A 72,089-nucleotide genomic window follows, 5' to 3' on the forward strand; every position below is an offset into this window, starting at 1 on the left:
AAGTCAAATCAAACAGGCCAGGGCAGGTGTTAAACCCTCAGGAAATCCATGATTCCTGTGGGTTAATTTTATTTAAACATAACAGATACATGTTTGATTATTAATCATCAGCATGGAAGGCGATCCAATATATTTCAAAAGTTGTGATAAATCTAATCTGTCAAAACTCAATTTAAATAAAAGTTTCAAACATAAAAACGAAGTCAAATCAAACAAGCAATGTTGGTTTTAATCCCTCGGGAAATCCATGATTCCTATGGGTTAATTTTATTTAAACATCCTAATGCCTTAACTACAATAGGCTAATGTTTCAAAAATCAAACAATGTACTATCTCTGTTATATGTTCTGTTCAGAGTATTATTAAACAAATAATCTAACCCTAAATTTTTGAAATTAATGGTCTGGTTCTTGATGTCTTATTGGGGCTGGGAACTCAGTTTTGGGGGCCCCTACAAAGCCCGAGCTCCTGGGAAGGCTTCTGCATCCCAGCAAGACCCGGCCACTTAAAGCCCTTACACTACCACAGTCTGGGGGAGGCAAGGACACAGGAGTTCGACGACAAAACCCCCCTCTTGCCAAGGACGAGTATGCGCGTCCTTTTTGCATAGACTTGCATAATAGCCTGGCAGTTAAGGGGTTAATGCCTCCAGTCAGTCATGTGATCTCACCTTTTATTCAAGGCATGGGGTACATAGAAAAACACTGAATCCCAGTGATCCCAATTCACACGGAATCTGCGCAGTCCCTAGTGTGGCCATTCTAGCTACAGTGAATCCTCATAACACAGTTCAGCCACTCATGAACATGGCAGATGTAGCTAAACTGGCCCATTCACTCTGTTGAGGCACCGCCCCGTCCCTAATGTATCACCTGACTCTACTAAGGGCAGTGGACATCTAAGTCTTCAGGGAGCCCTTGAATTCTTTTGTGGCACAAATATGACAATGTCTCATGACCTCTTCTTCAGTAAAATAATAATAATAACGTTTTTAGATAGAGCTTTATGGAAGATTTCTCACACTTCTGGGAGCTGTATGTCATGTTTACCCAGTATAATAGTACCCAACGTATCTAATTATCTCAGACTAATGAAGAGTTGAGTCGCCGGTGATGGGATTGGGAGCCAGGACCGCAAATTGGATTGGACATAGATCGCTAAAGAAAGAACTTACTTTGCTGAGCTATTTCTCATGTATTGAAGTCTGCTAATACTAATCAGCTATCACAGCGCTCAGAAGAGGGATGATCTGTTCATGAAGCGCTATATTAATCTTGTGATATTATTTTCACTAAATGTACATGTGGGTTTGGCGTCATTGGCCATGGTGTTCTGGCAGGTTTAATACTTTTACCACTCTCTCTTCAGTGGCAACATATTTACCCACCCTTTCAAATAATTTCCGCTCAGCTGTTCTGCCTTAGAATTCGCCAGTTGCTAATGATGTGTGTGATCTTTCTGTCATCCCTTAATATTGACAGGCCAGTTTCACTTTTTAAAGCACTCACCCAGATCTGGAAAGAAAAAGCACAGACATAAAGATGCCAAATAAGACATACAGAAAAGATTGTAATGAAAATGAGAAATGACTTTGTGTGTTGGAGCAGTGTTGGTGATATGCTGAGCAATAAGCAGATTCGTTGCATGCACTTACATGTTTGGGCTGCAGGTGGAGATATTGCAATTCCCAAGAATTTGCTTTTAAACATCTGATATTTGTCCTATTACCTTCTCGGTTCAAGCGGACTGAATCATATTGCAAAGTTTAAAAAAAAATCGTGGAAAATAACTGGCAATGTTATATAATTACTTTTTTTCTATTGGGTTCTAGACATAATGCAGGAACAATTCATAAAAAAAAAAACCTATAAACGAAACATGACATAAATTACAGTGGCTTATCTCCAGCAAACATATTCGTGCAGCGTTGACTGCAAACAAACGGGGATACAAATGGCTGAAAACATTGAAAGAACCCAGGCTCCTGAGTGGAAAAAGAGAGATCTACATTTATTTTCTCCCGCTTACTGTGCCTTCACTTTCACGTTCGTTCTCTCTCTCTCTCCCTCTCTCTCTCTCTCCATCTCTCTCTCTCTCTCTGACACTCTTTATCTATCACTCTGTTTCTCCATTTTATGGTCTCAACCTCCGTCTTTTTATCCATTGCAGCCTGTTTCTGCCCCTGTTGCTCTCCATGTTTGCCGCCATTCTCTCCCCTCTCTCCCATCTTTCTTTCTTTCTTTCTTTCTTTCTTTCTTTCTTTCTTTCTTTCTTTCTTTCTTTCTTTCTTTCTTTCTTTCTTTCTTTCTTTCTTTCTTTCTCTTTCTTTCTTTCTTTCTTTCTTTCTTTCTTTCTTTCTTTCTTCCTCTTTTCTTTCTTTCTTTCTTTCTTTCTTTCTTTCTTTCTTTCTTTCTTTCTTTCTTTCTTTCTTTCTTTCTTTCTTTCTTTCTTTCTTTCTTCTCCTGCTCTCACTTTCTCTCTTTTCTCCATTGCTCTATGTCCTCCCTTCGCGGTCTCACTGTTGGTTTCCTCCTCCTTTCCCTGTCACTTCATCTCTGTTACCATCTGCCCTCTTTTTCCTGGACTTTCCCTCTGATTCCTTTATCAGTCTCTTTCCAGCTCTCCCTGCCCTGTCCCTCTCTCATTCTTGGCCCCTTCCTATGCCTCGCCTGCCATTAATTAGGTCATGTTCTCTTCCTCACTCTCTCCCATACCTCTTACACCTATGTTATTCTGGTCTCGCGTAATCATAGTCTCTATGTCTGCATCTCTCTTTAGCCCGCAGTAGTCATTCATGCAACGTGTGAGAGCATCCCATCTGGCCATTTACATCGTTGCTGTATTTCCTGCCGTGAAGACCTGCCTCCTGTACCTCTATCCCTTTGTCTCCAGCACTGTGTCCACGCATTTTGTCCCTACCAGTGAGCCTGGCTTGCTGTTGGGCCTTTGCTTTTGACAGGCGCTAGCCCTTACCTGTGTTCTGCCTGTAGCGGACGCCATTGGAGGTGTGGTTTAGGTTGCAGGGTCACGTGGATGCCATTGGAGGTGTTGAGTAGGTTACAGGGTCACGTGGATGCCATTGGAGGTGTTGATTGGGTTCCAGGGTCACGTGGGCAGGCGTGGAGCAAGGGCCTCTTCTCTGTTGCTCGGCAAGCAGTGGCACAGCCAGCCCATGGCCAGGAAAGGTTTAAGTCCTCCAAATTTGAGGGATGGGAAATGGGTAGCACAGCAAAAGCCTCTGAAATTTTTCACCTGGGAGAGCAGAGTCTTTACGTTCACACAATCATTAACTTGGCAGGAATAGCGCACGCACCGTAGCAGAGGAGAAAAGCCTACCCTGGCAATGTCAATATACCCCATACATGAAGCCAAAGACCTAGCTGCTTAGTTCCGCTTTCGGATCGCTCACACCTCCGGAAGACTGCCATATTTCTGTGAAACTAAATATCCTCGGAATTGGGAATTGAATATACATCTCATGGGTCAAAGGGTGGTGTAATAGTATTCAGGCTCCTGGGCTCAGAGGAAGGCTGGCAGGGGGTTGACGGCCTAATGGGTTAATGGCTCTACTCATGAAAAGCTTGTAAGACTGTTATCCACCCCCCAAATCTTGAGGCTGTATCAGCCTGTCTTCCGGTGTACCTTGCCGATCCCACTTGACCCTCTTACGTTGCTGTCGTCACTGAGGCTGTGGAGACCTGCAACCCACGCCCCACTCACTGCATCTACAGCTCCTCGTGAAGGTGTCTTGCCCTGAATTGTGTGCCTAGCTTACTGTTAGGATTTTGCTTTTGACTGACCCCTGTTACATCATGGGCAATGTTTTTGAGGCCATGTTATTCCATTTCTGCGCTCTGCTGGTTACCACTGCCACTTCCCTAGGCAGTGGAGGCATATATTGGCCTGCCATTGCTGTAACTTCATGGACCCACTATACTTCCTCTGCCTGTTTACCTCCCTGTTCTTGCCTCCTTGTGCTCCGAATCTCGTATCAGCGCCATCTTCCCTCCTTGTGGTATTCTAGTGAAAGTATACGCTCTCACACTAAGGGAGAAAGCAAATAAAATCTGCTCTCTGGATGTAATGCTATACTAAAAAATGCATTTTTCAAGTCGATTACCTAAAAATATTCTGCAAATGGTGGTATCATGGTAAGAATGGCAGGAATGGCTGAAACTATTGGAAACTGAGGTACTACAATCTTATGAATCGTTCTTAAATCATTAACAAGACAATGTGGTAGACCTGTGTCCCCTTTTTTAAAAAACAGGTCAATTTGGGCTATTGCACACACTCCCCGCTATTTCTTCTATGATCCCTTGTCCTACTACGTCTGAGACAATTATTTCAAGAGCTGAATAACCTTCAGGCGATACTTTGTACTGAGGATTATGCAAATAAATTGCTCCCTGTCATATTTGCATTTTTACTGGGCAATATCCACAAGACCAACGTCATTGTCTGATACTGCCCATAAGGTATCAGGGATGTTATCAAACTCGGGTAGCAAAGGTTGTGCTAAAAGCGGATTCAATTTCGACGGACATACTGTAATGTGCACTCCATCTGGTGTACAATAAATAGTAGCACACAACTTTTTCAACAAATTTAACCCAAACAAATTTTCTCCAAACTGTGCAGTAAATAATAACGGTATCTCACTGGCTGCTGGTCCTAAAAGGACAGGTACTGCGGCTGATTCTTTACTAACTACATGTGTTCCGGCAAACCCTACTGAAATATTAGCATGCCCACTCAAAGGAATATCTGGAACCTTAGCATGATCGGGGGTAAGCAAATGTGATGAGCAAAAGGGTTTCCTCAATTTTTCATGGGGGCTGTGGTATGTGAGGAAATATACAGCAGAGAAAAACGTAAATATACCACTAGCTACCCACCTCCAGCACACCAAAGGAAGGCTACTTGTCAGAAATTAACCTCACAGTAGGAATTTCATAAGATTATATCTCCCATCAGAGACAGAATGATGTATTTAGCATATTTTAATCATTATATCAAACACAACATAATAACATGACATAAAAAACCTATTTCCAGCGTTCGTCATTTGTAGAAACAAAAATGAGCGAGAAAAGCAAACACCAAGACATTTGCAGTATACAATTTGCGTGATGTTAGTAATGGTGTGTTTTGATCGCATTTCAATTATACAACAACATGGTATAATAGCGTCAACACTTAAATATGTTTCTGGGGAGAAGGACAACACTGTTGCAGTTTAAAGCTCATCAGTCAAGTCCCAAGCCCCGTCTTCAGGACGCGATAGGTTAAAGAAACAAGTTACTCTGGCAACATGGCACCTATGTGTCAGTGTAAAGACCTAAAAAGATAAATGAAACATGTTTTACTCAAATTGATATAAACTGTGATGATGGTGTGTATATGCATAACAAACAAGTAGCCAAGTTGCTAACCTTAAAATGTTTCTTGTGGTGTGATGTGCAAAACAATTGCGTGAATCTATTTAGTTGAGGCGGCAAACCAGTCCGTCTTAAGAATTCAGGCTGTAAATCAATACGTGAATTATTTAGGTTTTTGTTGAAACAAGTAACATATTGAGCCAACAATAGTCACATCTGGGTGTATGAATAAATCATATTTATCATTTAATGTATAAGGCAAGGATTTTAGTTTCAAGTCCTGCAAAAAATATCAATAGTGAACCGAATTTCTATGATATTCTGGACACTACATGCCCCATAATGCATCATGGAATCTACAAACAATGCAAAGAGCCTTTCAATTTTACATGGTTTCACATGCTTTTCATTTCTTTCAAGCATATACATGGCAATGAGTAACACTTACTTTGCCATGATGATCCCAAAGGCTGTCTTGTATTAATGTATATTGGATTAGTTATTTGGAACCGCTCGCGTGTGCCACGTGTCAGTGAATAGCTCTGTGTGGGGGGTAAAGACACCAGAGAGTGCAATTAAACTCTCGATTTGTTTTTAGACAGCGTTCGAATGTGGCATGCAATAAAAGGCAGGCTTACCTGTCGGATGCACGCTCGCCTTCACAGAATTGCTTTACACCGTGGTTTCAATAGTGAAATGCCGGTATTAGTGACTTGATTTTTGTTTCAAGTCCTGCAGAGGAATATCAGTAGTGAACCGAATTTCTATGGTATTCAGGGCACTACATGTCCCATAATGCATCATGGAATCTACAAACAATGCAAAAAAGCCTTTCAGATTCCCATGGTTTTACATGGTTTTCGTTTCTTTCAGGCATATAAATGGCAGAGAGTAACACTTACTTGGTCATCATGATCCCAAGATCTGTCTTGTATTTATATATCTTGGGTTAGTTATTTTGAACCGCTTGCGTATGCCGCGTGTCAGCAAATAGCTCTGTGCGGGGGGCAAAGACACCAGAGAGTACAATTAGACTCTCTGCTCGTTTTTAGGCAGCAGCCAAGTGTGGCATAAAGTATAAACCAGGCTTACCTATCGTGTGCACGCTCGCCTTCACAGGATCGCTTTACACCGTGGTTTCAGTGGTGTAATACCAGTATAAGTAAAATGTCATTCATTGACATCAACAGAGGACTACCAAGTCCAGTCCTTCAGTGTATCTAATAGAAGAAGGACTTTCCTCGATGTAGGATAAGGATCGGCCATTCTTAAGTGTATAGATGTATAGATGCTAGATACATCATTCTGTCTCTGATGGGAGATATAATCTTATGAAATTCCTACTGTGAGGTTAATTTCTGACAAGTAGCCTTCCTTTGGTGTGCTAGAGGTGGGTAGCTAGTGGTATATGTACGTTTTTTCTCTGCTGTACCTTAGCATGATCTACAGAGCTCTTTTCCGCCCCTGTGTCTACTAGAAATCGATGCTCCTGTCTCCCAACTCTCATGTGAACGCAGGGAACTGACTGATCCACAGGGATGGGGATTGGTTCCATTTTCATTTGAGGGCTGTCCTATTCTGAGAAATCCCAAGAGAAATCCTCAATATTGTATTGATTAGTGGCAAAAGGCTTGCTTGGATTATCGAAAACATTGGAGTTAATAGGGACTGTAGTAGTTGCTGCAGGGCCAATTGCCGGCCCAGGTGGTACCCATTCAACCCCTACTTCCTACCTGTCCTCCCTGACGTCCGCTTCCCCTATTCAACAAGGCTGGACTCTGTGCCCTCTAGTGGCCCTCCTGTCTGCAATATGCACACTGATTAGGCCCTGGCGGTGAAAATGGTACAAATGACCAATACCTCTTCCTCTTGAGCCAATAAGCGGCCCTAGTTCCCTGTTGTACTTGCTGTATTAACACTCTTGTTTTAAGATCCACTCTCTTATTTTCTGCTTTCTCTTTCTCAACATTTACTCTATTTTCATAATATTGAGCCATATGCAAAATGTCGGACAGGGTTTTAGTCTGCCAAGCACTCTCTGATTGCATTATAAGAACACTAATTTCAGGTGTCAATTGTTGGACAAATGTATCTACAAATAATAGTTTCCCTGCCGGCGCAGTCATTTCTTGTCCTGAAAAATCAATAAATACTTGCTCAAACTTATTAAAATATTCAGTTACCCCTTCAGTTTTTTTCTGGACACATGAGGCCAGCCTATCCCAATTAATCTTTTTCTCGGGTACCATCCATTTGAGATGTGCAACTATCGTAGTGGAAAGATTAAGTACTGCGGGAGCAGGCCTTTCGCCAGCTGTCCCGTTAGCGTCATGCTGAAAAAGTGCGTCCCATGTCCTCCCCAAAGTCACAGGGTCAGTGATATTTCTAATTGATGGTAAAATTACTGGGAATAGAATTTCCAAATGATAGAAGTATTCAAAAAGGCCTCTAATTCTTTTTACAGTCCCGTAGGATATTTCCTAATGTCAGGAATTGTTTGTTTTAATGCTTTCAATTCTTCCCTAGAAAAGGGTATGTGAACAAATTGGGCATCATATTTAGTGGGATGCATAATTGGTTTCCCTTGATTTTCAAGGACGGGGTCTCCTTGAGCATCAAGCGTAGCAGGTTGTGGGATAGAAACATGCAGCACTTCCCTCATAGGCAGCTGACAACTAAGTGGTTTTCGTAATTTTAAAAGTGTCGTTAGATGGATGTGTTGCTCTGAGATACTCAACATGGATGCACTATCTATTATTAGCGTCACGTGTTGTAACTCTGCAGAATTCTCTAACTCGCCTTCCTCTTTTTGTTGCATAATTGCATCCAACATTACTTTCATAGCATGCATCTGCATCTGGGGGGCATGGTATGCACCTCTCCCTCTGCCTTTTTTCCCTGGAATAGAGATCATTACTTGCCCAAAAATGTATCTCCAATTTCCCGGTAGCAGCATGATGCACTGTAGTCCTGCCTTCACCCTCAGTGACTGGCTGCCTTGGACGCTGCTCCGAGACATGTCTGAAAAACCTGGGACCTTCAGGGCCCAAACCATTAAACAAGGCTGCTTCCTTCTGACCATCAGTGAAAGGACGGACTCCTTCAGTGTGCAGGTACATTTTAATTTGCATCCACCCACTGCTCCTATGCTAATGGCAGTTCCGTCGGTGTGAACAGGAAATTGAGAGGAGATCAACCCCAAGTTTTATATTGTCCCGTGCCACCTCATCAAGAAACATAACACCACAATATATTGGCACCACTCAACCCAAAATGCCAAATATGTACATGTAGGTAAACCAGAACGCACGGTAATGTAGACCGTGGATGGAAAGATAAATTATATTGCGGCGGTAAACAATATGTGTCAGTGATTAAATGTCACTGGGCACACTTAAAATAAAATAATTAGCGTTCTACTGAGGAAGAGTTTCCCTCTTTTTTTCACAATTTTAAACTGGCTGTCACAGACCTATGGCTGAATAGATGCATATGACTCCCATCCTGTGCGAATGGGGGGACTATGGCAATCCGGGACACCCCAGGGAGCATGCTGGTCAAGAGGAGGAATCCTTGCGCTCTGCATCAGTCCTATCACCTAGGTGATTCCGCACCCTTCTGTAGCGCAATGGATTGCTGCAAGGGGTTTCCACACACCATGCACGGGTCTTGGAAGCAAGACCATGCTGAGCAAACGCAGGTTCGAATCCCGGACCCACGCTTGAAGAAAACAAAAAAAGAGAGTGTTATACATTTATAAATAACCTCCAGCGAAACTAGCGCCTAGATACCTATGGGTTGTTTGTGCTGTAAATAGACAAATAAATACATGCCAGTGAGAGCACCTAAACAGACCATCCCCAAACTACAGCTCCTCGTCTCCCGAGAATGGTGGCCCCACGGTCCAGGCACAAGAGTGCGAGCAGTCAAAGATGCTTGAGGCCAAGTACTCAAGCAAACACACCAGAAAAAGAGTGGGAACATTCCTTAGCCCACCTCAATACACACCTATGGGGCGGGGCAAAGAGGGGTAAAACACCAATCCAGCCTCTTACTATCTCCAACCCTCACACAACTCTGTTAACACATTGTCCCCTTGCAGAAACAGCAATCTATTTTGTTTTTCTTTTATATATGTTCAGTGAGTTTCATTGTAATGATTGCACTGAAAAATATATGTGCGAGGAATATTCTGCAATGAAATCACTGGATACCAACAAACACAGACACCTAATGGGGTGTGTAGTTGACATAAAGGCACCTCCTTTTTTATAATCACTCAACAGATCAACATCAAAAATTTAAAAAATGAAAGGTTGGGGAGTTAAATTCTAAGGTAACTTCTGCTTCGGTATACTGACTACATGTAACAGCACTATGTGGCAGTTCTCAAAATTGGGACAAGAACCGATTTCTGCCACTTGCCCACAGTAGCCAGATGCAGTGCATTGGAAGTACGAGTCCATGGCACTCAGGAACTGCATGAAGGGAATAAGATCCCACGCCTTCAGGCACAGAGCAGTCCGCTCCCACCCACCTGCCACCTGCTGCATGCCCTCTTTCCTGAAGCCACCAGCAACAAGACAGGGGCCAGCTGTGGAGTGTGCACTGTCACCATCTCATTGCCAGGTAATTTACCATGGACACAGTGAGAGGGGGTTATGTAGAGCCACTGCCACTCTGTCTCTTACCTCGCAGAGTTCCATGGACACCTGGCACCGCACAACAAGCTCAAAAAATACGGTAGTACAGTGCACACCTTATATACATCAATTTGAAGTGGCCCTTTTAGGTGCAATGATGGTCAAATGACTCAAATTTAAGTTGGTCCTAGCACATGGACCAAATAACGATAGGAAGTAGTCAAAGTTTCCAAGATTTGTATTTGTATGTATTGAATTTTATATATCGCTTTAAGACAAAGCACTTTACATGAAACAACAGGTAATACATAAGAAGCAAGTTAATACAAGTCATCAGTCAAATAACCGACAACAATATGCAGAACAATTTGCAGGATCATAAAGTAAACATGGGCAGGATTGAACGGTTGGAGGAAATAGTAGAGAACTGTCAGGTAGGAGATTGAAGTAGGTGAAATTTTAAAGAGGTGCGGAAGGATGAATATGAGGTGATGGAGCGGATAGGGAGTCGGATAGAGTTCCATTTGTGTGGGGCAAGGAGCTGGAAGGAGCAGAAGCGGGGTGATCAACAGGGTGCAGGTGGAACAGTGAGTAGGACGTGATCAGCTGAACAGAGCGAGCGAGAGGGAGAGTAGAACGAGAGGAGGGAGGAAAGGTAGGGTGGGGTGTCATGCCTCACTCGCCGCACTCATCACACTCATCTTCCTCCTATGGTAAACAGAACCAATACGCATTTAGAACGGCAGCAAAGCCGTTCCACACTAGATGGAGGTTCTTCAATACCTTCCGGGGAAAGTCACGTGACTATATGGAAGTATTTAGGTGCTTTTCTTTAACCGCACGCCGCTTCTGATTGTTGCTATTCATGTTTGTTTCCTAACGCCGCAGTGAACTTTCCTAAACTTGACCGCCGTTGTTAGACAACCGTGTCCTTACGACCTTAAAGGTTGCTCACCCTTTCCAGGACTCATATCCCGAGTCGGTTCCTTTCTAATAACGGTTCGTGAGGCGTGTTGTGTGAATGTGTTTCTTTCCTGGCGTGCTCTCTACAGGGACGAATGCGAGGCCTTCGGCGTTCTATGGAAGCAATTGAAGACGGAACAAGGCGGTAAGCTTCCCAACCCTGGAAAAAGCCAGGTGAAAGCCTTCATAGCGGTTTATTCGCTACCACGTTACTGGATACTTGTACCTAGAGTTCATCAAGTGATTTTCCCTAACAATCACTGAATCAAGCGTGACCTCCCAGTTACGGGAGTTGGGCAATTTGGAACTTTCAGGCGCTTGATTCCAGCCATTTATTGTGCATACATCATTTCTTTACAAGACTATTTGGTACTACATCCCAGAGAGGATAAACTTGTTTCGAAGGGCAAACGTCATTGCCAGTGCTTTGAAGGGCTAATTTGGTTCTACATCCCAGAGAGTAGAACTGTTGGTTTTGGACATTTTAAGAAGATGTAAAATGTATGTTGTGTTATCATTTGTGCACAGAACTAGTGGACGCTCTCCAGAGTGCACCTACCCGACCCCAGTTCGACCCTCGTTCCGTTCGGGATTAGCTCCCTACTAACATACCTTTCCTTGTTGTTGTTTTCTTCTTGTGGACTACTACTCTGGACTACTGCACTGGACTTTTGCTTTCTTCAAAGACTCCTAATCAGGTTAGTGGGACAAACTAGTGATAGAAATTTTGAAACAACTTCATTAGATATATACTTACCTTGTTGTTTCTCTTGCACAGATTGGAGAGTGTTTTTCTGTTCTTTGCTCTTTCAATTGATTCCCCGCTCTGTTCGTGGTTTTCTAGTAGGCAGAGGGTGCAATCAATAGAAAGGGTTTTTCCTTGAGGACTCAGCTGTGAAATCTGGGAGGAAAGACATCAGCAGGTTCCTATTGTATCCTTTTATGGTTACACTATACTTGTATCCTTTTTTGGTCTAATTGCATGTTTGTCAACTGTTAATATATTGGGGAAGCATGTCAGAATCAGAAGCCATAGCAATGGAGGTTGTGGATCCCTTGGAAGCCCTCCCACGTCTAATAGCAGATTTACGAAACAAAATGATTTCTGCCCAGGATACCTTACGTCATCGCATGGACGTTTTACAAGACACAATGCGCTCCTCACCTCAGGGAGGTGAAATCCCTGCCGCCATCGCCTCCTGTTCTGGTTAACTTCTACTTCCACGTGAATCAGTACAGGTGGTTATGCCTACCCAGTTCCCTCTGGCTCGTCCTGAGAGTTTCACTGGCGATCCCAAGGCCTATCGTACTTTTGTTAATCAGTGCCGCTTACCTTTTCTTTGTCGACTGAGTTCCTTTCCGGACTTGACTACCAAATCAGCTTTTGTTCTGTCTCATCTGGGTGGCACTGCGGCTGCCTGGGCCAACCCGTTATTAATAACAACAGTCCGTTACTCTATGACTGTGATGCTTCATTGGATGCTATGAGCAAGGTGTTCGACATGTGATATGCTACCCAAGCCACAGATCTGGAGTTGTTAAGTCTTCAGCAAGGAAGCCAACCATTGCTGGCTTATTTAGCTAAATTTAATCAGCTAACTGCAGAGACGAGTTGGCCTGAGGAAAAAAAGGCTGCAGTTTTTTATAAAGGCCTGTCCGAGGAACTCAAAGATGCCCTCTCTACTGTTCCAGTGGTACCTGCAGGATTTACAGAACTACTAGATCTCATCCTGCAATTAGATGCTCAGAGATCTGCCAGAAAAGGAGAAAAGAGACCATGCATGCCCTCAATGGTATGCTCAGAGCCTCCGGTGGTGTCTTCCAGTGACCCAAAACCCATGCAGATAGGGGCCATATGTGGTCGTCTATCAAACGCAGAGAGAGAAAATAGACGCAAAAACAATCTCAGTACGTATTGTGGGTCTGTGGAGCATTTACTAGTTTCCTGTCCCAAGAAACCAAACAAGCGTCCGGGAAACGCCAAAACTAGACATCAGTAGGAGTCCCTGTGCCGAGTTCCAAAATTGACTCCTGTTCAGTAAAACCTTCCACTCCAGTCACCATTTCAGTGGAATTATGTTTTCACGATCCCAGAATCCAGACCAAGGCGATGCTTGATTCAGGCGCTACTAACAATTACATTGATCTCTCTTTTTTTGCAAGCAGCTGCTATACCCACTGTGACAAAAAAGATTCCCGAAACAGTCAACACTGTTGATGGTTCCATCCCCACATTTGGTTTGGTTACTAAGGAAACCATTCCGATTACAGTGGTTCAATCTAATGGACACACTGAGGAAGTTGTTTTTGATGTAATCACAGCACCTCAGTACAAATTGATTTTGGGTATATCCTGGCTTGCTTTACACAATCCATTCATTGACTGGACAACCGGACAAATACAATACCCCTCGCCTTATTGCAATGAACATTGATTTAAGGAGCTAGAGGTGGTCAGGGACTCCTCTGTTACGTCTTTGCTTGAGACGGCATCAACCATAGGAGCTGTTCAATCTCCTAGCGTCCAGGTACAACAGGAATCCAAAAGTTTTGCTGATGTATTTGACAAAGGTATGGCAGAACATCTACTACCTGTTCGTCCATACGATTGTCCTATAGAACTATTATCTGGATCCAAAATACCAACGGGTCGAGTATATTCCCTAACCCAACAGGAAGATGCAGTTCTTAAGGACTACATTGACAAGGTGCTGAAAATGGGTTTTATTCGCCCTTCACAGTCCCCTGCAGTGTCCCCACTGTTCTTTGTTCCGAAGAAGGAGGGTGACCTGAGGCCTTGTATTGATTACAGGGCTCTCAACGCTATAACGGTGAAGAACCAGTATCCATTACCATTAATCACAGTGCTGTTGGACCAATTGGGCTCATCGGTCATATATACAAAACTTGATCTCAGGGTGGCATGCAATTTGGTCCGCATACGCGAAGGGGATGAATGGAAAACAGCCTACAAGACACGATACGGTCTTTATGAGTATCTTGTTATGCCGTTCGGCCTATGCAATGCCCCCGCAACTTTTCAGTTCTTTATGAATGACATATTTAGGGACATCCTGGACCAATTCATTCTCATTTATTTGGACGATATCCTGATATATTCATCTTCATATCAAGAGCATGTCATTCACGTTTCTAAAGTACTACAAAGGTTAAGAGACCACAAGTTATTCGTAAAAGCGGAAAAGTGTGTTTTCCACACTCAGGAGATAGAATTTTTGAGATATGACATTATGAGTACTAGGGTACGGATGAGTGGATCTAAAGTCAAGGCCATCATGAATTGGCCAATACCCAACAGTACAAAGGCTCTGCAATCCTTTTTAGGGTTCGCCAACTTTTACCGTTGTTTCATTAAGTCTTTTTCACAGACGGTAGCTTCTTTGACATCTCTGACTAGTTCCAAGGTTTCCTTTTGTTGGAACAAGGAAGCTCAGAGGTCTTTTGATACTCTAAAAGAAGCTTTTATCACTGCGCCTGTTCTGCAGCACCCAGATATTGACTTTCCGTTAATTGTGGAAGCTGATGCCTCTAATGTTGCAATCGGTGCCATTCTATCCCAGACATGTCCAGACAATAGTGAGGAGCATCCTGTTGCCTTTTTCTCTCATAAACTAACATCATACGAACGTAACTATACCGTCACATAAAGGGAACTGTTAGCGATTAAAGATGCACTGTTAGAATGGCACCATCATCTACTAGGGGCAAAACACCCTGTGACTGTGTATTCAGATCATCGCAATCTGCAAGCATTCAAAACAATGAAATGCCTCACCACGCGTCAAGCCAGATGGCCCGCATTCTTTACTCAGTTTGATTTCAGATCACCTACCGGCCATCACGTGATATTATCAAAGCCAATGCATTATCACGTATCGGTGGTGATAAATTTGAGGACACTACAGAACCTCACTCTCTTGTGGCAAAACATGTAATTTGCAGTTGCTCTGCTCAGTCTTCCCTTAAACAGGAGTTTCAGGAGTGGGTGTCTGGCAATCCACAAGAGGTAGCTACACTCAATTTGAATATCCAGAAAGGCCTGCCGTTTATACAAGGGGTTTTATACCTGCCTACAGAAAGTACTTGCTCCAGAGCTATGCGATGGGGACATGATTCAGTAATGGCGGCTCATCCAGGCCAAAAGAAGACATTGGAACTACTCAGACGGTGGTGTTAGTGGTCCTCCATGTCCAGAGATGTAATAGATTATGTTAATTCTTGTTCTATCTGCGCCCAATGCAAGACACAGCCTGGTAAACCAATGGGCTTGCTGCAGCCTTTACCTGTACCACATAAGCCCTGGTATATGATATCTATGGATTTTGTGGTCGAATTACCATTAGAACAGGGCTTTTACATGATATGGGTGGTTGTCGATTACTTTTCTAAGGTTGCACTATTCATACCTTGCAAGGGGCTACGCACAGCTTTTGTTCTGGCAGGACTTTTTCTACGACATGTATTTCATTTTTTTGGACTACCTACTGTCATCATCACAGACAGAGGTTCTCAGTTTGCCTCACATTTCTGGAAGGCTCTCACTTCAGCTCTCCTAATAGATGACAGAATGTCTAGTTCTTTCCATCCACAGACAGATGGGCAAACCAAAAGGACAAATGGTACTATGGAGCAATATGTGAGATGTCTATGCCTACAGTACCAGTCTACCTGATTGTCTATGTTGCCATCCGTGGAGTTTGCGAACAACAATTCTCTTCATTCTTCTATTGGTACCACTCCATTTTATGCTCTGTATGGTCAACATGCTAGGTCCATTCCTTTGGATCCGGATCTTTCATCGGACAATCCAACATCAAATGCCACTCTAAGAGACATGTCGATGTTACATAAGCAAATGCAAAAAAAACTTGTTCGGGCTCAGTTTACTTCCAAACGATATACAGATGCCAAGAGAGTAACTGCTCCGGAGTATCGGGTTGGAATGAAGGTTTGGCTTTCAACCAAGAACTTGAGGATACCGGGAAAAAAGAAGCTTCTCCCTCGGTTCATTGGTCCTTTTGTGATTACAAGACTTATCAATCCCACAGCTGTCCGCCTGGAATTGCCTGCTCGTTGGAGGGTGCATCCGGTGTTTCATGTTTCTTTGATTAAACCATGCAATCCGGATACACGTTTACCTGTCAGACCTTTGGCGGTGAAGGTCAGAGGTTCTGAGGAATATGAGGTGAAAGCTATATTAGACATGAAGTTGTGTGCGGGCAAGCCATATTATTTGGTTGACTGGAAGGGGTACGGTCCCAAGGATCGGTCTTGTGAGCCTCTTGCTAACATTCATGCCCCTGTCGTACTCCGCAAGTTTCATGCCAGGAGGGGTGTGGTGGTGCCTTTGGGGGATGGTACTCTCATGCCTCGCTCGCCGCACTCATCGCACTCCCCTTCCTCCTATGGTAAACAGAACCAATACGCATTTAGAATGGCAGAAAAGCCGTTCTACACTAGATGGAGGTTCTTCAATACCCTCCTGGGAAAGCGACGTTGAATTCAAACAGCACCTAATACTACGTGATGATGTTAATCATGTGACTATATGGAAGTATTTAGGTGCTTTTCTTTAACCGCACGCCGCTGCTGATTGTTACTATTCATGTTTGTTTCCTGAAGCCGCGGTGAAGTTTCCTAACCTTGACCGTAGTTGTTAGACAACTGTGTCCTTACGACCTTAACGGTTGCTCACCCTTTCCAGGACTCGTATCCCGAGTCGGTTCCTTTCTAATAACGGTTTGTGAGGTGGAGCCGTTTCATGTGTTTCTTTCCTGGCGTGCTCTCTACAGGGACAAACGCAAGACCTTTGGCGTTCTATGGAAGCAATCGAAGACGGAACAAGGCAGTAATCTTCCCAACCCTGCAAAAAGCCAGGTGAAAGCCTTCATAGCGGTTTATTCGCTACCACATTACTGGATACTTGTACCTAGAGTTCATCAAGTGATTTTCCCTAACAATCACTGAATCAAGCGTGAATTCTCAGTTACGGGAGTTGGGAAATTTGGAACTTTCAGGCGCTTGATTTCAGCCATTTGTTGTGCATACATCATTTCTTTACAAGACTATTTGGTACTACATCCCAGAGAGGATAAACTTGTTTTGAAGTGCAAACAGCATTGCCAGTGCTTTGAAGGGCTAATTTGGTAATTTGGTTCTACATCCCAGAGAGGAGAACTGTTGGTTTTGGACATTTTAAGAAGATGTAGAATGTGTGTTTTGTTATCATTTTTGCACAGAACTAGTGGACGCTCTCCAGAGTGCACCTACTCGACCCTGGTTCGACCCTCGTTCCCTTCGGGATTAGATCCCTACTAACATCCATTTCCTTGTTGTTGTTTTCTTCTTGTGGACTACTACACTGGATTACTGCACTGGACTTTTGCTTTCTTCAAAGACTCCTAATCAGGTTAGTGGGAAAAACTAGTGATAGAAATTTAGAAACAACTTCATTAGATATATACTTACCTTGTTGTTTCTCTTGCACAGATTGGAGAGTGTTTTTCTGTTCTTTGCCCTTTCAATTGATTCCTCGCTCTGTCCGTGGTTTTCTAGTAGGCAGAAGGTGCAGTCAATAGAAAGGGTTTTTCCTTGAGGACTCAGCTGTGACATCTGGAAGGAAAGGCATCAGCAGGTTCCTATTGTATCAGTTTATGGTTACACTATACTTGTATCCTTTTTTGGTCTAATTGCACGTTTGTCAACTGTTAATATATCGGGGAAGCATGTCATGGGGCAAGATCGTAAGGAGATTTGAAGACGATACAGAGGAAGTTGAATTTGAGTTGAGAGTGAAATGAGAGCCAGCCTAGAGAGGAGAGAGAATATGAAATAGAATCATGAGGAGAGAGAAGGCAGAGAGAATGGATCGCAGAATGGTAGAGGGATTTAAGGGGGGCTAGATGTGAGGCAGGGAGGCCAAAGAGGAGAGTCGAGCAGTAGAAGAGTCGAGAAAAGATTAGAGAAGATAGTAAAAGTTTAGTGGCATAAAAGGTAAGGAAGGATCGGATTTTGCGAATGTTAAAGAGGTGGAAGCGACAGGCACGGGAGGTAAAAGAAATATGGTGAGAAAAAGAGAGGTTAGAGTCAAAGTGGAGGCCGAGGTTGCGGGCGGAGGAGGAGATGGGGAGCTGTGAGGGGGGAAAGAGAATGGAAGGAGGGGGAAAGGGGGAGGTAGGGTGTTGGCAGGAAGGAATCAAACTTCAGTTTTGTCAAGGTTTAGGGTGAGAAAGTCGGAGGACATCCAGGATTTGATAGCAGTGAGACAAGACAAGAGTATAAGGTAGATGTCGGTGGTGAAGGAAGAGAAGGAGAGGAAGAGTTGGGTGTCATCGGTGTAGAAGTGGTGAGAGACACCAAAGGAAGAGATGATTGGAGCAAGGAGGGCGGTATATAGCGAGAAGAGAAAAGGGCCGAGCACAGAAATTTGAGGGATGCCAAAGTCGAGGGAGTGGGTAGGGGAGATGCGGCCACTCCATGAGGCCGTCCCCTGCACACTATCACGGGCATATAAATAGCCAAGTACTTACAAGTGAATCTTCAAGAGGTTATACATTTGATTAACTTTCAGTATAAAATCTATCTTAAGCAACGTTTCCTTGTTTAATCTTTCAAGGTCAATTCATATATTACAATGGATATTTGTATTTTAGTAAAATATAAACCTTTATTCACATTGTGGCCCAACACGTTTCGAAAAGTCTTCTCTGAATCAGGGGTCTTGATGCTATTTTATAATCTACAAGTGATTAGAGACAAAAATAATCTGCAATCAGTATTGTTGAAAGCATAGCCTTAAATAAAAACCCAAAGTAATCATAGATATAGCGAATAGGTAAAAAACCATGGTTCCAAAATGTTAATATTTCTTCCAACAAGAGTGTCAACAAGATAACACCTCCCACCTCCAAAAGCAACATTATGGTCCTTTCCATATTGCCAGAATTCTACATAGCAATATAAACAAATGTGTAACTTTAATGTGTCCACGATACTTTAATTACTTGAATAATTGGCATGAACACATACAATTCACACTAGAGATAGGGGACTCCAGCCTACATTTTATAGATGTCTTGATAACCTACGCAGGAGGAGAACTGTTGACTAACATATACAGAAAACCAACAGATGTGAATAACACATTGAATTTTAAGAGCTTCCATCCAAAACATTTAAAAGAGAGTTTTCGATATAGTCAGTTCTTGAGACTTAAAAGAATAGTTTCCAATGTAGACACCTTACCAAGAGAATATGACAATATGGCAGAGAGGTTCAAAGATCGAGGTTATAACATTGACATACTCGGGAAGGCGATTTTAGAACAGAAATGCACAGAAGAGAACACCTGTTGATACAGGGACACAAAGAGGATAAAACACACTTTACATTTCTCGGCACAAAGCCATCAGGTCGGTAGAATAATCAAAAATAATTGCAACCTAATAAAACTTGATCCCATTCTAAATCGCTTATTCCCGGAACCACCTATGATGGCATATAAAAGGTGAAGGAAGTTGAGAGACTCTCGTTAGAGCAGAATGACCAAACAATCTACACAAAGGGTACTTCGAAAACAAAGGGCTGGCACATATCCCTCCCTTAATTGTCAACACTGTTCAAGTGATATTAAGGGGGATCAGAACAGACACCCGCACACAGGTAATAAGATTAAACTCCATGATTTTGCAACATCGAGAAGGCGATTTTAAGAACAGAAATGCACAGAAGAGAACACCTGTTGATACTGGGACGCAAAGAGGATATAACACACTTTACATTTCTCGGCACAAAGCCATCAAGATTAAACTCCATGATTTTGCAACATGCAATAGCAAAAGTTTCATCTATGCATTACGATGCCCCTGCAGAAAGTACTTTGTGGGACAGACAATACGGAAAGTAAAAGACAGAAGGAACACAGGTCCAATATAAGAATAGCAAATGATAAATCACCTGTTTATAGACACTTTCGTGACAAACACCACGCCATAGCACACATGAGATGGGTAGTTCTGGAACTAGTGTACCCACTAACTCTTGGAGGGGACATGACAAAGAAAACTAGCACAACTAGCATTGGCTTTACCATCTAGATGCAGTGCCCCCTTTTGGCATGAACTAAGAATTTTATGTGGGTCTATAACCCTAGACATGAGAGCATTTCCATTAAACTGTGAACTAGGGTTTAATACCAGATAACTGTAACTACCACACTACTGGTTATACTTTGACATCATTGTATATACACTAAAGTCTGGTGCAGACTGACAGATTTGACACTCATATGAGGTATTTTGTATCTGCTTGTCAGCCCCAAAATGAAGATCTGATGTATTATGAGACTACTTAGAAACCAGGATTGTTACCCTTTTAAGGGGATAAGGAGACCACTAATTATATTGTGGAGATGATTATATTCTGCACAGATCAGCAGATTGTACACTCCTAGCCTTTTATCGTGATTATGTTGTGTTGTAAGGATTTACCTATGTCTTTGTATTACGGAATGTATACCCTAGTCATTAGGGAATAGACCACGACAATGAATTGATTGATCTTATTCTCAATTCACACCCAACTTATAGATCAACAGGCCCATTGTATAGAGAATTGTAAAACACTGCATAATTGAACTATGGTTACATCTTTCTTAGTTTGCTTCTCTTTTACCCTCTGCTTAGACTAACACTTTCTAGAAGTACTGTACAACATAATATCAGGCATTGGTTGCCGCACATTGAGGGACGCATCAGATACCCTTTCTATTGGGCTTGTTATCACAATTCATTTAGTCATTTTACTATTTCCATTGCGTACTTGCTTTGCATTAGGCTGCAATGACTACAATTACCAGAATATGCGGGTATCACGTTTTGCGCCCTGCATTGTGTTGACATTCATGACGTCATGTCCGTCATCACGCAAAAGAAATGCTCTGATACTTTAAGCGGCTATGATTTCACACACTGCAAACAAACGATTGAGGATTTACACGGCAGGCGATTGCAGCGTCTTTTTGCATCTATGGCTAAATTTAATATAATGGTTAAATTTTTAGCTTTATGTAAAACAACTTGGCCTGGTTGAAATTATAGATGAGTCCTTCCTTTTTTAAGGAATCTCAAAACAAATTTTTATCTAAAATAGCTGTTTTTCACTCTTTAGAAGTAGCATGAGGAATATCCCTCAGGGACATTTCCTACACATTCCTAATTGAACATCAGATATACCTCAGTTGAGGTGAGTGTATTTATCTTGTATATTAGAATATACATTTTGGAATTAGTATGGGAATATTTTAACCTGATCCATAGTGTTACACCTCAATGGCAAACGTCTTATTTTGCAGACAGACGTTAGGTCTACCCAGAGTCCCCCAGTGATCGTCTATCGATTCCGTTGGTAATTTTGGAGCTCACATTCTCACCTCCAGGAGGCGAGGTGAGCACAGATGAATTCATTTACATCATTAATCTATTATCATACTTACACATTTGGCAGGGTGTCCTCACACTTCATGATATTGTCATAATTATTTTAATTGTCAAAATGACACACTGAAAATACATCTTACCTTGTACTATGTAGATAATTGAGGCCACAGGATCATGGACACATTAAAGTTACACATTGTTTACATTGAGATGAAGAATGCCACCAATATAGGGAACACTTTAATGTTGCTTTCGGAGGTGGGAGGTGTTATCTTGTTGAGACTCTTGTTGGAAGAAATATTAACATTTTGTAACCATGACTTTTAACTATTAGCTATATCTATGATTACTTTGGGTTGTTATTTAAGGTAATACTTTCAACAATACTGATAGAAGATTATTGTTGTCTCTAACCACTTGTAGATTATAAAATTGCATCAAGACCCCTCATGAAGAGAAGATTTCTTGAAACACGTTGTGTCACAATATGAATAAAGATGTATGTTGTACTAAAATACTAATGTCCATTGTAATATATGAATTGACATTGAAAGATTACACAAGGAAAAGCAACGTTATATTGAATTTATACCCAAAGTTAATCAAATGTTTAACCTCTTGAAGATTTACTTCTAAGTATTTGGCTTTTCATAGGTCAGTGATAGTGTGCAGGGGATGTGAGTTCCCCTATCTTGGCAACTTTTACTATATCCCACAACAGGCTGACATGCCAACATTCTTTTGTGGTTTTTAATGTTCCTTTTATTTAGATCCAAGGTAGTACACAACATATCAAAGATACATATGTATATCAATATACAATAGCACATGTTTCAAATGATTATGCATGGCATGGATAATTGTAAACAATATTCTCAAAATCGTTTTAAAGCAAGAACAATATAGACTTGAGCACAAGAAAAATTAAATGTATTTTAAGTTTATTTAATAGGCACAATCAAGTCAAACTTAACATATGTATTGATATTAACATCTTATAAATATAAAGCTAATAAAATATATAAGATAAAGGGCCATAAGATAACAACAGACAAAAAACAATGGGGAAAAACATAGATTAAAGCATAAATCATTGGTGTATATAAAATTCATATAGACATGTAACTGAATTCAATTTCACAAGTGTTGACTGCAATCGACTTATTCAGTCTGTACTTTGAATTAATTAAGGGTTGATGTCATTCAAATAGTAGAGACACCATTTTTTCTCATGCTTAATAAAGAGAAATGCTGTATTAGCATTGCATTTCTCCATTCTATGAATATCACAGCTGTTGTTCCACCATCCTTTTATGGACGCATTTCTAAAGTCTTTTCAATTAGATGTTATCAAACGTATTGCAATAAGAATGAAAAAATCAAAGACAATAAAGGATGACTTAATTTTCCCTGCCTTAATGGCTAGACTTCTTATTAACACGCTGGACAAGGTTAAAGGGATTGATACTTTAAAAATATATTGAAGAAATGTCCAGCAATGGTACAAACACTTTTCCAATATTGAGCCCTCATAAACTATATTTGTTTAAAAGAGACAGTTTCCACCAAAACAACCAACAAAAGTCATCATTAGAGAGCTTGCAACTGATTAATTTCAAAGGAGTTAGAAAGTCTCTATGAGTAAAATAATAAAGAGTTTGCGCTATTGTTTGCTGAAACTGAAACCTTCTTAATCTTGGACCAAATCATGGACCACGTCTCCTCATCAAACTGTATCCCTCAATCTTCCTCCCAAAGTAATTCTGAGAACCACGTAAAAACCCTGAAAAAATAAAGGGATTCCATGTATCGAAATCTTACTGGGTCCATAATTAGTTTATTGGTATCATTCCCAATCATGGAATGCATGCAAGCGTTCATCAAATTGAGATTTTAGATGTCAAACCAGGGATAGAGAATTTAGTTGCAAACTCCTCTGAAGTAAGAATGTTAGTTCCTGTTATAATTTGATTACTGAATCGTATTCCTTTTTTTAACAATGTTTTCCATAGAAATGGCCTATTGTCATTAATAAACATTTATTTTGAATTTATTCAGCATGAAGCCAGCCATAAAAGTACAACCAAAGAGACAGCAAAATTCAAGTTAATAATGATACAAGATAAATACTAAATTCATTATAAGAGTACATGTATTAGAATGTATAAAAATACATTATAATCCAGATGTAAACAATGCGCCTTTACTTTATAAAATGTCCCAACCTTTGTGCTCAAAAGAGAAGACAAGGGAGAGTATCGCAGCCCCCTACAATAGTTGTAATTTAAAAATTCTGGGGTCGGATCGGCATACAAATTATTTAACTGTTATCCTTGGTTTGGCCTTAAAGGCAGCATAACCCCATTATTTACGAACAGGCTAAAGGGGGAAGGGTGCTCCCAACCACCAAAGACGAATCCTCTAAGAAACATCTTGCAAGATAGGCTGTATTACTTCTGTAACTTTTTTGGACCTTACTAGCCATGCTCGCTGGATGTATTTGGACACTCTGAAAACTATGTCCATGTCATCCGATCTTTTACACAGGTCTAAAACTTTGAGTGTGGGATGCATACCTGCTGTTCTTAAGAAGGGTTCAAGATAGAGTGTTCTAAGCCCTCGAGTCGCTTTAGATAAAAACATAAAATGGGCAACTGTATCCTCACAAGTACTACAATGTGGACAAATCCCTGAGTTCCCTCTTCCCCACAACGTTGTAAATGTGTCTAACTTCTATGTGCCCAGGCAAAAGTTAATAAGCAGTGCACATGCGAATGGTGGATTGATAAAATCGAGATATTTCTCAAAGACAAATTCTCTTTTGATCCTTAATTCGCTGGAGGCTGATTTCAATTTGCTATAAACATGCCAACATATTCTCTCTATACTGGTAAACATGAAACTACTTTTTAATTCTAGTAAGGACAGTTTTATTGATCGGAGCTGGACATGACCACAACTCCTGCTCATTCAAATAATTCAGGCCTTTTTAAACATGAGCAATCCATAGCAGATTCATGCTGCCTTCCAGACTCAGTAGATGTATTAATATTAGTTATATTTTTATTACACCATATGAAAGGAGGCAATGCTTTTGATGGAAAAGGAAATCCCTCAAGCAGGATATAGTGAGATATATATATAAGCTGTGTGACAGCGCCGATATTATAAAATCACTTTGTGCACGATATACCAAAAGCCTTATTAGAAATTCATAACTGTCCACCAAAGATAGGCTCCGCTCACTGTCCAGTTCTCGCTTATGCTGACGATTTAGTCATCATGGACCATACTATCAGTGGTCTTCGAAAATCAGCAGAGGCATTATGGAGTTATGCCTCCAGAAACGGCCTTGCGATTAATCTGGACAAAACCCAGATGATGGTCCTTAGCAACAAGAAGATTGCACGAGTGAGTCTTCAAATTCAAGGGTCTACAATACAATATACACCCTATTATAGATACCTGGGAATTGAGATAGAGCCCAAGGGCCAATACACTATGTGTAAGCAAGCCCGTATTACGCGAGCAACTCAAATCAGTGCCCTGATATATCGTTTTTCCATCACCCATTGCAGATACACAGTCTGGGCTTCTAGTCAATTATATCAACAGGTCTTAACCCCCATGACTACCTATGGACTAGAAGCCTTGCAGTTGATGGATTTGGGCTGGCTCCAGATATTAGAGTGGAAATTCTGGAAGAAAATACTCAGACTTCCTAACTGCATTCCAATGTCTATCATCAGACTGGAACTGGGTCTCATCTCCCTGAAAGCGCAAGTATTCAGAAAAAGGGCTGAACTCTACCTAAAGATGTCTTCGCAAACAGAAAATCTTCTTCTGAACGCAATGCATAACGAAATCAATAAATCTTCTACATACTCTTACATGAAAAAACAGATGGTTGACTATCTGAATAAGATTGGCTGGACAATCAGGCCCAACGGAATTCAATCCACTACAATGCATGCTTTGTCTAAAAAATCTGAATTAGACGATTGGATTGAAAATGACGCACACTTGGAAGAGTTGCAACGTTATAAATGTGTTCATCATATGAGATATACTTTTAAAAGACCAGTACCCTACTTATCTCTGTGTCCTTCACCATGGCTGAGACGCTTTATTTTATTGCTGAGGATCGATCAACTACCGGTACTGGCGATTAGCGGGGTTATGAGCAATCTTCCCAAGACAGACCGTTTCTGTCGACTATGTATGAATAGAACTGCCACTGAATCGGGTAAGCACGTATTAACTAGATGTCCTGCTATGCTAAAAACCTATGCAATATGGTATGGGGACTTTGTCCACCGAATGGACTACATTAGCAGTGACAATTTCTGGCTAAGGGCGCTGAATGCGACAGGAATGAAGCTTTACATGGCATTATATAACGTGTGGCTGACAATTGAGAAACTATTGGTTATATCTATATAAAGACTTTGTTCCTATGAATTATCGATGGGACTAAATTTACTCAATTGGATGACAGCACTACCAAACGCCTGTACTAGTTTGATGATATGCAAGTATTATACAGTCTCAATGTGAATCCTACATAAATGTACTGTATATAGACGTTCAAAGTATAAATGTTAGGGACTGTTGAATTGTAATATAGAGGAAATTTTAAACTCAAATTTACTTTTGATACTTAACACTATCCTGGCATAAAATCATTTATTTTGCTTACTTACTAATTTAACACAGATAGGTTTTTTTTGTTTTTTATTTTATTTTATTTTATTTTACATTTTACATTTCCTTGATCAATGTATAATATTAAATGTTGTCTCTTTACTATGAATATGTTTAAAGAAATTATAATAGTATTTTATTCTGTAACTGTTTTATTGATTAATATGTGAAAAGCTTATGTTAAGCTATAACACATTAATAAATAAATTAAATTAAATATTGTTTTTAATAAACCTGCTTTAGATCCATAACATATTTATTGTATCTTTTATATCAAAGGGTACGACTAGATCCTTTTGTAACATCAGCCATCTGGATTCATTTTCTAAGGATAATGGCCCTGTGGTAACCCCTGAAATGAAAGCCTATCCCTCCACCATCGTATGTATTTTTTAACGTACTCAATGCAAATTATTTTCTTTTTCTTATGACCCCAGTAACCTAATAAAATGTTATTGATAGATTTAAAAAAAGAAGCTGGTAAAGAATTATTTATTAATGGCTTAAAATCTTCCCCACCATGACAAAAACAGCTGGGACCATGAAGCAAATGATACATGTAGTTTCGACAACAGGGATTGTAAATTTATCTTTATTATTTCAGCTTATGAGGGAGCAATTGCAATTCCCAAATATTTAATGAAACTGGACACTACTTCAGACCGGAATTAACAAAATCTTGCTTAATACATAGCCCATTAAGTGCTAGCATCTCTGATATATCCTTATTTAATGTACACCCTGCGAAAGTCAAATATCTTTTAATAGTTTCTAATGGGTTAGGAAGTGTTATACTCAGATTCTTTAAAAAGATCAATATGTTGTCTGAATGTGTAGCAATTTTTATATCAGATTTGCCACATTTAATACCTGGAATATCATTGCTTATACGTATTTGCCCCTACAAGTGTTCTAAGCCTAAAACAAATAGAATTGGCGATAGGGGACAACCCTGTCTGGTTCCACTCGGTAGTGAGAAAAGGGCAGAGAAGTGACCATTAATGAAAATAGAGGTCTTTGGGTCAGAATATAGAGGTTTTACTAGTAGAATATAGCCGTTTCCAATACCATGCCATTTCAGCGCCTCAAAAAGATAATCCCATTCTACTCTGTTGAATGCTTTTTCGGCATCAAGCGCTAATGCCATTTAACTATCTAATTATTGATTCTTTTTTTTAAATAATATGAAGCATATTCATAAACAATCTTGCATTGGTGGAAATATTCCTTCCCTTAACAAAACCTACCTGATCTGGCTTGATTAATTTGTGAGTAAAGAATTTTATTCGATTGGCTAGAATGTTTGCAAAGATTTTGCAATCCAAATGAATTAATGAAATTGGTCTATAGTTTTGGGTAAATTCTTATCTTTGTCATGTATGGACAACAGGATCAGAATAGCTTGGGTAAATTTACCGGATGCTCTACAAATTTCGTAGAAGTATCTATGTAAGGAATTCAATTTTGGTGTCAGGGTGGAAGAAAATTGTGCAAAGAAGTCAATAGAAAAGCCATCTGGAGGGGTCGCTTTACCTTTCTTAAGATCTTTTATGGCTTTCGATATTTTGTTTACATGTATAGGATCAATGATTGGCTCTGTGTGTTTCGAGGAATATAGTTTCTTGTAAAACCTGGCAAATACCACGACTCCCAAATAATTTTTGATACTTGAGATTTTAGATCTTTCCTTTCTTATTTTGAAATATGAAGCAAGAGCCTTAACTGCTTTGTTGGACGTTTGATAGATTTTAGATTTATATTTTATTACAACTCCACAAGCTTATTCTGAAAGTTTGTTATTAATATTAAAGCATAGAGAATGAATCTTCCTAAGGAGGTTATAATTCACCCTGAAATTCTATCTTTTCTCTAGTTCACGCAAAATAATATAGAGATTATCTCATTCTGTTTTAACCTCCTTTTTCTTTTTAGCTACAAATTATATAATATCTCCACGTAAAGCAGCCTCATACGCATCACAGTTGTTAACCTGAGACGTATAATTACCTTTATTTTTTTGAAAGAAGAACTGATAAAACCTGGGAAAGGATTTTTCAAATTTACAATATTCTAATAATGAATTGTGGAAGTTCCATCTATTAGCACCTTTCCCAATATTGCTCAGTTTCAAATTTGGGATCACAGTGTCATGATGCGATATAACCAGGCATTGTATATTGGAATTCTTTAGAGCTCCGGCCAAGAACTTGGAAATGCATACATAATCAATATGAGATAATAGATTCTGTGGGAGGGAATGAAATGTCTGTAGGGTGTGCTAGTCTGCAGTAATCAACCAAACCTATTTCTGGCAAACATCTCATGAATTCGGCATGTGTTTTACTTTTCCTAAACTGACATGTAGGTCTTCTATCCAAGAATGGATCTATAATGTTATTAAAGTCTCCACATACTACTAAATTGGGAAGATCAGAATGTAATAGGTTTTGTTTCAAGTTGACCCAAAAGATAGGGCGTGGATTAGTGGGCCTATAAACATTAATGATAGAGAAGATCTTAGAGCTTACTAGTAGTTTAACTAAGACCCATCTTCCTTTAGTATCCGTTTCTTTATGCACAAGTGTATAGTTCATAGCCTTCTTCATCAATATTGCAACACCATTGTGTTTACTATCTGCTTGACTAGCAACCACATCCCCACCCCAGACCCTTTTCAATGTCATAGATCTTGGGCAGGCAAGTATGTTTCCTGTAAACAAGCGATAGATGGTTTAAATTAAAATAGGCCAGGAACTTTTGTCTCTTTATTAGATTATTTAGTCCCTTAACATTCAATGAAATACATCTGAAAGTCATAATCTATAGGAAGAATGTATTTCATTATTATTTATTTATTAAAAATTCTTGTACACAGCGCTGCATACTCATGGGCCTTAAAGCGTGCACATATAACAGACGGACATAGCATAACAAGATGGCAGTAAATCTGAAGACAAGTAGAGAGGAGATAAAGAGGTAGAGCAGTTAGTAGGGGGTAAATTAAAAAGAAGAGTTTTCAGCTTTTTCTTAAACTCTGGCGTTGTCGGGGTGGCTCTGAGACATCATGGCAATACATTCCAAGCATTGGGACTCTGAAAATTAAAGCTGCGTGCACCCGCCTTAGTAAGTTTAATTCTGGCCTGTGCAAGCTTAAGAGGGTTCTGTGACCTGAGCGTACGAGCCATAGAAAATAGTTGAAGACAGGCAACAAGATATTTGGGGTCAGATAGAGGAGACATTTGTGGGTTAGGATAAGAATGTTATGTGTTATTCTGTGCTTCACTGGCCACCAATGCAGATCCTGCCTGAACACAGTCAAATGGGCTCATCTTGACAGACCAAGGACAGCACAAATTGCTCCATTCTGCGTAACCTGGGGAGGATATATTAGACAGCGAGCAACCACTGGGGAGGCTGTTGCAGTAGCCCAATTGAGAATTAATGAGGACAGTGGCAAGTGTTGCTGCATTTTCATGGGACAGAAACGGTTGAATGTTGGATAGAAGTTTATTAATCAAGCCACATGAAGATCTGATCTGGGCGACATGCTGATTCATGGAGAGCTCGGCATCCAAGATGACACCCAGAGTCTTGACCTTCTTAGCCACGAAAATCGTGGTGCCATGAATGAGAAAGCTCTTATATTCAGGTGAGAGAGATTTCAATTTAGAGCTTGAGGCTGCAATCATCACCTCGGCCTTCTTGGCATTCAATGCGAGTGAATTAATGGCCATCCAAGCATGGATTGAGGCGTAGATAGAATTGAGATTGGCCAGGTCATCAAAGTAGGAGCCAGAACATTTTTTACGACAACCTGGGTGTCATCAGCATAATTTGCATACTAGACACCCAGACTGTCAAGGATTATTAGAAAAGGGATGATATAAACATTGAACATAGACGGGGAGAGGCATAACCCCTGCTGAACACCACACATAATCGGGGTAGGCTTGGAGAAGGCCTCACCAACGCTCACTCTGGCATTCCGAGGGTTTAAAAAAGAAGAGATCCATTGAGTTGCCTCGGAGGAGCATCCAACTATGGAGCGAAGTCTATCCTCTAACAGTACATGATCAACAAGATCAAAAGCAGAGGATAGGCCCAGCAGCATCAAGACTGCTGGTTGCCCAAGATCAATACTCTGTAGAAGGTTTGCCTTTAGGTCTAGCATGGCGGTTTCGGTGTCCATGCCCATTCTGAATTCCGATTGGTCTGCCAGGAGAATGTCACTCCCTTCGACAAAGTTCTGGAATTGAGTATAGGCCACTTTACCCAAAGTTTTTAAAAGAAAGGGAACATTTGTGATAGGGTGATAGTTATTCACCGAAAGGGGATCGAGATTCTCCTTTTTTCAAAGTGGGGTGGCCCAAGCCTCTTTCAGAAATAGTGGGACACATCCCTGGTGGTTTCAGAGCAGGGGATGAAGGAAAATGGAGTAGTGGTAGGTGTGGGGAGTTCAAACTAAAAAGAAGAATCAGAACATAGTCTGATCCTAGGTGTGCTCACTCCCAGCTCTCCTAGTTGGAGTTGCTCAAATTGTGAATATCTTCAGTAATGGTCACATCAAAATAGATATTGAATTCTCAGTTTATGTAAAATTATGAAGATTCTTGTCTTCCACTTTATTTATAAGGCATAGACGTTCCTCAATTTCATAGTGCTAACAGATTTCTTTGCCAATGCATTTCGGACATATGTCCGTCTTCAGGGCTCCTAAGCTCTACATGTTTATCCCATTATATCAGTCAAACAATAGTAAATGTTCAGCATCATAAATCAAACAATTCATACATTTCATGTCAAAAGGGGAGTCACAACGTGATGTGATTCCCCTATTTTTCATATTAGGCCACAATAAATGTTTTTTACCAAAATCAATATGCAAAGATCCATTCAATAAATGTAGTAACATACCGTTTCATGTCGGTATCCAGTTTGTCTAAATTCAAGAAAATAGACAAACATAAACAGATGAAAATAAATAATAAGTAGTCCATTTGCTCAGTAACGTAACAATATGTAATCAGGTTTCAACTTAGTTCATAGTGTGTGTTCCGTGTACCTGTATTCCAAAGGGGCACTGTCTGTATCCTACATGATATCACTGAGCTAAGCCTCCATTCACTCTAGTCACCGTGGTATATTAGAGAAATCTGTTAGTTAAATCAAAATAACCCAAATGTGTTTACTGCCGCTTGTCGCCTCACTGTATGCTATTACATTTACTAACTAACTTGCCTACCTTAGCTCTCCCCCTGGCTTACCTTTTTCGCTCCATATTCCGTGATGAATCTCCCAACGAAGAACCGTCGTCTATCGCAGACGCTGGTTTTCTAACTTGTTGCCTTCCGTTAGTTGTAAACGGAAAGTTACTTTCACTTTCTTCCCACTTAGCGCGTGACACGTACACTATGAACCATATCTTTGTGGGTGTTTCTGTGACCGTGTGTTGTTCCCCCATTAATCACGTGTGTGTTGGTTGTTATGAATATAATTCACCATTTTGCTCATGTATTTAAATGTAAAGGTGGAATGCATACTCCCCTAAATATTAGGCAATCGCTATAACATACTCCACACTTAAACTAAATCCATATCATCAATCTTAATCAATATACATTAGCATGTGAGTATACAAACACTCCTGATATCCTATGAAAGTCTGCTTCACTGTGAGGGGTGTGTTATGGCAGGAGCTCTAGCTACTGCCTTAGGTCCCGCTGGGACCGAAGTTCCTCATGGGAAAACACCCCCGCAGTATGTTCAAACAGTATATTTAAATCAATCTCTTTAGAAACATAGAAATGTGGCATTCTTCCTCTACATGTGTACATCCTTCACAGAAAGCACACATAGTTCGTCTCTTCATTGATTCCGCCTGGTTTTAACAAGTTCAATCTGTCTATCCAGTAGGTCTCTTGTTGGTTAAACCTTCTGGTCAGGTCCTCATATTTGTCTCTCGGTGTTACCACTTCTAGGACCTGGATCCTGATCTGGTTTATGTTGTGCTTCTTCATTTCCCAATGTCTTGGTACTGCAGAGTTCTTGTTATTTGTGCGAATATACGGTCTATGTTCGTTCCAACGGATCCTCCCTGTCCTTGTTGATTTCCCAACGTAGTAAATTACACAGGGGCATTTGATAGCATATATTATATTGGTTGTATCTCATGTTGCATAGCTCCTTAATTTAATCTTTTCTCCTTTCCGGGGGTGATTGATTGTATCACCCTTGATGATGAAGCTGCAGTTACTACAATGTAGACATGGGTAAGTTCCCGTTCTCTGTGTTACAGGTGGTTGGGCTGGTGGTCTTGTCTTCACTAGTCTGTCTCTTAGATTTCTGCTCCTTTTGTACGCAAAAATAGAATTATCTTTGAATAAATGTTCCACTCTTGTGTCATTCCTTAATATCTGCCAGTTTTGCAGTAGGGTCGCTTTTATGTGACTGCTTTGTGGCGAATAACATGACACAAAAACCATAGGGGTATTTGATTTCTGAGGTTTTTCTTTCCTTTGTGTTCCAATTGTCTGTGGTGATAAGCGCTCTTTTGCTGTTGTGATTTCTTCTTGTTTGTATCCTCTGGCTTCAAAGTTTCTCCCCATGATCTCAATCTCCTTGTTGCACATCACCGGATCATTTACAATTCTTTTCACTCGCATCATTTGGCTGTATGGTAGATTCCTAAGTAGGCTTGGGAAACTGAGTCGGTGTAAGAGGTTATTGCAATCTGTTTCCTTCCGATAGATGTTTGTCTCATATCTCCCTTCTTTAACATGTATAGCCACATCTAGAAAATGAATATCTGTTGTGGAACTCTCATGGGTGAACTGTATGCATGGATCTATTGTATTTAGATATGTAAAGAACTGTTGTAATGTTTCCGATGTTCTTATCCATATGCCAAATATGTCATCTATATACCTTGTTCACAATGATATGTTGTCCTTCCAATGTGCTTGTGATAGAACATGTTCTTTCTCGAATTTATACATGACATAGTTTGCATAATCCGGGGCCATCGTGGCTCCCATCGATGTCCCAGATGTCTGGAGAAAAAATGTATTCCTCTATTGGAAGTATGAGTTCTCTGGGATGAATTCAAGTAGCACTAGGATAAATTCTTTAACTGCTTTCATTTCACCTTCATTCATAAGAAATCAATCAATGGCTTCTTGACCCATATCGTGAGGTATAGACGTATAAAGACTCTTGACGTAAATCGTAAACATGATTGAACCCTCCATGTAGCCAATGTCTTCCAGGCGATTCAGAAAGTGTGTGGTATCTTTAGTGTATGTACATGTTTTTTGTACTAAGGGTTGGAGAAAGAAGTCTATATATTGTCCAAGTGGTTGTAATACACTGTCTATGCCAGACACTATTGGTCTGCCAGGGGGTAACGTTGGGTGCTTGTGTACTTTTGGAAGTGTGTAAAAATGTGGTTCCCGAGTGTGTTTGTTTAGCAAAAATGCTTTGGTCTTATCGTTGATCCACTCAAGCTCTTCTGCTTTGTTAAGTAATTTCTCCAGATGCCGCATGATTTCCATTGTTGGGTCCCCATCTAATATGGGTTAGGTGTTGGTGTCACTAAGTTGTTTCTCACACTCATTATAATAATCCATGCTATTCATGCTGACTAGGGTGCCCCCTTTGTCCGCTGGTTTTATGGTAATCTCATCATCTCCAAATAGATCCCTTAATATGCCAAACTCATTGCGTTTCAAATTGCTATATATAGGACGTTTGTAGGATATTTCTTAAGGTCATTTAAAGTTTGTCTTTGAAAAATATCGACCGAAGGAATTTTCACCGGTGGCATGAAGTTGCTTTTCTTCCTAAATTCCTGTAGAATTTCTTCCTTGGGGTCCTTACTAGTCAAGGGTTCTAGTTCTTCAAAGAAAACTTTAACTTTGAGTTTTCTCACCAGTTTGAAGAGATCTATTTTGCTCTCAAAGAAAGTTGTGCTGTGCGTTGGTACAAAACTCAAGCCTTTCTGTAATACTTCCATCTTCGCTTGATTGAGTATCCTAGATGATAAGTTGATCACTAGGTTTTCTTTTGTTGTTGGCGTGCTGCTCTGGTCTCCACTCTTGTATCTCTTTTTCCCTCGCCTTGTCTTCTTTCTTCTCTCGGTCGTCCTAAAAAAGGTTGTGCTGATGTTGTTGCATTTGCTGGTGTGGGAAAATTATCTGTTTGTGTTGTCGTTGTGGTTCCTTCCTCTGGAGGTCTGTGTCTACTATCTCTGTCTTCTGAATCTGTGCTTGAAGAGTTGTCTGTGCTGCCTCTATTGGGCTTCATCTGTGGTGGTAGTGTGTATTTGTCCATCCACGTACAGACCTTAACATTCAAATAATCATATGTGTCTCGCCGGAATTTCCTCACCTTCTTCCCCTCTATTTTGGTTTTATATGTCTCCAACTTCAAATTGATATTGTTGATTATCTACTTCAGCTCTTCTTTGCCTAATCTTGTGCTCAATTCTTTCTCGATCTCCTCTATTGCCGCATTCAGAGTTGTTACGTTTTTGGTTAATTCTTGTATCATCAATAAAATTAAGTCCAGGGAGCATTTATTCAAAATTGCCTCCCATTTGCAGATGAATTCTTTGTTTTCTTTACAAAGTGTCGGTTTTAAGTTAATCCTTAACCCACACAGTATTCTTTGATTTTTATAATAACGTCCCAATGTCACAGCATGTAATTTGCGATTTATCTCCTTACGGATTAGGTATTCTAATTGTTTGATTCTTCTCACTGGATCGATGGCATTGTCCTTTTTGCTTGACCATGAAGAGTCACTTATCCTTGTTAGGATGGCATCCGCTGTGAAACCTAAAGTTTCGGCTCTCACCACATCTGTTAATGATTCTATATCTTCAAAGGACATTTTTGTTGCGTGCCTCCACCCTGTGTGTGTGCCACAAGAAAATATGAATTGTATCGTTCAGATTAGGCGTAGCTCTACCATGGGCGGCCTTCTGGTTAACTGAATGTTAATTTGATGTGTGTTAACCTTGTTAATAAAGGAGTCATGTATAGTTTGACACCATTCTTTGTTTTTCACTGGGACCTGCACAGAACATGGCTTACCCTTGAATTTGCTTAAATTGCAAAGAATTCCTTAGCACTAGATTTTGCATTCAAAATCCTGTGATTATATAGGGAGGATTTAGCCGTAATAATAGCATCCTTATATTGCTTGACTAGAACTTTGCAATTGGTCAGAGTAGTTGCTGAGGGATTTTTTCATGAGCAACGATCGGCAGTCCTTTTCTTGACCATGAGTTATATTACGTAACCAGCCTTTGTGGATGGATTCATTTTTAATGCACCGATCTTTTAGGAGGAGCTAACTGATTAGTATCTTCCTCAAGAATATTTGTAATATGACAGTCTCGCTCGTCAGCGTTTCCGAAGTCCTCAAAAGCACTGAGCTTCTCACGAAGCAAGGGAGAGAACTTTTTGGGAGTTAAGGACTTCTGGTCATGCATGAGCACGCTGGATCTAGTATTGGAGTCGAGTCTAGCAGGGGGGTCTGGAAGAATAATGTTGTATGACAGTAGAGAGTAGTCAGACCAGAACCCTATAGTATCAATAGCACACATCAGAGAGACGATGGCAGTGTTGGGAAGAGCATCGAACCAGTGATTAAAGTCACCCATCACCAAGACTGGTGTCTGGGACTTGGTGACATTGTTTAGTCGGTTTAAAACTGCTCTTCAAAGGAATGAAGAGCCCTCGGGGGTCTGTGGATAACAATGATGGTAAGTAAGGTATTGTTAGAAATGTTCAGTTTGACCAGTAGAGATTCACAATCCATGAAGGATTCATGCGAGATAGAGTGAAACTGGAGAGTGTTTTTTAAAAATAGTGCTACTCCACCACCCCTGCCGCCAATGCGGTCTGCGCGGAGAAGAGAGTAGCTGTTAGGATTGGCAAGGAGTGCTTCTGACGGTGTGGCTTCGTCAAGCCAAGACTCAGTTATAGCGAGTAAATCAGGACTGGTAGACATCAGTAAATCCGCAATCTCCATGCCGTAGAGACGCATGGTGCGGGTATTTAGAAGTGCGGCTTGAAGAACAGAAGTACCATTGGCGAGGTCGGTAAGTGAGGTAGTAGACAGAAATGTTTGAGAGGGTACATCCACCTTAGTTTCGAGGAGTTTGCCAGGTTCATTACGGGAAGTGCACAAAAGTTTCATAGCAGTGATCATTGGGGGGAGCTGGTTAGTTGCACAAATCTGAGCTTTGTCAAAGGTCTCAGAGTTGACATCGAGGTGAGCGTTTACGGTGCACCCATCAGGTCCGGTGGAAATAAGGAGCTGGGGGGCATGTAAATCAGTGGCCTGGTGATTGTCATGCATTTGCGCAGCCAGCCTGACTTGTCTATTCTTCTGAATGTTCCTAATTAAGTCTGCATGAGACATTGGGCCTCATTACACGGATGGCGGTGGACCAAGGTGCTACTAGCACCTTGGTCCATGCCGGTAAAATACCGGCACCGCCTTGGTGGAAAGGGGAATTACCGCCCTATTCCAAGGTTGGTGGGGCGGTAATTCCCCCTTCCCCCATTGCTCTTCCCCATTCCCATTTTTGCCCCATAGGGCATAATGGGAATGGGGAAGTTGCTAATTACGGCACCGCAAATTGCGGTACCGTAATTAGCTCCCTGGTCCCTTTGCGGGTTGGTTTTTGACGCCTGCAAAAAGCAGGCGTTAAATTCCCCAACCCGCAAAGGGACCTCGTAGTAAGGCGGTAAGGTTTTACCGGTACTGGTAAAATACCGGTACCGGTAAATCCTTATCGCCGTCCGTGTAATGAGGCCATTGTGTAGGTAGAAAAAAAAATGCAGGTTTTTAGAATCTACCGTTGGTAAAAAGACACCCAGGAGGCCAAGGAAAGTCCAACGCAACCGACACACACAGGCACCAACTGGAACTGACCCGACAGTTGTGCCGGCGAAGCCGTGCCTGGAGGCGGGATAGATACTTTGTGAAACTACAGTATTGCTGGGAGATGTGGTCCCAGATGAGCGTGCAGCACACGAACGCTGATTCAAATCGCTCAGAACCTGCAATATGGTACAACTCGATTCTACAGTTACAGTGAATAGGAATAGAGCTAAATAAAAGCAATAAGTGGCTAAGTTAAAAAATATACAAAACCAGGTTGGAATTCACGATCTGAAAAGCAAAATAAAAACAGTAAGGCAGCTACAATTTACATAAAATGCACGCAAGAGAACAAAGTATTCTCCCATAATGCCTAATATCCTGCATCCAAACAGAGTAACTGGTAATTTATTTTAAATACACCAAAAATGTACTAATCTCTACTAAATCGAGTATTTTTAGACAAAACAAAAAAGATGCAAAAGGAAAGATCGAGGGAAAGGGGAAGAAACATTGCAAAACTTGGCACAAGGGTGTTGATAATCTGATACCCTTGCACTTCTATAGCTGAGGAAAAAACATCCATAACATATAGGAAGTAGAAACAGAACAATTTCAGGGAAAGTCAAGAATGCAACCCAGTGTTTGAATCGGGGACTTCATTTAGCCTTCACCCTTGCGACCTCTAGAAAAAAAAAGAAAAAAAAGGGGTTTTTTTGGTAATGCAAGCTCATGGGCTGTAGCCAGCACCATGGGGCTCTTTAGTTCTCCAGTGGCTGGCTTTCTTGTTAAAACCCCTTAAAAAAAAGAAGAAAAAGAAGAACAGGAGTGACACAAGTGTAAGACTTTCAGCACTGACCCTAAATAAGAAAGATTAGGAATACCAAATAATGTGTCTTTCTGGAATTCTATACAATAATTGCTAGACTCTTTTAAGGTTTATTTCAGGAACACTCCAGGGGTGAGTCACTGATTTAGTCTGTTCTAGAACGCCTCAACTCAGCATTTCGTCCTTCTGAGGTCGATAAATGAGTACCAACACAGGTTGGGTGATATTGGGTGTATATTTTTTCATATAATAACACATCATTATCATTTGGTCATGGACGTCTGCTTGCATTCACAGTAATTTGGTAATATGGGCCTATACACACTGATCTTAACGATACATATGGTGATCCATTCTTGTATGAAATGTACATCACATTATAGTGATATTGTAACTATGTTTTTTGTAGTGTACAATGCTATGTGATAGTACTTCCTGTTTTGTCAATGGGTGAAAGGTCGCATTCCATCGCATCCCGCGATTTCAATTCGGGGTGGGGGTCAAATGACATCACTTCCTGTGATGTCACCAGGGGTCAAGAGTCGTGTGATGTCACTTCCGCTACCCCTGGCATTTTGGTGAAATGACGTCCCTGGTTGGAATGTGAAGCAACGTTTGAATGTGGAGTCTGGAAGCATCGCAACAATGGCAAAATAGCAGTCCCCACTCATCCCAGGCCTGCCCCTTATTCTTTTTTATTTTTTATTTTTTTATTTTTTATAATACCGCCTAAATCAAAGGCTTTTTATAAAACTGTCTAGGTCACGTTAGTGATTGATGAAATAGTAATACCCCAGGTTTTCACACCCTCCCCCTTCCATCCAGCATATCGTTCAGGATGCAACATTCCAAATAGTAGTGCCCTCGGTATAAACTCAGGATGAATGCACTGCACAATTCACAGTAGCTGTTGCAATATGCTACTCAAAATCCCCATCCATGCTACAAGCAACGTCTTGATTTTCCTCCACAATCCTGTCACATGTCAGGGGCATGTTGTTGCCTTCCATTAACTACTGCCAAAGCTCCTCATCATTAACCTGCAGACATCTTCCCGTTGCCAACAATGCCTACTGTCTGTCCAGCCGAAATGGCGTTCAGTACCAAAGTAGGTGTTTAGCAGATTCAATGGTGTTATTCCAATCCCATTGTTCACCATGGGAATTTTGTAGTAGTTCGCCTGTTGTTTAATCAATGTATACCTGAGCTAGTAATCGATTAGTGACAATCCAAAAGGTGTGTATGGTGTAGTCTAACCCATATCAACATATCCTCTTGTGACATGTATTGGGAACTTTTAGTAAGTCCTTTTATGTGGTACTGATATACCATTTTAGTCATTTGAAAATTGATGATGATGTTGATGAGATTGTGAACTATATTATGGAAAAGTATTCTGAATTATGAATTAAGTATGAATTCAAATATTAATAAATTGTTATCCTAATTGTAATAAGCAAGATGGATTGATGTTGATAACTTGTGCATTTAATATGAAGTTTATTTATGTAAATTGTAAAAGTTGTAAAAGTTTGTAATGAACTATAAACAACTATACTAATAAATAAATAAATACATCAAAACCAAACTGGTAGAGTCTATGTTATGTTCACTGCAGATGAATTCTACTGAAGTAGTTACGGGTAGATGTAACAACGATCCAAGGCAGCCATTCTCCAGCCTCTTTATGATTTTCTCTGTTTTCCAACCCAAAGCTACACTTGGGACTACATCAATTTTGGCCGAATGTCCATGTTTTTGACAGTCGTGCTGCACGCATGTAACCGTAATGAGATTGCGCGAAGCTGTTTACTGCCCCCAGCTGTTGACGCAATTCTCTTTCCAGATGCCTTGTGCGTGCCGATCAATTTAGCTGCGTTTTGCAAATGACACCCAGATATTGATATTCGCTGACTTCTTCAGTGTGCGTTCCAAGTCCACCTATACTTGTTCTGTCTCCTACTCTTGGGCTCTGGAAACATCATTTAGTTTGATTTAAATTCATACCCAACTCATGTGCAGTGGCGAATATTAACAGTGAGTTCAGTAACTCTTGTAGCCCAGCTGGAGTGAGAATTAACACCGCCTAGTCGTCCGCATACCCGATCCAGTGAAGAGAATAGTTCCCAACTTGGGGAGATACGTGAGATTCCTTGTCAGCATAAGCGGGAGGTCAGCCACATATAAGTTGAATAGCAAGTGTGCTAGAACACATCCCTGTATTCTTGTTTTAGTCCAGTAGTGTTTTAATAGAGGATGCCCTTGCTATTAGTTCATACTTTGGCTGTTGTCTCCCAATATAAACAACTGATGATGTTGAGTAACGCCCTCAGTAAGCCCCAGATTTCTGACTTCTTCCACAATGTAGCTCCACACACTGGTAGCTGATTACAATGTTGCTGGAAAACCCACTGGTACATTGCTACCGACACCCTAATTTCCAGAGAACCATACTCGGAATGAGGGGCACTGTGTCGAACACAGCGCTGAAATGCACGAAGGCCCAAGACACAGATTGATTGTGTGATTCCAAAGAAGCTTCTATCAGTGTGGGCAGCAACATGAGATTGTCGACTGAGGAGCATGATTTTCGAAATCCTAATTGATTAAATGGTAGGATCTGTTTCTCTTCCACCCATTCCTCAAGTTCAGTCAGCAACACCGGTGCAAACCTTTTTGCAGGGTCATCCACCATGACAAGCACTCAGTAGCTAGCAGGCTCTGAGTGCGGTCCACGCTTCTGCACTGGGACGATGATCCTCTGCTTCCACATTGCAGGTAACTGGCCTGTGCGGCTTATAGCCTCAAAGAGTTGATTTAATGCTTCTGCACATTTACCTTGGCTAAGTTTCAGCAGAGCTGTGCATATCCCCTTAGGACCCGGCGCACTTCATCCCTTTCTGTTGCTAATCAGTTTGGTCACCTGACTAACACTGCCATTATAAGGTCATTTGACAGAGGCCCGCGGCTCCTCTGTCTCCGGGCTGGTATCGCTGTCCAAGGTATTCGTGATGTGTGTGGTCCAAAACTCTACCGATGCACCTTCCATCTTACAGGGTGCGTGCTTCGTGGTACTGACAATCTTCCAAAAAGATCTTGAATCATTAGACTTGACCGTCTTTAGTTTTCAATTTTCTTTTCTTTTCTATGTTGTCTGAGCCAGGTGTGATAGGTTCTTTTTAGTACCTTACAAATATGAGCAATTATTGCCAGATCCTTCTTGGCTTTTATGGCCTTAGGAAGATTTGCTTCTCAGTGGACGTTTCTTATCTTTGATCATTGCACTATACTGCTTTTTATCAGGGCAATTTCTCAGATTCACAGCATATCAATCATGTTAACATATTTTCAACAGTAGGTATGTGCATTTTCTATGATCCTCAAGGATATGATCCCAGATTCCAGTGTAGGTTTTATCAGCCCCAGATGCCTGCCTCGGAATGGATCTATGTAAGATTTTCAAAAAAGAATTCTGTGGCCAAAAATACTGATACATTTCTTTCCACACATTTCGACGCACTTATACTCGGAGGGAGACCCCCTGCAGCCCCATCATTCCCCCTTACAATATTTATTACCCCAACCCACCCGCCACATATAAAGGAGTTGAGATGTGCATTTTGAATTGCTGTATTTTCGGCCACGATATTTTGGGGAGATACCAACACTTCTTCGCTTACTGGGCTAAAGCGTCTGGCCACTTTCTCTAGAATTGGTGGTTGCCATTGTATTCTATCGCCCCCTTCATTGCTGGGGATGCTCCCCGTATAGTCAGTGCAGTCTTTGTTTCTATTTGTGGCGGTGTATGTCAGTATTTATGGGGCGAGTGATTACTTTAGTCCCTTGAACCTATTTCTACACTCAGGACCAATTTAAAGTAGCAGGCTTGAATGAAGCAATAATCAATGGTAGTGCCACTCTGCAACGTGACTCTGGTGTAGTCCCCAGGGATATCCCCCAGGCATCTGCCATTAATCATTACAAAGCCATGTTCCACTAAAAAGCCAGCCTATTTGATGTCCTTGGCATTGCATATGTTTTGTTTGATATATGTAGGTGGAATTCCAAGAGCTAGTTCCATCTCTGACTCAGCTTCTGCTGGTATTTTAGCATTGAAATCCCTCATGATTAGTGCAGGGATATGTTTGATGTTATATCTCCCAATTATATCCCCGATCTGTGTCAAGATTTCACCGGTGATTGCCGTTCCTGGTGGATCGTAGATATTAATGGCTATTGCCTCCTCAAAGTCACTGAGCCATGAGCCTTTTACGATGGCTGCCAGCACGTTTGTCTTATCCATGATGGTCTGACTGTATAAGGTGTTCGTGACTCTTTGGGCGGCCTAACATCCCTTGATGTATAAAACTCTGACAATTGTTTCTGTCATCTCTAATTAGGAAGTCAACCGCCCATGTCTCTTGTAACATCACAATATCGTAATTATGAAGCTGATCCCAAAGGCCCTCAGAGTCAGTATAATGTGAGTGCCCTCTGGTGTTTCAAGAGATCACTCTCGTCTCACTATTAGGGTATTGTGAGATTTTTGGACTGGATCACCCTGCCAACCATGCCCACTTATCACTGGTGGCCACAAGTTGTACAGCCCTACTGGGCTTTTTATAGCGGATAGTTCTCTTCCCATTGTTAGTGACCTTCACCATCAAGCAACCCTCCTTCCAACCCGTTGTTTTATAATGGGTATCAGCGTGTGGCCCTGGTAGATGAAGTCGCCTCTCATCTGTTGTAACTTGACTGCAGTCAAAGCCCATTTTATGAAACCCCCCTCTATAGATTAGTACCATGTTTTTTACAGATTCAGAAAAGAAGTACACACTGGACTCAGCCATGTGCTCTTCTTCAAGCGTTGCTACAATTCTGATGTCTCCTGTGTTAATCAGTCTAAGTCGGTATAACAGATATAAGATATGATATTGATATTGATATTGATATTTTATTTCTATCACGCTCGTACACAAGTGTTTCAGAGCGCGACAAGGCAAGGGAGGGGAACAGGGGAGAGCAAAACAGCGATCTTACTAGGCCCAGTGACATTGAGAACGCGCAAGTGCATGGGGGAGGGAAAGGGGAAAAGTGCATGGAAGCACTTGTGAGACTAGAACCCTACGATTAAGGGTGCACTGACAGGCTTTGCACACAAGGCTATTTATATGCAGCCCCAATTCAGCACCCATGCTTTGCTGTGCCCTGTTATGCAGCCTGGATAGATGTCCACCCTTGGCTCTATGTGGGTTTATTGCACTCCTCCCCCCCTCCACTCACAAGGATTTGTGTCCGAATACCAATGGGCACTTCCTTCCGAGCATTCTGCTGTATGGGTTTATTCAGAACCACAGGAGTGATCCTATTAGCACCAGTGGCTTCATCAAACAATATGTGAAGTCCATCCAACATACTTAGATTTTCCTCAGTGTGATTTCCAGGTGCCATAGCTAGGGGCGGGTCTTCTATCTGAGATTGTTGATTGGGCTGTGTCTCCTCTAGAGTCAGAAAGTACTCTCTTATATCGTTAGTTGCTCTATTGTGTACACCTTCACTTAAGCTAACCCTGGCCTAGTCTGACTTATGCATCTTCCTGTCTGTCGGAGGGCTTGCTGTATAATTACTTTTGGTAGTTTTCTCTTTGTTTGTTGTTATTTTAACCTTATTCTTTGTCAGGTGTGATGATTCACTAGATGTCGTCATATCTTCCCATGGCGGAGCCCTTTTTCATGGGACCAGGGAGGTGAGACTGCCACCCGATAGTCCCCCTGGGGGTGGTATAATGTGGGAGGATCTCATGGAGAGGGATTCCCCGTCTAGGGATAAAGACGTCCATCTAGGGTACCTACCTTATAAGAACATCACACTCCCACACTCCAGCCTCTCCTTCCTCTGCTAACCGCTTTGTAGACAGTAGACCTATGTACTGTTAAAAGGCAGAGTACCTCAAGGATCTTGGAAATATGAAATGAACAAGAACAACAGGAACATAGGCCATCCAAGTACTGGGACCAGCTTTCCCCGCAGAGCAATGAAGATGAAACCTATGAAAGAGGCAAAGGACTTGTACAATGGGCCCAGACACTGCTGGCAACATTGTATATAAATCGTCAGTGAACTAAACCTGTGGTTTCAGGCACCTGTGGAAGTCTGTAGGTGTGCTGCACGCTGAACACGGGAGATGAAAACCTGCGTCAATGATCCGGAGGGAGAGAGTTCCAAGGACACTGGTAGTCTGCTGTGTCTGATGATCAGAAGGTCTGCAGGAGCAGCCAGTGCCCACCAATTTCAAGAGGAGGTCGGAACATTGACGCAACCTTGAACGCCATTGTATAGCCAGAGGGAAAGCAAAGATACTGGAGAAGCCAAAGCAAAGGTCCGCCATCCCAGGAAGCTCCAGCGATGTGCTGAAACCCCCAACAAGGTAAAGGGTGGCACGGGAGACCCGGAGGGGATGCGGGGCAACTTACCAAGAGGGGGCATGCAGTTGTGCTTAGGCCCCTTTGCAACCATACTGCTCAGGTGGCAGGGCAGGGGCAGAAAACCTACACACCTTCTCCACCTCATTGCAGTGGTGGAACAAAGCCTTTTGACCATCAGGAAGGGTTGAGGTCCCTGAGAACTATAAAGAGAACTTGGGAGGTGGAGTCCCTCACAACAGTGGTGGGGGTAAACCCACTGACAGAGAAACCAGGGCCTGGGACTCAAAGACAGAAAGTATTCAAGTCATCTTCCTCGTGGCAGTCTTTGGCACGGATGCAAGCAAAGTGGACTAGTTCAAAGAAGAAGAGAAATGAGGGTCTGGGACCAAAACAAGAAAGTAATATGAGTCATCTGCCTCGTGGCAGTACTTGGCAGGGAAGTGAACCAAGTGGGCCAGTTCAAAAAGGAAGAGAAATGAGGGTCTGGGACCCAAAGCAAGAAAATAATGTGAATCATCTTCCTCATGGGAGTCCTTGGAATGGAAGTGAAACAAGTGGATCAGTTCAAAGAAGAGAAACCAGGGTTTCTTCTGCCTCGTGCTTCTCCGGAGCCTCTCCGGTTTTCCCTCTGCACTGGTCTGCCCGCTTTCCTTGTTCTTGTTTTCCTTCCCTGCCTTTTGCTATTGCTGTTCCTTGCTCTGCAATTCCTTACCGTCCATTTGCTGCCCTGTGGCTTTCTGTTCCTGCGGCTGCCAACATTTGGACTTCACTCTTCAACTTCTGTTCATACAGATTCTGCTGGATTACCATCTTCAGTGGAGCATCGACTACAGCCTGCTATCTCGACCCAGGGGTTTTTTATGGCTAGAATCGACTTTTCCCCCTGATTGGCTGTATCAGTGCGGTCACATTGCCCTTTCTGTATCTGCTCAAGTGGGCACTGTGGCAGCCTTCGGAGACAGACCTTGTCTCTTTGAGGGTCGTCGAGCCGAACGAAAGAAGTCTTCTCCTGTACCTTGCCAATGAAGCGCCTCTGACACATATTCTGCAGATTCAGGTGAGCGCGGAAGTACTACTTGAGTACTTGGCAGGGAAGTGAAACAAGTGGGCCAGTTCAAAGAAGAAGAGCAGCCAGGGTTGCGGAACTTCCTAATACTCAGACTTGGGTTTTGTATGTGTGAAGCCTAATGAAAAGAAGACAAGGGGAAGGGAGTAATTATCACTGTTGTAAGGAACTGATAAAACAGATACCAGGGAAGGGATTCATTCTCCTGGTAACCCGTACTGGCAGGCAGGTCCAAAATGGCCAGAGGAAGCCAGTCAATACCTCGGTTAATTAGAGACGGGACATCAGGAGAGACATTCTCCTGGCCCACCAAGAAAATATGGTTTGTAACTTTACTATCAGGGGAAGGGTGTCATTCACCCTGACAACCTGTTCAAGTGGGCACTGTGGCATCCTTCCGAGAAAGACCTTATCTATTTGAGGGTCGTCAAACTGAACAAAAGAAGTCTTCTCCTGCACCTTGCCAAAGAAGCGACTCTGACACATAGTTTGCAGATTCAGGTGAGCTGCCGGAAGCACTACTTGAGAACTTGGCACAGAAATTAACCAAGTGGGCCAGTTCAAAGAAGAAGAGAAGTCATGGTCTGGGACCAAAAGCAAGAAAGTAATACAAGTCATCTTCCTCATGGCAGTACTTGGCAGGGAAGTGTACCAAGTAGGTCAATTCAAAGAAGAAGAGAAATGAGGGTCTGGACCCAAAACAAGAAAGTAATACAAGTCATCTTCCTCGTGGCAGTACTTGGCAGGGAAGTGAACCAAGTGGGCCAGTTCAAAAAGGAAGAGAAATGAGGTTCTGGGACCCAAAGAAGAGAAAATAATATGAGTCATTTTCCTCATGGGAGTCCTTGGCATGGTAGTGAAACAAGTGGACCAGTTCAAAGAAGAGAAACCAGGATTTCTTCTGCCTCCTGCTTCTCCGGAGCCTCTCTGGTTAACCTCGGCACTGGTCCGCCTGCTTTCCTTGTTTTTGTTTTCCTTCCCTGCCTTTTGCTATTGCTGTTCCGTGCTCTGCAATTCCTTACCATCCATTTGCTGCACTGTAGCTTTCTGTTCCTACAGCTGCCAACATTTGGACTTTACCCTCCACCTTCTGTTCATATGGATTCTGCTGGATTACCATCTTCAGTGGAGCATCGACTACAGCCTGCTATCTTGACCCAGGGTTTGTTTATGCCTAGAATCGACTTTTCCCCCTTATTACCTGTATCAGTGGGGTCACATTGCCCTTTCTGTATCTGTTCAAGTGGGCACTGTGGCAGCCTTCCCAGACAGACCTTGGGCCTCATTCCGAGGTGGGTGGTAAGGGGTTAATGGTGCCGGTAAGGGTGTTGGTGCCGTTAACCCCTTAACGCCGCATTACAAGGTCCTTTAGCGGGTCCTGCTAAGGGCGGCTGGTTTTACCAGGCGCCCTTAGTGGGAGCCGCTAAAGGACCAGCATGCTAACAACGGGCCCATTATTAACGGGCCCGTTGTTAGCATGGTACCCATTCCCATTGAGTCCTATGGGGGCTCGAATGGGAATGGGGATGGGTTCCCTGAATGGGGAAATACCGGGTCCTCCAAGGTTGGAATGGCCCGGTAATTCCCCATTCAGGGAACCCGGACCCGGTATCGGTCTGAGTCATTACCCCGGTTAATCAGAGACGGGACATCAGGAGAGACATTCTCCTGGCCCACCAAGAAAATAGGGTTTGGAACTTTACTATCAGGGGAAGCGTGTCATTCACCCTGAAAACCTGTTCAAGTGGGCACTGTGGCATTCTTCCAAGACAGACCTTATCTCTTTGAGGGTCGCCGAACCGAACAAAAGATGTCTTTTCCTGTACCTTGCCAAAGAAGCGCCTCTGACACATATTTTGCAGATTCAGGTGAGCAGGGGGAAGCACTACTTGAGAAATTGGCACGGAAGTGAACCAAGTGGGACAGTTCAAAGAAAGTAATACAAGTCATCTTCCTCATGGCAGTACTCGGCATGGAAGTGAACCAATTGGGCTGGATCAAAGAAGAAGAGAAGCCAGGGTCGCGGACCTTCCTAATACTCAGACTTGGGCGTTGTACGTGTGAAGCCTAATGAAAACAGAAAAACCTATCCAAGAAAAGCCCAGAAATCCCATAGAGAAGAACACCAACCCATTTCCCCATGGGTCAGATCTCTCAAATAAGTTAGAGGAGGAATTATTACAGGAGGAAAGATCAGAGCACCTGTGAGGTTGACCTGGAACGCCTAGCGATTACTCGGACATGTTTGAAGCAGACCAAGAGGTCAAAGGGAATACTGAGGACTGGGAAGAAATAACTTCTGAGACTTACCTAGAATTGAAGTCAGAAAGAGACGAGGGAATCCCTCAAGTTCCAGGCTCACAATTTGTTCATGGTAGCAGGCCACATCTGAAGTTATGACTTTTATCCCTAGATGACTGACAATAGTGTTTAAAATCTCAATGTGTGTTGTTACCTCATTATGCATATTTTTTCAGTGATTCACCAAAGACGTCAGCAAGAAATCCAGTGCCAGCAATTTCATGGTCGAGGATAAAGAAGTACATGAGTTGTGCATTATTGCATGGTTGAAATCAGGCCATGAATATTGATCCGTATGCTACTATTTCTCGGCCGCTTTCCATTTTCGTTATGTTTATACGGCTTTGCACTTAGTTCCTCAATAGCAAGGCTTGTTTCCAAACCAACGTTATTCTCGTCGACAAACACACCTGTCGAATTCTTCACAGGTAACACAGGAAAACAGTTCGGGCTATTCTCCATAATGACGCATTTGACCAGACCGGTGGCAGCGACTTATATATCTGTCACTCAAATCCAGTTCCCCTTTGATGACACTCTTCCCCTCCTTCCCACTTAGTTGATGTGCAGCAGCAAAGCTGGTAGATGTATGGGTCATGGATGGGGCACAGGTGAACTCCTCCAGTGCAATAACTATGGATTCAGTCATGTGAGTAGCCGGGACATTATTAATGTGCATCGCCAGCTCAGGTATGCCCATACCATCACATTTAGTGGGAAAATATTATTGTTATTTTACAGTTGTTGTTCAATTTGGCCAAAAGGAGATTCTCACCTCCAGTCTTTGGTGCAAGCAGCTTCTTCCCCGTGGTCACTCCCACCACGCTGGATTGTGAACAATTCTCCTCCAGGAAGAGAAGTGTCACAACCCGTGTGATCGGGTCGCGGTTATCGTTCGAGATGTAGAACAAGTATTCAATCCATCCTTCACTCCTTCCGCCATTCTGCCAGTCGACAGCGTGACCTCTCTGTGCTTTGCATGCTAGGCATGTGCCGCTTCATCACAAGGAGGGATTGTTGTAGCCCCAGGCACCAGCTGTAATGGGAGGCTCCTCTCGGTCACACCTCCTTGCATTACTGGGATTCTGGACGCCATAGTTCTCTGGATCGCTCAGTAAGTCTCACTCACTGATTTCACAATGTTCGCTTAGAGTATTTAGCATTACCAGAGAGGCTCCTGGTCCTGGTTAAAAATATGATTTTAGGTATAATCACATAGGTGAAGGGTGTTGATCTTGATTAGGATTTTTAGTGTCCATTTCTTCCATCTTGCATAGTCTTATGAAGTTTTTAAGATCCACCGGATCATCGAAGGAGGACATCTTTCCTTTAATGGTTACCTTGAAAGTACATGGGTGTGCCAGACCATGGGCATCATCACGGCCTTGACGGTATTCCAGCGGCAATACTGCCGGAATACTGCCAATGCAAATAGTGTTACTGCTACTCGGTCCGGCGCTATTAGCGCCGGATTACGAGTAGCGGTATGGCGGTAAATCCTCAGTCCCCATTAGAACATTGGACCCAAAGGGGTTTTTCAGCGCTATTAGTGCTGGCACAATTAGAGTTGTGCTAACAGGTCTGAAAACGGGTGGGACGTTGAGATTTTTACCTCCAGCAAAAAGCTGAAGGTAAAACTCCAACTTTTCGCCCGACTCATTTTTGGGCCAAACCTTAAATGCATCTCTAATAGCGTTACCGGTGCATTTAAGGGCTACCGCCCAACTCGTGATGAGGCCTCATATCTGGCATTCAATCCATTGAGCTGTTGCTTCGGACACATCCTGCGATATAAAAATTCTGTGGCCGGCCAAACCAAATGCTGCTCTATTTCCTTTGCCTTATTCATAATCGGCTGGAGCTGTGTGTATTCAAGGAACAGAACAATTATTGTCATCAGGGTGGATTTCTTGTGAGTGTAAAAGTGCAGCAGTAGGAGTCTGAAACAATGGTGGCATGGTGATTGACAAAGACATTTATTCTGGCAAAAATAAAGAGGAACATGTTGAGAGGCAGAGGAACACCTCATCCATAGTTACAGCCCCTGCCCCGTCCCAATAGAGCCCAGGTGAGAAATGTTACTCACTAAGGCAACCGCACCACCATTATCCCATACAGGCACAGAAAAATATGGACAAGATTTAAGCTAAAATTGGCAACAATAAACAAACTTACAATGAAACAAAACATATGAATGCATTAGACATGAAGCAAATGTGCACGCAACACGAAGAAGGGAAACACTAGGTCAAATATGCATTTATACATTAAGAATATTAACATGGCATCCATAAGACATGAAGAATACTAACACAAGCAATATATAAGCTAAAGTCAACATGAACAACATGCGTATATAGCTCACTAACTTAAAAACGCAACAGTAATGGGCAGCTTTTTTTCCAAAATGGAAACCGTAATACGCTTTCAAGTAAATGAAAGGCCTCAAAGCTTCACAAGAACTCAAATTTCAGAATTTACTGAAATGCAGATCAGTGCAGAGCCCAGGCAGTAGCTATGAAGACCAAACCAAGGTAACTGAGAAATTAAGCAGGGTCTGAACGTCTCAGAGAGAACACGAGATAACAAATCCCAATGTGCAAGCCATATATTGTTAGAATAATTAGAAGAACAACCACCCTTACTAAGCCACATGCAGGATAATCATAAGCCCAAAGCCTCCATAGGGAATGGATCAAGGTGGTAGAGAAAACCATTAACACTTGCACTAATAGTAGCTAAAATCGCAATAAATGCAAGGTGAAATAATTCCAAATGCGGTCTCATCGCATGTCACCCATAAGTGAAGAACACTGTCTATTCATTAGCAATGGACACAGATAGGACATCCCCCTCACTCCTTACGCATATTACCAGACACGATACGCTGCACAAGGCCAACTACAGAGGAATCACCGTAGCTCATAGCCTAGGAATATGAAATGGTATATACTTTAATTGGAAGGAAAGCAGTCTGTGGACCTCTCTGCCCCTACTCCTCTTTGGCTCATGTCTTGACAACCTGTCAGTTGGCCAAGCTTGGTCAGTATAAAGCCAACCAATCAAAAAACCCCATGCTAGGCCACCAAGTACGTGTTATGCCAACCAAAAGGGTATTGTAGAGATAATGTGTATTTACTATTATCAATTTAGAGGTGATCTCAGGAGGAGCCATCAAATTGTTGTTACCCAATCAGAAGTTTAACCCCTAAAGAATACATACATAATATGATATATGATATGATAATTCATTTATAACGCGCCTGTACACAAGTGTTTCTAGGTTCTCCTTACAAGTGTTTCATAGTTCTCCTTATTAACCAATACTCTCACCCTGTAGGTTTTGGTAACTAAGATTGTAGTTTGATGTTAGTTATGACGATTGTTCAACTTAAAATTTGTTGTTTTGGATAGGAGCTCTGAGAGTGACAATATTTTTGCTTGTATGCTGTCCCTGCTTTATCTGGATGTTAATAAAGCTGTGTTTTGCCTTTCACTTCGTCTACTTCAATTTTTGAGGCCATTTTTTCTGACTCCTGATCCTCTGTGTAATTTTGGGGGTTTCTGAAACCTTCATTACAGATGGCAGCAGTGGTGATGGTTCGTTAGAGTCCTCAGATTGTTCAGAGCTCCCCACCGTGGTGACCCGAAGACTACGGAGGTGAACTGTGGAGAGTGGAGTATCACGCGTAACAGAGATAGGTTGACAGGAGCCCCTTTGGAAGAAATTCCTCTCCGGTCCCAGTGGGATGGCCGATAGGGTAAACAGTAGCTGGCTGTTGGGCGAGGCACGATAGCGAAGACCAGCAAGAGATCCACGAATGTAAGTATTGACATAGGCCTGGCAAAACGTGAGGGGATTGTTTTGTATATTGGGGAAGTGTGATGATGAAGTGAAAAGATTGGAGATGAAAAGATAGCTTCTGGGAAAGCCCAGGAAGCATCACGTGCTACACCTCATTACATGGAGAAGTATAGGAGTTGCAGGATGGCCAAAGTGTATTTATTTGTGCAGTAGTTGCTGGCACAAGCCTTGTGTTGTAAGGTAGGTTAGGATTTATGAAAAGGGAATTTTTTGTGTATATTGGTGTTTATTCGGAAGGACGTGAAGTTGTGGTGTGGATCAAGGAGTGTGGTCCAGTTTGTGAGCAGTGAAGTGGGGCTGCTCGGGGTGAGTTGCAATTGGGGTGTCACTCTGAAGATTTGGAGGGAACAGCGAGGTGGGGCTGCTTGGAGCGAGTGGCACTTGTGGTATTGTTTTGGAGTACTGGGTGACGCAGGAGGCGTGGTCTCACAGAGAGATGCATAAGAGAATTATTGTTGGGGAAGGGTGTGAAAAGGGAGGTAAAAAGAGGGTCATCAATAAGTTATATAAAAACGTGGTAAGTATTGTTAAGTTAAACTGTGACATGGTATCATGGGAGACACTCCCACCATTCATTTGTGTAAAGCATTACCTTGTTATAGGGTCAAAATAGTTAAGTACCACACTCAGTGGGTGCGGGGCACTGCGGGCAAAATGTTTATGCCCTGGCCGCAAGAAGGCACTCACTCCAAGTCAGTACGGCAACACATCTGAACATATTTAGATGCCGTGTATGAAGAAAAACAGTTGCAGAATCGACTAGCCATTCTGGAACTGTGGAAAATGTATGGGAAGAGGTGGATGAGCCACCTGTGAAATAATGGTTACTTAACCAGCATGGCCAAGGGCTCCTCCGCCTCATCCCCAGAGCGGCGATCCACCCTTAGAAGAGCAAAAATTATATCCATTATGTGCATTAAAAGCAGCGGCTTGGTACACTAATCCCATTTATGCGCCACCCGCATATACTAGTGAAGACATTATAAGTGGTGAAAAAATAAGTTAGCAAAGACCAGTGGCAGACATGTGAAATATGACGAGTGCTGCAATTTACAGCAACATTGACAGAAGCTGATGAGAACGAGAGACAAGCAGAGCGACAGAGATGAGACCGCGATTGTGCCAAAATAATGGGGTGGAGGATAGATAATGCTCAAATTACATGGAAAGGGCATGGACGATTTTAAAGGAAGAGAAAGAGAAGTCAGAGAAAGGCAAGAGAAAGAAGAACAGAAAAAGGAACAAGGCGAAAGAGAAAGAGAGTGAGAAAGAGAGATGAGAAAGAAGGAAAGGAAGAATGATGAACAATGAGAGAGAAGAGGCGAGAGGCAGACAGAGAAAGGGAGAGATTAAGAGATGCAGAAAGGGAAAGAGAAAGACAAAAGGAGGAAGAGGGGGACAGAGAAAGACAAAGAGAAATAGAAAGAAGCAGACAAAGATGAATAGAAGAAGCCAATGATATTATCAGGGGACATACGTTCCCAGACAAAGAGAGTGACCAGAGACAGGAGCAGCGAGAAAGAGAGAGAAGTTTAGAAAGACGCTGCAAGGAAGTAGATGAGATTCTTAAAAAGTACGCCCTTCCAAATGAAGGAGCGGAAGGGGTTACATGGAGGATGGTTGGTAACTTGTACCGGAGCAGGAGGGATGGCACCAGCAGCATGTTGGGGAGCACAAACGGGTCTCTGCAAGATGTAGGGAGGAAGTGATGAGCGGTACATATATAACCAGTCCACTTGAGAGACTAGACTTTGAAGACAGAGAAGATGATGAAGGGGATGAAAGTGACAATACTATGTTTGAAGATGAAGAGAGAGAGAGAGAAGTGGAGAAGAGGAGGCCACACAAGCCCCTTCTACAAGCATGGGGCTATGGAAGAGATAGCGTGGTTAGACTTGAAAGAACCAGTGAGGATGCCAGAGATCAGTCAATGACCTAAGCCCCCAAAAAGTGATCAAGAAGTTTAGAGGATAAAATACCATATGTAAATAGGTTGAGAAGTTTACCGGGACGGAAGAGAATTAGTAAGACAGATGCTGTGACAAACACGAAGGGCGCTGCTGCGCTCGGACAGGGTGCTGGGGTTATACAGTTCCTCTTATCAGGGAAAGGGTGAGGACTGGTGAAATATATACCGTGGCCACAAATAGACAAAAATAATTTGGTTTGCAAATTGCCGACACTGACATCAGGGGTGGGAAAATGGTTTTATGAATTGGAGAGAATAACACCTGGGATGACCTTAGCAATAGTTCACATGAAAAGCTTGTTTGTTCCCATATTAGGAGAGCGGTCAGATGACATTTGGACGCAAGCAGGTTACCCTAGAGTCTTGGTACAAAATACTGACCATGACCGAGTAACCTTTAATAACTGTCGAACTAACGTATGGAGAGCACTTAGGGTTCAGTTCCCAGACTCATCAGACATGAGCACTATTATGACTCATAAAATGAGACTGGACAAAGATCTGACGATACATATTTAGGAAATCCAGGAAAAATGGATGCTAGAAACTAAAGAACCGTGGGGAAAAAAACATGATGATCTTTTATCACATTTTATGCCACGGGCATCCCGAGTAAATGCAAAGACAATTGAAAAAGATTGAAGAGGGATGGGGAAGCCTACCTCGTCCTGCTGTGAAATACATGACATGGAAGAAGACCAGGAAACATCACAATCACCCATTCTATTTCGGACGAATTTCCCAACAGACCTATGGATGACAAATATGGCAGGAGTTACCCCCTCATCCAGCCCTACAGGCCAGATGTGGTACAAATCTACACCAGAGTGGTTGAGAAGTGCCAGGCCACAACCAAAGACACTGCAATCATCAGTATCAATTAAAGCACCAAGAAGCCACGTTGCTGATGTCGTTAGAAACACCACGATTTAGCAAAGTTAGACACGAAGCTCACGTGCCATCTGCACTCGGGGACATAAACACACACTGAAATAAACAAAGAACACGAACATACAGTTCTATAGATAGAAGACAGATACATATGTACATCAGCAACATCTGTAACAACAGTATCATGTTTTGTAGTATTCAAAATGTGTCAACGACTGCGACCATTCCTGTATCTTTGTAACTAAGCTCTTGCAAGCAACAGCGCCTCAATGCCCCTGGGCTGTTTGCGTGCTATATAAATATAAATAAATAAATAAACAAAATATACATATTGTCATTGCTTTTATTATTTTGCCATTAGCTAAACGTAGAAACCGCAAGAAGCAAGAGATCCTGAGCAAAGTATGCAGATGCTTACGTGTGAATAACCTTAAAGAACTGCAGGAGCCCCTGTGGGACCTGACAGAACCAAGTGTGACTAATCTATGGAGAATGTAGAATAGCACGAACACTGTAGAAACCACATTATAATGGTTTTGGAAAATTACAGCAGGCCACAGGCCTCTCAGCCAGAGCCAAGCTTAGCTGAATTCAGCCCGGACAAAGAACAAAACGTGTGAGACACGACCCGCAGCCAAGGTCACAATATACGGATGACGTTCCATTCCCTGAACGACAGTAGCAACAGCTGCAATAAATACAAACAATTCCTCATAATTCAGAGCTACACAGTTCCAAATCATGGCCTCCGAACACGTGACCTGGCCAACGCAGGCAATAGACAGCAACCAGTGCTGGGGAAGAGAGACGATCTCACGCTACGAGGACCGTAAAAAAGATGTTACAATGTGACACAAGTGTTACACAGAGCGAACAAGCACTCTCATAGCCTAAGGTGGTACACACAAGTTACAATGCAGACACATGGTCATTCTTATTACCTTGAAAAGGTACACCAAGAGCTGAGAACCTTTTGCAGATCCATGGCCTGGGGACGTCAGCTCTAACCAATCACAGTTTAGTATCCTAAGGGTGGATAGCAATGGGCAAGAACCAATGGTTAGACCCTCATACTGCAACATTGTTATAGTGACTTGGGGATGTACCAGGCCAGCCATCTGACATGGGAGAGCCAGTAGAATAACACATATAGGCGACCATATAGGTCATTAGGCTCATGACGGCCAATCCAGTGGTCCGATAGGTTTTCTGGAGAAGGGCCCAGGTTGTAACATCACTCTGACGTCATTAAGTTACAAAACTGGCCTGCGAGCAAGGAGAAGTTGAGATGTGCATGGATTTCTTCTGTCCCTGTGCTGATCCCTGTTGGTTTTGTCTGTAATAAACCACAGTTTGAACTTGCCGCTGATTGAGTCCTCCGTTTGTCCTGTGGAAGGTGTTGGGCCTTCCGAGAGTCCGCAAACTCCTAGTGGCCCTCTGGCATACCTGGAAGTTTGTCCCAACAAGATTGTGTGGATGGGAACGAAGCTGCGGGCGGAGATTCAATTGACTATTGTTCACCGCTGTTATATTCAGGTATGAGAGATACTCAGGTAGGCCGCAGGTATGTTCATCAGGATATTTTAATTATGTTACAAGGTTCATCAGGTGACATCGGGTACATCAGGAGAAGGGAAGTACAGAGTGGAGCTCACCTGCTTCCACCACCCAGGCTACATCTTCCAACTGACCTGGGTGGAATCTCATTCAACGCCAAACATTCCAGGCACTCACATAACATTCCATTCATGACATCACACCCTGCATTCACACACCATGCATTCAGGGAACAGGGACCAAGCAGGAGAATCAGTCATAACACACTTCCTTCCATTACACCACAACAACACTCAAACCTTTACAACAAGACAGCATGGCACCCACACGCAATCACATGCACACCTGACCCATGCACATATGGTCGACCAGAAAGGACACATGGTTGCCCAACCAGGCGTAACTAACTTTCATGCAGTGGCACCACACCAACATTACAACATTCACAACCACCAAGTCAACACGCAACACCTTCCACCCACCACTGCCACTGGTGGTTCTCCAGCCTGCCACACTGGAGCACTGCCTGCCCCACAATTGGCCAACAAAACTACATCTAGCACCCTCTAAGAAAACCAAACACCTCTGTCACATCTTCCCACAGCACCTCAGGACTGCCACCCCTGAGAACAAAACTGCCCCTCACTGGGCTGGCATGTGAGCCACAACCCCTCTTAAGAACATAACTAATCCTCATCACAGACCATTCCAACCAGGTGGCACACAAGCAGGAAGCTTAACTAACCCCATCAGCACAAGGAAAACATTCTCACATGACATACACTCAACACACACCACACAGCTTTGCAACTAAACTGCACAGCAGTAGCAGCATGGTTAACAATCGTCCAACCAAACCAGAATCCCAGAGTGTTGGCCAGACACTCTGAGCCACCTACATTAAACCCAAGCTGAGAAGACTGCCCACAACCAGGCCAGCTGAACTACCGGCAGCGAGGTGGGAAGAGTTGCCACGAAGATTTCAAAAAGGGAAAAAGAACTGAAGAAAAGAATTTCCGGATAGACTATAACAATCCTAGATGGGGTTCACACCGATACAACATCTTTCCACACTTTCAACTTCCACACAGGAAGATATGAGCCCCCATCTATGTACAAAATCTAAGACTAGAAAATGACTCCACCCAGTACCGCCCTCGCTACTGGATACTTAATTTACCACACATTGGAGCCATTCACTACCAGCAAACTACAAATGCAGCCTTTCTCCACTGGTCACTATGCTATACAGAGGCAAAACACAACAACCAACAAAACACAAAAATGCATCCTTTTCCCACTGTTCACGATGTCATACACAGACAAAACAACAATCACTCAACCATCACTACCTCACACTATCCAGCAAGCACTGCAGTCTCCTTTTTCCACTGGATACATCATATAACACACAGTGTGGGACCATACCATACAACACAAACATATTCAGACAACAGGTGTGGGCAGGGCCCTACCCACACCCATTGTAAAATCCTAGAAACAACATAATTTCTTGACACCACAACTCATCCATGCCCTAAACTCAACAGGATGCGCTGCCCAAATAATGAGATTCCATTTCGTTCTCCCATAACATTACGGACATAACACAACCATATAAATAGTTGGAAACTGCCATATTACACCCAAATAACATTGGTGCATGCTAAAATCCCATTACATACACATTGTGATAGTAACATCACAAACTTAAAATACACATTAGGATGCTAAAAGTCCATGTTGTAAATTTGAGCAACTCTAAAGCTGAAAGCCCTCAAATGTTTAAATCTAAATAATCCATCTTAAACATCCAACATGAGCATACCTCACTGAGCACAGTCACCCACAGCCTCTACTTCGAAATGCTGAGCGAATTGTCCATGTTGCATTTTACAGAGGTTGCTGCTTAAGAGCTGAAATTCCTCAAAAATGTTATTCTAACATTTCTCTAAAACTTCACAGCCCTGATGTGAAGTTTTAGAGAAATGTTACAATAACATTCATATATCACCTCAACACATCCCGTGCAAACACAGCATTATAACCAGCGTTCTGCAACACATCTCAATTGCTACATTACCATCCTACACAGTCTTCATTTCCAAACCACTCTGCTACCATTACACGCTGCCGCCATGTTCAATTTAAACTGAACCTTTGGTAGCTCACAAATACTCAGCAAGCACCTTCCTGTTTACTTTTTCTTTTTTTAAAAATCTTTTTGCCAATGATCAGTTGCGCAATGCAGCCTGTGACCTTTAACAACCAGCTCCCAACAGAGCCTTCACTCTGTGTTATTATGACACCAACATGGCTCACCGTAATCATAGGCAGTATATTCCAGGTGACAGGAACAATAGGGGCCACACAGCCCCGGCCTACAAGTACTTATGTTCACAATGAAGGAAACGGGCAAGGAAACGATGAATGGTCCTTTTTTCTCTGCAAACCATCAGTCTCAGGCTAGCACTGGATCCCGCGATGGCGACGCACCAGAGTGTTGGTGTAGCATTCCATCCCTTGCCATCACCCACACCACTGCTGTGACCTCACCAGTAGTGATGAAGGCACAGAGAAAAGCAGCGCTCCGCTAAGCAACTGTCCCAACCGTTACCCTGAGGGCCCAGTGCCCAGTGAGTACGATTTTGCAGCCGGAAAGATTCAAATCTCTTTATTTATTTTATTTTGCTTCATGTCGCACACCAGCGCTAGCATCAGATACACATCACCAGCACAACCACAGCCACAATATTCAACTGCCTCCAAATGCAGCAGGATCACCCCAATGTTGCACTGCACTCCTTGCCTTCTCACTTGTTTTTTTGTTGTTATTGCAGTTTCTCTTCTGCTCCTTCGCCAACCCATCAGCCTGGCCACTAAACAAGACTCTGCTAACTCCCCTTTCATAGCACAGTGTTTCTTTCTTGCCCTGCGTGTAATTTAAAAAAACTGTGATCAGGCTGTATGACTGCCATAACCCTTCTGGCACCCATTCTATCCCGGTTAAAGCTAGAGAAAGGGCAAAAGAAAATTGAGGACAGTAAGATTGAGAAAGCAAGACTAGTTCAGAAGAAACTGTTGAAATTCTCAGCGGAAGGGGCAGTATTGACAAGCGGAGGGGACGTTTTCAACACACAAGAGGCGTAGCAGACACAGCCAGCAGCTAACGGGAATTTTGCAGGAAGGGGAGAGTATTATTATTTTCAACGAGGGCGAGGGTTCGCACTCAGGGGCAGAGGGTTTGGATTTCAAGCTCCAGAAGGAGGAAGGTATAATGGGGGGCAACCCAGATTTGGGGGATAGACACAGCAATGTTGCACATGTGGGAAGATGGGGCAAATTTCATGTCAATGCCGAAGCAGGGGAGGGATACAACAGAACTGGCAAGCAGCTGATCCAAGAGGGGGAACAGCGTACCCTTCACCATATATTATGTACAAGATCACACGCAGTATCAGACACAAGTGCCAGCAATACAGCAGATGCAGCGAGGGATGCCACCCCAAACACAGCAAGCATCAATGCATACACAGCAAGCCCTGATGCAGATACAGCAGGAACCTGCTCAGACACTAGCACAACAGAAAGCAGTCACGCCATGGATCGCGAACATATTGCCACAGGCACCTAAACCTAGACTAAAAGGGGTGACAGTAGTGCGAGGGAGTCCTCTCACTGGCACAGGACTGGACATGTACCCACAATAGCACAGCCTACAGGAAGACTTGATGTGTTCCATCCTATCAATCACACCAGACCCACAAGAGGAACCCCGGATCGGGGTCACCATAGATGACAACACATTTCGTTCTTAGTAGATACGAGGGCAACTCGATCTGTGTTAACGAGTGGATATCGGATTTTCTGAGGGGACAACTACAGTTCCTTTTACAGTCTCTTTTCCTATCACTATTGGAGAACACAACTTCTCCATGCCATTATTAAATTCCTGCAAGACCCCAGTTAACATATTGGGGAGAGCCTTGATGAGCAAATTAAACATGAAAATATCATTTACTGACCAAGAGAAAATGGACCGCATCAAAAGTTGGGTGGAGCATTAAAAATGCAGTGGCAACACTATTACCGCTGCATTACCACTCCAGCCACTACACAATATGCGGGAACCTCCGAGCATTCAGCTCCAGCTCTGAGTTGGAGGTGAATGTGCCATCTTTCCCCCCATTTTCGGTGTAATTACTGTGGCACATTTACCGCCACAGTAATTCCACAAACAATGACCCATTGAGTCAAAGGAAATGGGGGCTTACCCCGCCATCGCAACTTGTGATCCGGTGCTAATAGCACTGGACCAAGTTGTGGTAATGCTAATTGCGTCAGGCGGTATCCCAGCTGATTTACTGATGAGGCCCAATATGTTCTATCCCTGAGATTCATTATGTAAATGCACAAGAATTCATAAGAGCATTTTATGACTAGAAAGCACAAAGGGGCATGCCATTAGGCCCAGAGGTATTCATTTATGGAGTACAAATATTGTTAGCATGGCTTCCAAGAATAAAGGGCAGACTATTGTGGTTACCCACAGAATGTTTGTTTCGACCAGAAGTAACCACAGACGTGGAGGAAGGGCAATAATTACAATTGAATTGGAAGCAACAATATTGAGGGAAGACAGAGTGATCTTACACAGAGTTGACGAGGAAGGAGCTAATTGGAGAATAGTGATAGCTCTTGAAGAACGACCCCGACTGACTGACCTTAACAAGTGGAGACTTGTTAACAGATTACTGTTTAGATGACCAGGTGATGTTTAACATAAGTCTCACATATCAGTGGGAAATTAAAAACAGGGAGATACTCCAGAGAATGTCACTAGTGAAAAAGGTACCATCCTTTCTCCAGGAGATTTGGCACAAGTACCAGGCACATTGTGGACCATCACTCTATACCACTTTGGTGTATTAAAAGGAGTACGGGCAGTCAAAATTAAATTGAAGCAAGGAGCTTTTTACCTCAAGTGAGAGAATACCCCATGTCAGAAGATGCGGATGAAGGTATTTATGACACAATTGCCATTGTAATGCGGCAGGAATACTAGTACTGCCAGAATCCCCATGCAACACGGCTGTGTACTGTGAGGGGTCAGAAATGAGAGGCAGACACAAAGTTGTGATGTTTTCAACATTAGTAATTTTATTAAAATAGAAGGGGTTTGGTTAAAGGCCTATCTGTCCCTATCCTAAAGAGAGTTTCCCTGCCTGGAAAACTAAAACTAAAGCAACCTGACCGTGCGTCCAAAATATATCTGACCCTCACACTAAAACATACCATCAAAAGGTGCAAGGTAAAAGTCTCTGTTTTAAATTCAGCCAAAAGTGTGCATGCAAAAAACAAATAGTAAATCCAACAAAACAATCCTTGTATCCAGGGGTTGATTCCCTTCCCCTGAACTGTCTCGCTCTTAAGGATGATGTAAAGTGTCCTTTCCAGTCAATGGTATTGGTAAGGATGACAAAACTGTCTTTTTCCAACAATGGTGTTGAAAGGATGGGAAAAGTGTTTTTTCACAAAAATGCTGTTGGAAAGGATGGCAATAATGGCTTTTCCCAGCAATGGTGTTTTAAAGGATGGCAAAAGTGTTTCTTCTACACAGCAACTTATAAAAGATGGTTTCCTGGTATACTTTCCTGCCAGGAACCTTTTCACAATGTCTTTTCTTTTCACATACTCTAGACGGATTGCCTGATGCACTCCCCTGCCAGGAATCCTCCTCTGGGTTTTATAGATTCCCTGGTGTACTATCCTGCCATCTGGTTCTGCGTCCCGCTTTTACCACTCTGCATCTCTCTTCTCCTCCTCGCTCTTCAATTAGAAAAGGCACACCATTTTGAAGTGTTCTGCACAGCTGATTGGTATTACAACATGTGTTTTCTGCTCCACATGAACTCCCTTCTCCTCTTCCTCGTCCCACTACTGGAGGGTCTATGGGATTTGGAGTGCATAGGCGTTGCACTCCACCTTTTAAAAGATGGTCTCCTGGTATACTCTTCTGCCAGGAACCTTTATACATGTCTTTTCTTTTCACATACTCTAGACGGATTACCTGGGACACTCCCATGCCAGGAATCCCCCTCTGGGTTTTGTAGATTCCTTGATTTACTCTCCTGCCAGGTATCTATTGCCCAAAGGCTCACTGCCTGATGTACTTCCTTCACCCGGTCCTCTCATAACTTTCTCTTTATCTTTCAGTCGCGTTCTCTTTAAATATAACGCAGTTGTACTTCTTCACTGTTTGTACTTTATTTGCTCCAGCTATTGCTTGTTCCAACATTCCCCATATAAGCATTCCATATATGGAGACTTGTTCAAGTTTTCTTCATTATTAGTGTTCATTGGTCTGAGGCAATACTTATTCCACTCTTCCCCATATGAAGATTTGTACAAATCTTGCCTTTCAATAACTTCCTTAATGTTCACTTCCTTTTGACTACATTTACTGCAGCTTTCTCCATATCAACCTCTCATTTATGGAGATATGTGTAAATTATGTCTTTCTATATCATTTGTTGATATTCAAAATAAGTTTCCAATTGATTGCACACCTGTCGGTATGCCCCAGGGTTCCCAATGCTACTAGACATACTCACTGGGGTTTGCTGGCGTTCCTTTCCTGTGGAATACAGCTGTGGTGAAGTCAGTACTTCGAGGAAGCATGTTCTGCTCTGCAGACCCTCCTATGATTCTCCCACCGGCTTATCCTGCTTCCACCAGTGGAACTGCTGCTCTTCACGGTGTCCATGTCCCTGACAGCCTCTACACTGCTGCAAGCTCATCAGTGGCTCACCTCCAACACCCAATGTGCTTCTCCCAGTCTCTCAAGTTGCTGATATGAAACGCCTGCCTCTCTCCACACAGCTCACTCTTGAGTGTCTGCCTCAGGTTCTGCTTCCAGCTTTTTCCACTGTGCATCTCCCTTCTCCTTCTCCTCGCTCTTCAATTAGAAAAGGCACACCATTTTGAAATGTCCCACACAGCTGATCGGCATTACAACAACTAGTCTGCACATTTAGCTTGATGTGATTTCTTCTTCACATGAACTCTAGACGGATTACCTGGTAAACTCCCCTGCCATGAATCCCCCTCTGGGTTTTGTAGATGTCCTGATGTACTCGCCTGCCAGGTATCTTTCCCCTGAGGGTCACTGTGCGATGTACTTCCTTCACCAGGTCTTCTTATAACTTTCTCTTTATCTTTCAGTCTCTTTCTCTTTAAATATAACGCAGTTGTACGTCTTCACTGTTTATACTATATTTGTTCCAGCTATCACTTGTTTCAACATTCCACACATAAGCATTCCATATATGGAGACTCGTTAAAGCTTTCTTTGTTAACTTCATTATTAGTGTTCACTGGTTTGTGGTAATACTTGTTCCACTCTTCCCCATATTGACTTTTCACATATGAAGATGTGTACACATCTTGCCTTTCAATGACTTCCTTAATGTTCACTGGCTTTTGACAACATTTACTCCAGCTTTGCCCATATTGACATCTCATTTATGGAGATATGTGTAAATTCTGTCTTTCTATATCATTTGGTTGATATTCAAAATAGGTTTCCAATTGATTGCATGCCTGTCGGTATGCCTCGGGGTTCCCAGGGCTTCTTGACAGACTCACTGGTGTTTTCTGACGTTCCTGAACTGTGGCGTACAGCTGTGGTGAAGTCCATATTTTGTGAAAGCATTTCCCACTCTGCAGACCCTCCTACGATTCTCACACCGGCTTATGCTGCTTCTGCCAGTGGAACCGCTGCTCTTCACAGTGTCTGCATCCCCAACAGCCTCTACTCTGCTGCCAGCTCTTCAGCAGCTCACCTGCAACACCCACTGTACTTCTCCCGGTCTCTCGCCTTGCTGATATGAAACGCCTGCCTCTCTCCACACAGCTCACTCTTGAATGTCTGCCTCTGGTTCTGCTTCCCGCTTTATCCACTCTGCATCGCTCTTCTCCTTCTCCTCCCTCTTCAATTAGAAAAGGCACACCATTTTGAAATGTCCATTACAACAACTACTCTGCACATTTAGCTTGATGTGTTTTCTGCTCCACATTAACTCCTTTCTCCTCTTCCTCATCCCAGTACTAGAGGGTTTATGGGATTCGGAGTAAATAGGACTTTTAGACTTTTCAAAGCTACATTGTTTTGACTCAAAATTATTCTGAACAGGAGATGTTAAATGGGCCTTATGTGTCATGGTTTTTTGTTTGGGACCCTTAGAATAAAACCATCAGAGACAAAGGATGTTAAATGTGAGACCTGCGTACCTGACTGAGGTATGAATATTATTCTGTCTATAGTGTTTTGTTGAAAGGGGTCTTTGGGTCCTACATTGGGAGGGACTTATAAAATGACAACATGCCATTAGGAATTTAGGAATCATAGGGTCTTCTTCATTATTAAGAGCGTGATACTGCATCTCTGCTGATGGTGTCACCACATCTCCCTGATAGTCATCTCCTCCCATGTGATCCTCCCTTATAAGAACATCCCCAGAGTCAAGATCAGGTAGCGGCTGCCTTCCCGTGGCCACATGGGAGGAGATTGTAGGCTGGTGATCAGTAATGACTCCACAGGATTCATCACAGTATCCAGTAAAAAAGGCAACAGGGGATTGTGGAGATTTATTCAGGACCTACCCCCCTGAACAATATTGTCAAGGCAGAGTTTCCATTGGTCCCAAACCCAGCCACACAATTATGTAACATTCCCTCTGAGGCTAGAGACTTCACTGTTTTGATTTAAAGAATGCTTTCTCTTCCATCCTCTTGCATGAAGTGTCCCAGTATTTGACCTTGTTCTCCTATCGTAGTATTAAACTAAAACATACTTGATTACCTCAGGGGTACTGTGAGTCCCCTTCAGTCTTCAACTGGGTGCTTCAGATGTATTTGGGAAACATTCGACTTGACAGCCAATAATACAATATCTTGGTGACATCTTAGTGTGCAGCAGCACAGAAGAAAGGTTCAGGAAAGACTCAGTAAAACTGAAGTTCTGGCGGAGAAGGGGTATAAGGTTGACAAAGAGAACATGCCATATTGCCAGGAAGAAGTACTATACATAAGTCAGCTAATATCAAAAGAAGGAAGGAAAGTTACAACTGAAAGAGCAAAAGCAATACTGAAAACATCCAGACCAGACGCAGTGAAAGGATTTAGTAATTATAGTAATTTCTAGGCCTTTGAAATTACTACAGGACGTGGATCTTTAATTACAGTACATATGTAAGGCTGCTTCTAAAAGGACTCAAAGAGGCACAGAAAGAAAGCAGTGATATAGACTGGACAGGCGAGATGATAGACGCCTTTGATGAATTGAAGTTAGCAATTAGCACAGCTCTTGTGTTAGGGATCCCTGATTTCAATTATAATTGTTCTTTTATACCACCCTTAATACCAGAGACTGATTTCAAAGCACAGGATCGGGATTCAAACCTGTGTTGCGTTGTCTTGCTTCTGAGACAAATGCTTTACCCCTGAGCTATCCTCCTCGCAATACAGAATTATTTTTATTTTACCATTCAAATGGAGTTGTGGCGACAGCTGTCCTTGCACAGAGACCCACCCACAGCACAGATAACTGAATTGCAGGGAAGAGCAGCACCAGTAGAGTAAGAGTTATAGAAACAAAGAGGGTGTTCATTGTCCCCACAGAAGCAATGTGGTGACAAGACAGTACAGGGAAACCAGTCATGGATCCAGCACATACATCAAGAGGGTGTCTTGCAGTAATGATCTCAGAGTATTGATCTTTTCCTGAATTTGGCAGAACATGTCGCAGATTTCATTGAAAATTGCCTGATGTGCCAGAAATGTACAGCTGCCCATACTTTGTGAACAATGAAAGGAGCAATACTCTGTGCTACTGGACCATTTGAATATTTCCATATCGACTATGCCCCAAATGTGTAATGGCTACAAGTGCATGCTAGTAGTCATTTGTCCCTTTTCCCAATGAATTGAATCAGGTCCATGCACACATCCAGATGCAACATGTGCTCCGAAGTTCCTCATATATGAGGTCTTCCCAAGGTGGGACTTGTGCGAAGTGCTCTGATATGCCAATCAACCACATTTTGTAAATGAAGTATTTGAGCACATCACTATTCATTTGGGTATTAAGCATACATTTTCGCCTGCTTACCAACCACAATCAAACAGTATTTGTGCATGCCTGAATGGCCTCCTAAAAGCTAAAAGTGAAAAAAGTTCGCATCCATTGCCTTCCTTTAGCGTTATTTACATTACGCAACCAGCCGGCTCTGACCATCACCTTATGTCACATGAGCTAGTGACGGGAACCCGAATGCACACAGCCCTTGCTACTCCCACTCAAGATCACACTGATGCAAAGAAAGTAGCTACTGTGTTAAGGCAAGAAATGCATGATTATTTGATGGCTATGACAGAGAGTGTTAAATGTATGTCTCGACAGCTTTGAGCACGGCAGGGGGAATCGAATAACACTGATTAAGTAAACAAACAAGTTGATCTGGAAACACTACTGAATCCATTAGTATTGTTCTCAGGTGATAAAGTCCTATGTAGATGTTTTTCCAGACAATCTCACAAGCCATGTTTTGTGGAACCACACATAGTTGAGGCAGTCACACCAAAAGCAGATAAATCACAAGAAAGGTGGGCCTGGCTTTGCCCCTGTGACATCAAAATATACAAAGGAGAGATGCATCCTGCCTGTCAACCCAGAGCGTGAAGGTGAAGAAGTGCTGAGAAGAGTCCAGATGAGGCCCACAATGAGAGTCAATCAGCAGCAAGAAAAGTAAAGATATTAATTCTATAGAGATTCAGCTTCTCCCCCCCTTTGGTAAACGGGTAGGTAACTAAGCCATTCAGGGGCTGTGTCCCGCTCCCTGGTCCAATAGTGCAAATATGAGAAGAATTGTGCACTCAGACAACTGTACTATGCCTACCCTATGAGGGGACAGTTAGAACAAACATGATGTGGACCAAGGATGATAGAAGGGATCTCATTTTACCTATGGCATCATATAGTTGCATAAGAGACAGGGTAAACATGCATTTATTATAGAATAGCACAGACATTAGGCCACACTATGTTTAGCCACGAAGGATGTTATTCACACTCAATAGACATTAGAACACTGGTAACACTCAAATATATGCAGCAAAGTAGTTCCCTGACAACAGAAATATGACCGCAGCAGACATCAATTATTTTAAAATGGACTCCACAGTTTGCCTTGCAAATAAATAAAAGCTTCAAGTCTGATAGAAGTTTACAAGTGTTTAAAACTGCTGGAAGCACACAAATGATGATGTGTGCAGAAAATGGAGTATGCTGGGCAGAAATCCAAGATACAGTGAGATGGCAGAAACAAATAGTAGAATATGTGATGTTCACTGGTGTGACTCATAAAACGAAACTGGCATACATGCAGAAAAAGACAAGGTAGAGAAATTGACCAATGAAAAACTAGACAGTCTATTTCTGTCCTGAACACAGTGTACTAGAAAGTCTGATGACGTACGTCATTCCTAGAACTTGTTTTTGTCCAGCTTTCAGGTTGCAACATATGTCAATGATTGAGAACATGTGGCAAACTACCTAGTCTTGCTAAATAAGTCATGTGTTTCAGAAAATGTTTATGTCCAACAGAATTCAGGTGTATTTGACCTATAACTAAATTAGCCTATTAGAAAATAAGGTTCAGATTAGCATAACATTATTGTGCAATGCTATATTTTCTATAAAAGTGTGTTAAAAATGGACAGGCTTTGAGTCCTTGCTTGCTAATTGACAAACCATGGCATGTGTAACTGCTACCAGCCGGCCCGCCTGAAAATAAAACCTTTTCTGTTTGCACAATTCCATCTCTGGAAGGGCGTTTATTGAATTATGATTGGGGTAGGGCCTCCTTTACAATTCTTCTATAGATACACCGACAATTAAGTGAACATTTGTATTGCTACTTGCATGAAACAAAGTGTGACACTTAAGCAGCCTTAAAAAGAGTATCAAATGTTCACTATGATAATTATATTTTTGATTGCTGTATTATTGTTCAATATAACATCTTACCTTATTTGTTAAAGAAACTTTCTCTCAGTATTAGCACGTTTTTTTTCTGCTAACCCCTATTCATTGCAGATTAAGAGGACTTTCTTTTGGTGAAAACAATGGCATTTTATTAATACTGTTAGATATTTGCTTTTGGCGCTTGGAAAAAATACACGTCTAATTATTTGCAAAATGTAGACACATCAGCAATTATGCTCATAGCAACATTTGTTTACATTTTGTAGCCTTTATTTTATTATTCTCATGGCATTAAGAGAATTGGTCCTTTATAATGTCACCCGACCAGTATACAGAAATGTAACTTCTGTCACAATGAAAGATGAAATTGTAGCATAAGAAATCCCTGTAGTAGCTACACAGATGAAGAGACTAAATGAAAGGGTGCTAGATGACTTAGGGCACATGAACAAATGTATTATTGATTCCGCTCAAGTCACTAATAATTTGTGGTATCAGCACATGAGCAGAGTAGGGAGAGGTCTGGAAAGAGGTGTTACGTGTGTTCCCTTGTCCCCAACGCCATGAGCGCTTCCAGAGTGTTTATTGCAACAGAAGTACCTACAGACAATTGCCTAACACATTTTGCACTTTGAATGATTAGAGGACAATTCCAGTGTCAGGCGGCTTCACTAGAGTGGGTGAACAAAGCGAAGTCCCCACGGGAGGATAATTACATGAAAGAGTTGAAAACTATGATAAAGACTGGAACACATCACAAGTTTTCCGAGACATTTTGGGCCTGGAGGACGCAGTCGAGGTTAAAATAGATAGGGTCTGTCGGGTGGGCCCCAAGAGAACAGGCGAACTGGGGGAGCGCCCCAGGGATGTGTTGGTGGCAATGTCCTCGTACCCGCAGAAGGAGGAGATCTTAAGGAATGCCAGGAGGATGGATCACATAAAGATGAACGGAGTGGAAATATATTTGTTCCAAACCCTGCCCAGGTGACTCTTCAGAAGAGGAGGGCGATGGCCCCGGTGGTTAAGGAGTTGGTCCAGAAGAAGATTAGGTACAAGTGGACATTCCCTTTTGGTCTGTTGTTTTCCTGGGAGGGAAAGCAGAGGAGGATCACGTCATGCGAAGAAGGGCTGCAGGTGATGGGCCTTCAGGAGGATGATGGAACCGACAAGAGACAGAGATCCAGAGAAGAACCACGCAGGAAGCCCTGGGAATGGAAAGAAGTTGGTAAAAAGAGGAAGTAACAGGGAGGGGGCTCAGGACTGTTGGCTGCGGGAGCAGGACCAACTTGATCTCTTGAGGCCCAACTGGGGATGACGGCTGTTTACGGCCTGATATGAGCAAGGTTTTTGGGGTGCTCCAATGATCATAAAGACTGCGGCCTGGTGGGGGCTTCTCCAGCGGAATCACCGGAGAATAACGGTAATGCAGGGTTTAGGATCCCCCGCGCGGTTAATCCTGAGTTTTCCGAGGGTCAGGTGCGATGGGCTTTGCACCCTAGAAATCATAGGTCCCTGCTCCCTCCTCGGGACAGTTGTTGTTGGTTGGTTGGGGGGAAGTCAAGTTTTGGGGGGGGGCGAGTTGGGGTAAGGGTGGGGGGATGGGGACGGGAGTGGGATGGGACAGGGGTGGGGTTCCGGAAGGAAATCAAGCTGCTGGCTCCAGTCGAGTCATAAGAGTCTGGTGGGCTAACAGGGCATGGGTAAGATAAACCTACTCACTTTTAATGTGAGGGAGTTAAATTCACCAGTGAAAAGAAAGAAAGTGGAGAGTTTGATAAGAAAGGAAGGGGGGGACATTATTCTATTACAAGAGACCCATATCATGTCCCAGGACAAGGCGAAGTGGCATCTCAGAGGCTTCAAACAGGTAGTACAGTCTAATGCCCAGGATAAAAAGGCGGGGACCCTTATAGCTGTCAAAGATGGTCTGAACTTCCAGATACATGACTCCAAGGCGGACAAGCGAGGACGTTATGTCTTCGTTATAGGGTCACTGGATGGGTTCCAATTAACTGTGGCCTCTATCTATGTGCCGAACATGGGACAAGATGGATTTTTAAGGGAGACAATGGGGAAATTGGAAGAATTTGCTAAGGGCGAGATCATCCTGGGTGGGGATCTAAATTTGGCATGGCAACCTTCACTTGATAGGAGCTCCGGAGGGTCCCTTGGTCATGGAGCACCTTCTAAGGGGCTTCGTCAAAAAATGGATCATTTAGCGTTGTGTGATGTGTGGCAGGTTCTCAAAGGGCAGCAAAAGGGTTTCACACAATTCTCCCACGCTCATAACTCAATGTCAAGGATTGACTACTTTTGGATTTCCGAGGGGCTACGGGGGGAAGTCCAAGGGATGCATATTGGTCCTATCACGATGTCTGATCACGCCCCTCTTTGGATGGACCTCATAACTCCAGGAGAAAGGGGAGGTCTGTGGAGATGGAAGCTCCCACAAGAAGTGCTGCAAGATCCTACGTTAGGGGACACGATTAGGGTAAAGATCGAGGAGTATTTTGCCCTTAATGATACGGGTGATGTTAGGCTGGGAACAATCTGGGAGGCATTCAAGGCGGTCATGAGAGGTCACCTGATTGCCATGAAGGCGGCAAAAGATAAAATGAGAGTTCAATGGGAGAAGGAGTTGGAGCAGAAGATTACGGAGGCTCAGAGGGAACTCATGCGACAGCCCTCTGTGGGCCTGAAAAGGGCATTGAGGCACCTCCAGGGTCAGTTAGATGTTTTTAGAACAAAAAAAGCAGAGAGAAGCCTCTTATACCTTAGGCATTGGTATTATACCAAGGCTAACAAAGCTGACAAACTGCTGGCTAGACAATTGAGGCCCAAGCAGCAGGCTTATGTGGTCAGGAACATATGTAATGAACAAGGTGAGCTGCTAACCAGAACTAAAGATATCGGGGAGGTCTTCAGGAGATTTTATCAAGGGCTGTACGCAACAGACAACCCAAGTAGCTCTCAACAGGATACATACTTCAAAACTCTAAAAATTCCTCAGATTTCGGAAGATGATAGAGTACTCTTAGATCGGAAAATTGGGGAAGAAGAAGTCAAGAGGGCAATAGATGGTCTCCAGTTAAATAAGGCTGCAGGCCCCGACGGGTTTACGGCTTTGTTCTATAAGAAATACACATCCAGTTTGACCCCCTTTTTAACAAGATTGTTTAACTCTTTTAAGGAAGAAGGCAATGTGACCCCCTCGATGAATGAAGCCAAAGTTCTAGTTTTCCAAAAAGCAGGGAAGGATCAGTCACTACCTGGGTCGTGTCGTCCAATAGCCCTCATTAACGTTGACACCAAGCTCTATAGAAAAATACTAGCAACTAGACTCTCACCTCTTCTCCCCAAATTGATCAATGCGGATCAGTCTGGTTTCATTCCAGGTCGACAAACCCATGATAATCTGAGACGAATAATACATCTTATTGAGAAGACTGGTATCACGCAGGCCCAGGCAGTACTTTTGGCGCTGGATGATGTGAAAGCTTTCAACCGGGTGGATTGGTCGCAGCTGTTTCTAACGCTAATATATATGGGGTTTGGAAATCAGTTTGTAAATATGGTCAAGGCAAACTACAATACACTATCCATTAGGATAGCTGTTGACGGCGGAATCTCAGGCAGAGTTGAAGTTACTAGGGGCACCAAACAAGGCTGCCCGCTGTCCCCCCTATTGTACGCCATATTTTTTAGAACCGCTGCTCATCAGAATAAGAGACTCGCCCTCAATAATAGGAATTAGAATGGCGGGGATTCACCATAAGGTTATTGCGTATGCGGATGACATGTTAATCGCCCTTGCAAATCCGACGTGCTCCATTCCAGAAGTGATTCAAGAATTAGACAAGTTTGGAGCTATTTCAGGGTTGAAAATAAACTGAAATAAGTCAGTAATATTAATTCTAGCAGGGGAGAAAGGGGAAATTAAGGATAAGGCGCAGTCCCTAAATCTGAAGATCACAGAAAAGGGGATCAAATATTTGGGTATAACCCTCACGGATAGAATAGGTCTCTCATATGGGGAGAATTATCCGAAACTACTGGAGAAAATTAAATTGGACGTGCAGCGGTGGAAACCCCTAATGAT

The sequence above is a fragment of the Ambystoma mexicanum genome, chromosome 3p (assembly GCF_040938575.1).
Source record: "Ambystoma mexicanum isolate Mex_15411 chromosome 3p, UKY_AmexF1_1, whole genome shotgun sequence".
NCBI classification, from domain to species: domain Eukaryota; kingdom Metazoa; phylum Chordata; class Amphibia; order Caudata; family Ambystomatidae; genus Ambystoma; species Ambystoma mexicanum.